Source organism: Emys orbicularis, chromosome 11, assembly GCF_028017835.1.
Source record: "Emys orbicularis isolate rEmyOrb1 chromosome 11, rEmyOrb1.hap1, whole genome shotgun sequence".
Lineage (NCBI taxonomy): Eukaryota > Metazoa > Chordata > Testudines > Emydidae > Emys > Emys orbicularis.
In genome coordinates, this window is record NC_088693.1 from 14674481 (window position 1) to 14746569 (window position 72089).

General features: G+C 42.3%; 1 protein-coding gene across 1 annotated transcript; it reads right to left on the reverse strand.

The window, feature by feature from the left end:
- Positions 1-10582: 10582 nt before the first annotated feature.
- Positions 10583-28011, reverse strand: DDX18 (DEAD-box helicase 18). The gene is made up of 14 exons (XM_065413194.1): positions 27855-28011; positions 26601-26798; positions 23823-23987; positions 23210-23345; positions 21636-21736; positions 21331-21530; positions 21112-21226; positions 18774-18913; positions 17852-18013; positions 16599-16751; positions 15602-15715; positions 14114-14170; positions 12296-12473; positions 10583-11596 (listed from the first exon to the last, which is right to left on the reverse strand). Exons 1-14 carry the CDS (start codon positions 28009-28011, stop codon positions 11451-11453), a joined length of 2022 nt encoding a protein of 673 aa, XP_065269266.1. The 3' UTR covers positions 10583-11450.
- Positions 28012-72089: the final 44078 nt, after the last annotated feature.

Genomic DNA, 72089 nt, shown 5'->3' on the forward strand with positions numbered 1-72089 from the left:
CACAGACCGACTATGTGTGTGACTTGGCTGGAGGGCTGAGTCATGCAAAACTGCCTGAGAAACCACCAACCGGGGTCGCTGCAGACTAAGAGAGTGCAGACAAACACACTCGGCCAGTGGGCACTCGTGAGAGATCAGTGCCACGCTGTTAGAAGGATAATTTATAGACGGTATGGACCTTAACCAGCATCCAACCAGCTTGAACTTTTGGAGGAAGCTTGTAACTTTGTGACTAGCTCCCATCTCAGTAGTGGGCCAACTAAAAATCCTAGAATCAGACGTCATATGATGCAGGGATCTTAGGCCAAGCACTGATTAGATTGTGTTTGCTTGTCATTACTCTATCAATGCTATTATACTACTGATAATAAAAGACCCAATTATAGCTCCTAGATCTATGTGCAGAGGAGACCGTCCATGCTCTGTATTCTAGCTGTGCAGAAAGGGGCTTTGTTGTTTCCCTGACACCATTTTCACCCTTTCTCCAGTCTCTGTGGAGGGTGTTTTGTTGGCTCTGGGATGGGGGGAGTATTGCCCAGGCTCTGAAACATTTTTCCAGTCTGTAACCTATCACCAAATACCACCCAAAGAAATCCCACAAAGCAGATGCTGTATAGAAAACTCATCACAAGGCCTGTGCCCTCCACTAACAGCTTCATCGTGCACCATTCAAATCAATGGCAGTTTTTCCATTGACTTGAATGGAGCATGGTCACGTCCTTAAAAAATAATTAACATTTTCTGTCTTCAAGCTCTTTACAATATGCTCTGCACTGCAACCTGCTACCTTGAGTCCTTTTAACTCCTACATGGACTTCTTCTTAGACAGTTGACTTTGTCAGGGATGCAGCTGTCCTCATTTTATATTTCCCTAAACTAGTTCCTTCATTACCTCTCTATTTTCTAAGGCATCCGCGGACTCCGACCTGTGCTGGAGTAGGCTATGCTAACAATCCATGTCAGGGAGACACAGTTACAACTAAATAGCGGACCCAATTTTGCACATTCCTGATTGCTATTTTCATAGCAAATGTGGTTTATATACAGTTTACATTTCCAAAGAACTTTTAATTTTTATAACTAGGATCATAGAAACACTTAGTTTTAGGATGTTGCGTGGGGCAACACTGAACGTGATTTGTATTTTCTCTCTCTTCAAAGATGTATTTTAAAATATATCCAGCAAAAGGACCTCTTGTGAATAGAGAGTGCAGAATGGAATGAAACTTGCTCAGTGTTTTCTTACTTACTTTGGAAAACCAGTATGCTTTACAAAGAGATCCACACAAAATTCGCACTGTAAGTACTGGTTCTTCATATACTGCAATGGAATTGATGCAGATGTAGGAAGTTTGTCAGAATGATTTACAGCTTTGGGAAAGAACAAGAACTCTTTACAAGGCGGTAGCATAGTTTTGTGTGGAGGAAAAAGTTCTATGGGGAATTGAAATATTTATCATGTAACTGCTAAGTCCTATTAATTTTGTTAGCAATGGGAGCACCTCTGCCTTTGATAATTGTATCAGAACTGCAACTGACGCACAGGTTAATTTTATGTAGCTTGTGAGAATAAGAGCTCATTATTTAAGCTGGGATTTTCAAAACTAAAGGGAAAGTCTCCCCAATTGCCAGTAAGATTAAATGAAACCATTCAGCCACAGAGCAGGGGCATGTGTACAGGGGTACACTGGGCGCTGTGCTCTTGTGACCGGGCAGCAGCTCTCTTTGCAAAAAGCTTCTGATCAGTCTCCATTGAAAACCCTGCAGGCTCGCTGATAGCGTGCTTGGAGACCAGTATTCAGAAGACAATGGGTTAACACTGATCTGAGCTGCTGCCATTTGCAAAGGGAGGCGTAGCTTCTGTTAGCAAGGAACTCTGGGATACACCCAAAGGACATCTGGGACCCAAGTCAAGCTGGGGCCGCGTGCACACAGGAAAGGAACAGAGGTGCTGGAACACTTTTTTATAGTGGGGGTGCTGAAAGTCAGCTAACAAGACTGTAAACCCTGTGTCTTAAAAAGCAATGTGAAAAAAGTGCAATTCCTACACAGGGGGTCGGAAAGCTCCTGGATTCTCAAGAATAGCAAAATAATGCTAGCTTTGTTTTGACAGCAGCAGAAACTTTTAACAGTAAAACTTGGGGATACTGCAGCACCCCCTGCACCCCTAGTTCCTGCGTCTATGGAAAGGAATAGGGCTCAGACCCTAGGTCCCAGCTTAACATGGACTCAGACCTTCCAGCCCTAGAGGGTCCTGGGACCCTAGGTTTGAGCCCTAAATTAAAATAATTGGTGTGTGGACGCAAGGAGGATTAGGCTTGAGTCCAGGCCCAAGCCAGGTCTCACGTTGGTATGTCAACATACTCTCTATAGCTCAGTGGTTAGGGCACCCACCTGGAAATGGGAGCGCCTGGATCCAGTCACTCTTTCACTATGTGTCCACAGTGGAACACCTTTAACTGAACTGACTGAGGGAGCCCCATGTCAGAATGTCCCATAGCTCAGTAGAGCACTTTCCTAAGAGATAGGATTTGAACAGGGGTCTCTCTTCTCCCCCTCTGGCAGAGGTGGGGGGGAATTGAACCTAGGTCTCCCACATCCCAGGCATGTGCTTTAACCGCTGGCCTAAAAGTTATAAAGTGAGTGGCAGTGGCAGTACCTTTTCCTCCTCGTTTTGAATGGGACCAGATCTGGCAGGTGCCCTCTAAGCCTGCCTGCTGGATGTGCCCCTGCGTGCCACTCAGCAGCTGCATGCCTGTCTTCCCCCAGTTTATGGCTCACTCTAGGGCAGGCGTGCACAACTCGTAAAGCGGTGAGGGCCATATTACTCCAAAGAAAACAGCTGAGGGCCGAAACCCCCCGGCCCTGCCGAACCCCTCCCCCAGCGCCGCCGAAACCTCCCCCCAGCGCCGCCCAGCCCCCCCGAAACACAACACCCCCCCAGCACCACCAAACCACTCCCCCCAGTGCCACCCCACCGAAACAGCGGTATTGAACCTTGGTAATATGTTATAGCGGGTCCCTAAGGTAGTACAATTAAGATAAAAGAAAAATGTCTTTTTGCTAGAAGTAGAATAAGATCTTCCCCCCACTTTGTAATCAATTGCCCTGTTGAATGAATGAGGTGTGAATGAGGAAGGCGTGGAAGGCAGGCACCTCCAGACAGCTGCAACCCTTGGAGAGGGGATGGGAGCCAGGCCAGATCAGTAGAACAGGTCAGCCACCGACTTGCCGCTCGCCTCCTCAACCCCCCACCCCTGGCTCGCCTACTCACTGCCCGCCCGCTCGCCTATTCAGCCCCCATCCCCTGCCGCCGACTCACCTGCCCCCCCGCCACTGCCTGCCTGCTCACCTCCTCAGCCGCTGGCTCACCTGCCCCCCCTCCACTGCCTGCCCGCTCACCTCCTCAGCCCCCTCCCTCACCCGCCGCTTGCTTACTCACCCCCCACGGGCCGCACAGTGAGCCCACCTACTCACCTCCCGCGGGCTGCACAGTGAGCCCACGTGGGCTGCATGCAGCCCCCGGGCCGCATGTTGTGCAGGCCTGCTCTAGGGCTTAGGCAGAAGATAAGTGTCTGGATGCCTAGAGGGAGGCTGCAATGTGCTTGCCCAGAGGCTGAATCATAGGCACCTAGAGAACTTCTACTTTGAAAAACGTAGGCATCAAGTGAAGGCACCTAGCGTGTTTGGCAGGAGTCTTGTGTATTGAATTGGAGCCAGACCTGGGACTCAGATGCCTACGTACTTTTGTGGATCTGACCCAGACAGATTTGGCACCTCAACAAAGTTTTACAGCTAAACATAAAAGTGTTTTTCCACCAGTAGAAGACTTTGCCGCGAACTCATTCTATATCTGTGGGGAGACTCTCCTTAATGTTCACTGCTGAGTTCCAACGTTGCTGGAAGTAGCATCTTTTTAGTGAAAAACTCACTAAGACCATTCCACAGTAGGGCTCATGTATTGCCCTTGATCTACATGTACGAATTCCATTATCACTAGGAGCTTTGATTTTGATGTGGGGTCAGGGTAGGTGAAAGTATGGGCACATAGATGCTTGCTTTGTATGAACTGATCTCATTCACAAACCTGGAATCTGCATGTGAAAGTAGGTAGTTAGAGGCATAGCTGCTCATTTGCATGTGGAAATATTTATTGTATACACAGTGATTGCAAGCCCACATTGTAAGAAAAAAATCAGATCCTTTCAGTCCCATATTGAAATAAGTTAAGATCTACGCATCCCATCAATATTAGTTTGCAGCCTGAGAGAAGTATATGTTCTGCATTATTTGCTTTACAGATAACTTGTAAAAGCAGGGCACAAATCTCTTTATCAGTCTGAATCAATGACTTAGCTCTTTAAGATCTAAACTTCGATTAGTTCCTGTCTCTGTAATCGGCGTACTACAGTTTTTGGAACCAGACATGCCCTTCATGCAGAGGTTTTAGGCCAAGCACTAATCAGCCTGTGCTCTCTTGTCATTACACTGTCAGTGCTATTATACTAATAATAATGCAGGACCCAATCATAGATCCACATGGAGAGGAGACAGTCCATGGTCAGGATTCTAGCTGTGCAGAATGGCTTTGCTGCCTCCATGGCAGTATTTATCCCCTTTCTACTTATGGAGGGTGCTCCATGGGTCCTAGGATCTATAGGGGGAGAGTGGAGTTGGGGAGCATTGCAAAAGCTCCAAAATATTTTACCAGCCTGTATTCTATCTTCAAATGCCACCACAAACCCAGCTGCAGTAGGCTGCTAAACGACCTCTATGATGTAAGGACTTATGTTCACCACAAGCTTGGTAACAGAAAACAACAATGAATCACATGCTTTAGTCCAGGGGTAGGCAACCTATGGCACACGTGCTGAACACGGCACCCGAGCTGATTTTCAGGGGCACTCACACTGCTGGGGTCCTGGCCACTGGTCCGGGGGGCTCTGCATTTTAATTTAATTTTAAATGAAGCTTCTTAAACATTTTAAAAACCTTATTTATTTTACATACAACAATAGTTTAGTTATTTATTATAGACTTATAGAAAGAGACCTTCTAAAATGTTAAAATGTATTACCGGCACGCGAAACCTTAAATTAGAGTGAATAAATGAAGACTCGGCACACCCCTTATGAAAGGTTGCCGACTCCTGCTTTAGTCTAATAATCTTGAAACAATGACCTAAAGGACAAAGACTCAGTAGCCATTACTACGCCCCTGAGTTTGTCAATATCCTGGGAATGAATGTCCAGTTTAAATGACAATATAACATGCATGTAGATACTTTAATGATGACCCTTTTGCACCACTGTTTAGCATTCCTAGAGGAAACAGCACTCATTCGTAGGGGAGCGTGGAGAGCACCTTAGCAAAGCATATTTAAAATGGCAGCTACAAGAAGGAAGAGGTTGTGGAGGACATTAGGGGCCCACAGTGCAAGATTTTGCATGGCCTGGGAGCTTCTCTGCACTCTTAAGGTGATTCCAGACAAAAGACACTATAGAATTTTATTTTAATTATCTACTACTGTAGCTTAGTAATGATACTGCAATGTTTGGGGCTATGGTGTAGTACTATGGAATACTTGACCTTTTGTTTAATAGAGCCACTGTAATTCTTGAGTGGGATGGTGTTTTTCTACAGGATGAGTAGGATAGATTTGTGATTTCACCATTTTGTACTGATTGAATTATTACCTTCGATGATGATCAGTGTCATGATAGCACTGAGAGAGCCCAACTAACCAAAGCTAAATGAATTCTTTGCATTAGTCTTCACTGAAGAGGATGTGAAGGAGATTCCCACACTTGAGCCATTCTTTTTAGGAGACAAATCTGAGGAACTGTCCCAGATTGAGGTGTCAATAGAGGTGGTTTGGGAACAAATTGATAAATTGAACAGTAATGTCACCAGGGCCAGCTGGTATTCCCCCAAGAGTTCTGAAGGAACTCAAATATGAAATTGTAGAACTACTAACTAGTATGTAACCTGTCGCTTAAATCAGCCTCTGTACCAGATGACTGGAGACTAGCTAATGTGACACTGATTTTTAAAAAATGCTTCCGAGGTGATCCTGGCAACTACAGGTCAATAAATATAACTTCAGTACCAGGCAAATTGTCTGAAATTACAGTAAAGAACAGAATTATCAAACACATAGTTTGAACACAATATATTGGGGCTTTTGTAAAGAGAAATCATGCCTCACCACTCTGTTAGAATTCTTTGAGGGTGTTAACAAGCATGTGGACGAGGGAGATCCAGTCAAAATAGCCTACTTGGACTTTCAGAAAGCCTTTAACAAGGTCCCTCACCAAAGGTCCTTAAGCACGCTGAGCAGTCATGGGATAAGAGGGAAGGTTCTAAAAAGAACTAGATAAGTTCAGGGAGGATCGCTCCATCCATGTCTACTAGCCTAAACCTCTGCCCGAAACTGAGCCTGGATGACAGGAGATGGATCAGTCAATAAATGTCTTGTTCTGTTTATTCCCTCTGAAGCATCTGGCATTGGCCGCTGGTGGAAGACAGTATACTGGGCTAGATAGACCATTGGTCTGACCCAGTGTGGCCATTCTTACATTCTTAAGATATGCTCTAGTCACTGAACACACATAGTAAGATAGTCCCTACTATAAATAATTTACAGTTTAAGTAGACAAAAATATATAAAGATAATTTCATCCCAATTTTAGATATGGTAAGTGAGGCAGACAGCCTAAATGGCTTGCTCCTCCCCCGCCCCCCCCCCCCCAAAAAACCCTGGCAAAACCAGGGAACTGAACCTAGATCATTTGCATCTTTGCCCAGTGTCTTAATTAGAAGGCCAACCTACCTCATCTTTTCACAATTCCACATTAAGGTTGGAGAGATTCTAAAGGACCCATTTCAAGTAGGAAAGAAATGTAGACGTTTCTCTTAACCTCATCCAGACCCGTGATATGGATGTGACTGAAACCACTAGTAAAATTTGAACCACTTGTAGCTTTGGAAAGAACAAATATTTTAGAGTGACTTTAATGCTGGTTTGAGAGTTTGGAGTGATAGGGCTGGAATCCAGAGGCCTCTGTAAATCCAGAGAACAGGTAAAGAAGAAATGATAGGGAGAACTCTTGGTTGACCTAGTCAAAGTGCCTCAAATCCTGATGTGGGAGGACCAGCTACAGCAGTGACTGAAAATCACCTCCAAGCCATTCAATCAATTTGTGGCTTCTTAAGGGAGTACTAACAAGGCTATGCCAATTATGTGATCTTTTATTTTGAAAATCTGCTTTTGGGAACTAGATAAACCTTCAACATGGTTCATATCGGCTCCAGAACATCCTTCATGAAGAACGAAGCGGCCTGACGCTTACTCTGATGTGTAGAGCTATGCTTAACACTTAGCTTATAGCCGGATGAACATCTACCTTTTGCACACTGCATGAGGCACTGCAGCATCAGGGCCTTAATGTCCTAGTGTGAATTCAATCATTAGAATTTCACTGTTCATTATGAAATTAAGCCATCAATTTATGCAAGAAACAGGGTTTTTAAGAAGTGTTTTTCTATTTATGGTGAAGCAAGTATAGATAAAAACCTGTCCTAGCCTGCATCCAGCTCCCCAAAACCTTGCTGTTTTGTGTTAGTAAATCTTCACTGTCTACCTATGACATTTCGCCCTGAAAGATTTGAAAGTGAGGGTTTTTTTTATGCCTGTCTAGGACTGCACCGTATTACAGCATTCATAAGAGAGGTGATTGTATCATGACAAATTCTTTCACATTTATGAGTAGTATCTAGGCACTGGAAAATTCCTCTATGGACTTGTTCTGGAAAATGTCAAAAAAATTTCTTCCAGTTTTGATCACCCCTTTAACTAGCTTAAAAAGTCCAATTTCTTTGTCAAGGTTCTTGAAGAGAGAGGAGGCAATTTCTCAAGGAATACAATATTAGTTCGCAACCTATCAGTCATTCTTATGAGACAAGCCTTGAGAGTCTGATGGCTGAGGTCTATTAACTGCTCACAAGATTGATAACGGGAAGCTGTAAAGGAAACTGTAGATTTCCAATCAGTTTGATCTTTGAAACGTATAGTAACATCCTTGTAGAAACAGATGCCTGATCTGAATGAGCAGATATTCTATTATAAGATGTATTTTTCATTAACGATGCATAAACCAGAAAGGATATCTATACAATGCAGTGAGCTGCAGTCCTTGTCTTTCAGTACATATGTACACTCACCTCTGGACTTACTCTTCTGATTAATCAGGAAACTGAACATGAAATAGTGGAATATGTAAGTATTCCCATAGATACAGCATGGGTGCAATAAATCTAGGATTTTTAAGTAAAACCAAGTATGGTCCCTCAATATGGAAAGTGTGCATTCCAAGCTGTTGGCAAAGATGTCCTCTTCCAGGGCAAGCTGATCCCAAACTCTATGGCAATGTATTCCGGTTCCTGAAGCTCTCAGGTATGGCAGAATGAAAATTCAGTGACATGTTTTAAAGGAAGTTTTATTTCATTAAATATGAAAATACAACCAGCAGAGTGGCCCCTTTATTTCTTTTGATACTATTTTACACTGAACACATGTACTTAGTTTTCATTGTGCTAGATTTTAGTATTGGCTGCATAGCTACACTGCAAAAGAGGCAGGGTCGGCCTGGGGGCTGTGCAGCTGGGTATGGGACAATTAGTTTTCAACTTCCAGAAAGGTGAACCTGTGAGTGGACAGCACTCTTATTTTTAAGCTGAATTCACAGAAGACTCAAGAGCAGGAGCTCTCTCTCTCCATGGCTTTCACAAGATCACAGTTAAAGGCAATGAATTCAACTCTGGGCATCTAACCAATAGAAAGATGTAGACAAAATGGAGAGAGATCACTTGCTATTGTTTTCTGATTATGGGGCTGGAGGATGTGACAGCTGAGAAAAGATTATGAACTAAGGGTGAAATCCTGGTCCCACTCAAGTCTGTGGCAAAACTCCCATTGACTTCAACAACGAGGGAGAGGAATTGTTTAGGGAAGCAGAAAGAGATAAAACTAGGAATAATAGTTTTCAGCTAAGGAAAAGAAAAATTTAGGATAGCACACACTCAGTAAGAGACTGCCTTCCTTTATTAAAAACTAGATTTGAATAAGACAACTTTCTTTGTATAAAGGAAGAGTGAAATATTGCTCACTGACAGCATTCAGTTCTGAAAATATTAAAAGGAGAGAGGCTTGTATCTAACACACAGGAGTTCTGGGTTCAGCTCCCATTTGCAAAACTGGGTAGCTTTCACATCTAGACAAACCCTTACATATTATGGTGTTATATACTTCATAGGTATTTCTAAAACATGTTAGAGACTTTTAAACAATTATTTGTATAAGAATATAACCTGGAGTCAAGGATCAGTGCCCCACTGTGCTAGGTATTAGAGAGAGATCTGATCAATGCAGTTTTAATTTAAAGAACAGCTTCTGCTCCTCATTGCAACCAGTGAAGCTTTAAGCCTTTAAATCCAAACAACTTGATGTATCAGAAATCCAAACTTCTTAACTGACAAATTTATTTTTTAAAAATTTGTAGCTGAGTTTAGCCTTAAAAGGGCCAGATTAAAAAAATGTTTCTTCATAGTGCTACAGGTATGTGTTTAATTATTTATAGGATAATAGTGATAATAGAATGGTCATGCTCCTTCTCTCAACACTAATCGGTTCCCTCCATAAAACAAAGGAGTCAAGCCTTCCTATACAAAGTCTTTCACTTTTACGTCTGACTTGCTGATTGAAAAACGTATTGCCTGTTTTAGTGAATTAACTATATTCAAATTAACACATTCACAATCTGTTCACTTTTATACATCAGTATTAAGATTGAAAAACAGAATGTCTGAGTGTCAGGGAAATTCCTACCTCATTTTGGGAGTGGTGGGGAGGGTAAAATGAAATTTGAGCTGCTACACAGAGAGAGATATGCTGCAGGGGTATGGAATCAGGATTCTGTGGTTCTGATTTTTTTTACTGACTTACCCTAGCAGCATGGGCAAGTCACTTAGCATCTTTGAAAGAGGGATAATGCTATTTCCCTACCTCACAGTGGTCTTATGAGACTACTACTTATCTACCAGGGCAGTGGTATTGGGGAGAAACATGAAAAATTAGCCCAATGATTAAATCTATCCACCAGAGTGAACATACATGCCCTGCCATACTCTGCAATTTAAAGGACTAAGTCGGTTGTGTATTGTCCACTGTGCAAAGTATTTAATTGTAATACTGTCAATCAATTTACTGCCCTCGCTCTTACAACCATAATGGGTTACCCTTCCCCACCTCATCCTTCCCAATAATGTGTATTCTGTATCTTACCCTGTATGTTCTGTCTTTTCCACTTCTCGTTCCAAGATCTCCCTATATTTACACCCTACTTCACCTTTCTAAATCTTACATACACTGTGTTGCAGTCACTCAATTCTGTGACTATATCTTTGGCTTTACTCACCACTGATCCAAGGAATGGCTACTAAAAAGTAATACACTGTTACAAAATATAGTTGCAACAGTTCTTGTTGTACCCTCTTCATAAAGGATACTACAAATTAAATTAAGGTGTATCATTTTATTTGCATATTCTTGTTTTAACAGAATATATTTTAGAAATTATATGAGACGGTTAAATTTAAATCTAAATTTGAGAGAAGATGCTGAAGCAAACAGATTGCTCCTCTGGAATATAAATTAGCATATTAACATAATATCAAAAAGCAGTTCAAGCATGTCACATAATATATACTATTAAGTTTGCTTTTGTAGTCTTGCCTTTGTACTCTCTGATACACAGACCAAAGTGTTTTCCTTGATGGTTTAAAAACACATTATGCTCATAGAAATTCTCTGCTCGTCAAGAATTTTCATATTCTTCATCGTATTTACTAGAAAAAGCAATGAGTTTTGTATCTTTATAAAGAAGTCCAGTGACCCAAGTAAACAAGGATCTTTTATTTTGTGCTGTAAAAATAGTCTCAGCGACCTGCCATCTCCCCTTTAATTTCTGAATACTCTGAAGGACTCTTGCTATGCACAACCATAGTGTATTCAGAATTGCCTTTTTTGATGGGTGCTTAGAGGGTGGAGTGAGGAAGAAAGGGAGAATATCTTATAGAAAAAAACACTGAAAAATGTGTTCTATTTTCAGGAACAATTTGTTTAACTTATTTATAGTAAAAAAGGTTACATCCAGCTATCCTCTCCTTTGCGACGAAAGTTTCCAAAACCGCTTAGTTTTCTCAGTCTGTTTTCTCCTACGTAAATGCTTTTGAAATGAGTTATAAGATATGGCCAGAAACCAAATGTAAAATTTTAAAATTTAAACAGAGCACAGCTTAAACCTGAGCAATTTGCAAAGGAAATATCTGTAAGATTATTTTCACCAAGAGAGAGTCTATTTTAATGACGAAAGTCATTTCAATGGACAGCTTCAACGAGAAAACTGCCGGCTGTCTGACTTTTTCTTGTTAACGTGTTTGAAGATTTTAGATTTGTGGACATTCTTGGATTTCTGGTAACCAAATCCTCCACCTCCGCCTCTTTTTTGCAATCTTCTACCTTGGCTGCTGTTCACATCTAAGAATTTTTGGTTAAGGAATACAGACAATAAACATTAAACCAACTTAACTGTCACATTTTTCAGTATGGTGGGATGTTTTCAGGGGGAAAGAATAATACAGTGTGCCTGGCATTTTACAGAGCAAAAACTTAGTGGACGCAAGGGTGGAGAAAACCTGTCAAACTAAAAACTCACCTAGTGTTTGTTATTCCTTTGATTGTTTTCTATTTTTCCTTCTTTCAAATTGTTTAACTCTGTTCCTTCTCACACAATGGACTGTACTAAAGCTATAAATGGGTCAGCCTTTACCCCCAGTAGTTCTGAAACAATTTGAGCAGTCCCTATACTTTTCTTTCCCCAGGACAATATGCCACAACCATTACACTGAAGTATGTATCTCATTGTGCAAACCCCACATTAGTAAAAGAGGAAATTACTCTCAAGAATATACATGTAATATTCCCAGATCCACTATATATGCAAAAATTAAAATGCTGTTATTCTTGCCCTGCCATACATACATAGTCATGAACAAATATTAAAACTGGCAAATAACTGGTTAACTTCTTCTATAAAACTATTCTCTTAGGGTTAGGACATGCTTAGATAATTAATAGTAAAACTATCATTTGCACTTGGATACTTCAGTGATGTGCATATTAGAAATGTTAAGCAGATAGATAAATTAGTTTTGACACATTGTGATAAAAGGATACTGAGATCAACAAACGGAGGGACTTTGAAACCAAACGAAAGGGAAACTTTGGGTAGATCCAAGTTATTGACGTTATAGATCTGTTTCAGAGAATGGGAGTCATAAGCTCTAATGTATGCTTTGTATGCTTCCTGGGCTGACTTGTGAAGGAAATAGTTCTTCTCAATCAATTTTTCAAGCTGGAAAAAGAAAGGCAAGACAGTTGTATCCAATTATGGCTGTAACCAGTTTATAAATTATACAGCAAATAACTCATTTTGCTTGTAATTTGCAACGAGTTACATTAACCATAATATTCACTTCAGAAAAATTGATAAATTTGTATTTCGCTGTAATAGTTCAATGTGTCTTTATAAATCAGAGGGGAAAAAACAAATTGAATTACATTACATAGCCTCCAAAAGTAATCTTAAAAAGTATTGCAAAAATAATGAGTTACACTGTCTGAATGCATTCTCTTTAGCTTAACTTTATAGCTATATTTAGATGATACAAACAAATCTTAAAACTAGGGAGCTTGAAATTAATGGACAAAGGTGGCCTATGAAGATATGCATATGTTGCTAGATTCTACCACTAAAACAGGCAATGTTAGCTTCTCCCTTGATGCACATCTGAATTTTCTCCTTAAATTGAAGGTTTTTACTATTTAGAATTGACAAGACTTATTGTTCTCCGTGTACCAACTAACAACAAATATTAAAAAAAGACTGCAAAATTCCACAAAAATAATAGACCAAAAAACTGCCAGTGCCCAAATACACTGCTTCACTAGTTTCTGCATTTAGAATCAAAAGTGACAACCTTCTGAAAAATAAACAGAGCCTCTCTCTGAAATTCAACTCAACTTAAGCAGAACACAAACTGAACGGTGAGCTCATCAGTTCTGACGCTCTAAGTCAAACCATGATCTTGCTGAGTCAGGATTTCAAGCCAATTGAAAAATCATATTTATAGAAAAATTATTGCATAAAAAGAACATTTATGTATTAACTGAAAAACAGCTCACTCCAAATTTTAAAATCTTTTTTTTCTAAAATGTAATTCAAATTAGTCATTTTTATTACTGAATGTATGTACATATAACATGGAATTCTTCCCACATTTACAAAAAATGCCTATTCTAGTCTACTTAGATTCCTACTCCATGCTCGTCACCTTATAGCTGAACATTAAACAGATCTATCTTCCACTGGATTATGGTAGCATGTAAATCAGGCCAGTTAAACAGGTTCCTACTATGCATTATAGAATTTACAAATGTCATTTCTAGATTTTCCTGTTCCTGTAGAGGTACAGAGTAATCCTTTTATGAAGTATTAAATTACTGAAAAGTAAATGGAACACGTACATTTATTCAGTAAGGGAAAAAAAACCCTACATTTATTGTGCTAGGTACACACACTTTATCCACAAATATAAACCTCTATTCATAAAGTCAAAGATATACTTAAAATTACTGTGGCAGATTAAACTGTCATATTTTAAAAAAAGAAAAAGACCTATTTCTAAACAGGCATATGTTCATTCTCACTGAAGTCAATGACGGGTAACCTGTACGTTATGAGGGCAGAATTTGATACTTCAAATGAAAATGTATCTGAAATTATAACATGGTGTCATAATAAAGTCATGGATAGCTGTAATGACATGAGGGCTTAGCACTTAAGAGCAAATATCTAGAGGAATCTTTCAAATAATGTAAGCACATTTCCACAATTTCTTTAAACCTTCAATTGCTTTGTAAGAGCAGGCTAGTCTATACCTATAATCGTTTTCATGTAAAAATTCAGAGAACTAATATGAAATAACTTTATACCTGAGACTGGATGTCTGAAATTTTGGACCAGGAAAATTCAAATTCACTTAATGGTACCTACACACACACACACAAAAAAAAGGGTGTTTAGATAACTTACACAGTATTATATAGCCTATTTAAGAAGGTATAAGTAAAAGTTACAGCATTCACCTAAAGAAAATGGTAACTAAGGCCCCATCTACACTAGAAAAAGTTATACTGGTATAACTATAACGCTGTCCTCGGGAGCCAAAAAATCTTTCCGCATTACAGGTGAAACCGCATTATATTGAACTTGCTTTGATCCACCGGCGTGCGCAACCCCTTGCCCCCCCCCGGAGTGCTGCTTTACCGCGCTATATCCGAATTCGTGTTATATCGGGTCGCGTTATATCGGGGTAGAGGTGTATAACTTTAATACTGGTAACATGCCCTACTGTGGACACAGTTACACTAGCATAATATCTTACACCAGTATAAACACTTTTATATCCATATAATTGTGGTCCACACTATGTGGTTTTGCCACTTTAACTATACTGGTATAATTAAAATAGCAAAATGTTCTAATGTAAACAAGTTCTAAAGGACAGCAAGTTAAGAATATGCAGATAGAATGCTTTGCAGCAAAAAGCCCTGCAAAAATACTTACTGGAACTTTTAAAGGACATTATTTGAATAATGAAAAGCAGTCAACTATCACCAGGGTGAGAATAGTGGGTTTTCCACAGTCAGGTTCTGAACTTGAAAACGATGGAAAAAGTGAACCACTTTTTCTATATGAATAAAGGCTTGAGATAGGTATTTTGAAGGCATTTCAGTCTCTTTCCTGCTGCTATAGAAATATCAGGTTTTTAATCAGAGCACATCATTAGCAGCAATATTTACACTAATGTTCTTCTCATTGAAGGGACATTTCTCCTTTATGGTAATGAAATGTGGCAGTGACTCAGGGCTGAGAAAACAAATGAGGAATTGTTTCAGAGTAGCAGCCGTGTTAGTCTGTATCCGCAAAAATAACAGGAGTACTTGTGGCACCTTAGAGACTAACAAATTTATTAGAGCATAAACTTACCAATGAGGAATTGGTAAGTTTACCAGCTGTCCTGTCTTTTGATATACTACTGACTGAAACTTGTGATTTTTTTCCTGCCATTTCTTAAAATAGAGACTTTTAAAAATATATTACTAGGGTTGTGTCTTCCTTGTTTTTGTTGGGAGCACCACGTACCTAGTGGCTTTGGTAGAGGACTCTCAGAAACATTTTTTCCCTTTTACAGCACATCGTAAAGCTGCATTGTCAAGTGATTCCAGCTACACTGGAATTTAAATGATTATTTAGTTTCTATTGCGGTGGCCACTTGCATTTCTATTAAATTATTCAGTTAAACATTTTCTAAGCAATAAAATGGGTTTCGGTTAAAATACTGAAACACTTGATTAATCATTACAGTTTCTACATCAAAAAATTCCAGCAGCATAGTAAAATACTATACACGACTTTACCCTGGCTTGCTTTAGGTAACGAAGGAAACCCAATTCTTCTGGTCGTAAAATGAGTAGAGCATGTCCTCTGCCATTTATACCTCTGGCAGTTCTACCAACACGATGAATGTATTCCTTTTTGGAAAAAGAATAGTTAAAAATGTAATAATTTGAAATCAAAATTCTTATGCCAAGTAATTTCTTTAAAATTAACACTATTACTATCTCCAGAATATGCTAATATCAGTGTAGATGATGATCAAACTCAACATTTAACACCATGCAAAATAAATATTTCCATGGTCCTGGGTCAATGGGATCTGCTTTTGACTCTTGCAAATGTGAATAGCCTAACAGAAAAACAAACTTAATAGTAATGCAGCTATGGAGTCTCTCATCCATAATGATGTAAATTCTGCTCATCACATTGAAATCTACTGATAAAGAAACCAAGAGCTGCAAACCTGAAGCACTAGGTTTGATGAAGAGACACTCAATTAAAAAAAATCCATTTGAAAATATTTTACTTATTATTGTTATAGCCAACATCTATGATTACTGTAACTAATTTTTCTATTTTTTTTTTCAGTTTGATTACTTTGTGCAGTTGTTTGTATGGGTCTTTCACACCGTAACAGGAAAAAAAACTAAACTGGAAAATAGGGACTTAAAAAAAAAATCACAAAAATTGTCAGGGGGACTTAAGGTCAAGCATGCAACCTTATACTTCTTTTGACTCATTTTTAAAATTAACTAAACTAAAAGTCTAAGTACACATAATTTTTTCCAACAGGCAATCATTTTAAAAGCATGCTGAATGCTTCAAAGAAGTGGTGCATTCAGCACATGAATTGTAAAATCAAGCATTTTCCAGGAACAACAATAGAAAGTCAGTTGTTTGATGCAAACCCTGCCTGAGCCCTAACAGTTTTCTATAGAAGGGTAATTAAGTCCATACTTTCTCCAAAAGTGTGGAACGTTAAAGACAAATCAGAAGCATTTGCAGGAGACAAGTTACCTTTGGGTCATCTGGAGGGTCATACTGGACAATCCAATCAACTTCAGGAATATCCAGTCCTCTGGCAGCTACATCAGTGCACAAAAGTATTCCAGAATCTGCATTACAGAACTGGAAAAATGTGGTGGTCCGTTTAGTTTGTTTCTGCTTGCCCTAGGAGAAAACATATTCAGGATTGAATTAGTTAACAACGAAAAAATTCTGCAAATCAGCCTTCAGAATTATAGCTTTACATAGACACAAGAAATATATTCTCAGACAGTGTGTGGTTACTAAGAAGATTTAAAGCAATGTGTTAAAGCATCTTTCCATCTAACCGACTCATACATACCCACACATCCATGGCTTTTAAAAGCAGAACCATTTTCATAGTGCATAAACAAAGCAGGCTGATGTACAGCATAGAGCAACATAAATGTTACTTTGGAGGAGGTTACATTGTACATTCTAAAGCAATAAGTGCTCAATCCTCCGAACACACAATGCAATGGGACTAATTCAAGGGCTTAAAGTTAAGGATATGCCTAATTGTTTGAAGGATCAGAGAGTAAAACAGTAAGACTTGCAAGATTACAGAGAAACAGAAGAATGGTAAGATTCCTTCCTCCTCACCCCCGATTTAGCACTTCCATTCAGAATGCAGCACAAAGACCTTAGGAGGACCAAAAAAACCCCCAAAACAAACAAAACACACTGAGGTGAGTTAACAACTCAATTATGTTTGTTTCATAAGGTATTTATCACCTTAAATCAAATATACAATTAGTCCATATTCCCAACTATTTAGGGCTGCAGTTGTGATAATATAACAAAATAAAAACACGTATCCAAGTGGGGACGCAACGGAAGTCAACATTTAAAAAACAATTACCAACTGAAGAGATGCCTGAAGTGTGTGGCAAAAAAGAATTATTGTTTCCTTTTTGCAAATTCTACCAAATATATCTACCCAGGTGGCTTGCTTAGTAAAGGGGAGACTATTAAGCAAGGACTAATGCTAAACTAAAAAACAACAGTAACATTAATTTCCACATAGACAATGAAAAGCTCCACTACCTCCAAAACATGGAAGTGTGATGAAATCATTTTCAGTGAGCAAACTTGGAATCTCTAAACTTGATGTTTGATGGAAAATGCCCTTTTAACAGACAACTCCATCTCACTGACAGAAACCTTGTTCTTCAGGTGCATATTTAAAAGACCAGCTTTAAGAGAAAGCTGGTTTGAAAGGGTTAACTTAAGAAAATACTTACATGAATGGCCATGACTGGCAAGTCGATATAGTTGAGTAGTTCATAGTGGTATTTCACAGACATACATGACGAGAAAAATACCATCAGCTTTTTCTTCCGATTCTTCTTGAGGAATGTGAAGAGCAGAAGGAACCTTTTTTCAGACGGACACACTACATATCCCTGGAAATCATTCAAGGCCAGTTATTTAAAACATGTATGAAATATGCTTTTGTTTCAAATAACTCAATTAAGTCAGTGCAAACAAATGGAGCTTTAAAACATATAGTTTAAGTCTTTGGTTCTACAGCAATATTAAACAAAACTTTCAGACACCTATGTTCCCTTTTTCCCAGTCTCACCTTCTTGGGAACTGACATCCATATAGTACACTTAATAAATTATCTAATGAAGAGACGCATACTAGGGAATTATTGATGAGTAGAAGTTATGTTATTTATACAACAACAAAAATGTTCCAAGATTTTTTTATCACTGTAAATAACACACCTTACAATATCTATCTATCTATCTCCTGGGTCCTTAAAATTCAGAACTTTTTTCAAAGCACATTATTTAAAGAGAAATTCTGCTACTGATCCAGTTTTTGGCCTCTATGGAAAGGTGATGTAACAACCTGTAATTCTGCAGCAGCCCTCCTCACCTCACAGTATTGAAGAGATTGTGAATTTGAGCTCTAATTCCAAAGCTGTTGGTATTGCTTATCTTGCAACATCTACTAAATATAAATAATTCCTTATAGGTGGCTAATGCCAGAGAGATTTAATCAATCTACTAGCAGTTGTCCAACCAGGATGACCAAAGGCCACCTTAACTTTAAGACTATACTTTACATTTATAGAATGCACATAAAAATCGATGTTTAGAAGTAGTTTGTGCACATATTACATTTATTTTTACTAGTATTTCTGCTTAACTTTACCTGTTCAAGACCATCTACTGTCGCTGTTTCCTTGTTATCATCAACCCCAACATACAGTGGCTCCTTTTTCAGCGATATCTTAGCCAGGTCTTCAACCTTTCGGGTTTGTGTAGCAGAAAAAAGCATGGTCTGTCTGCGCTCTGAAATAATTCACAAAAAATAATCTCACTTTTGCGGAGGATTATGCAAATAGCAGAGACACAAGATGCAGTTGCGGGGCTCCTGGTGTGTGTTTTGCCTGTTTTCCTCAGTGGGTGGGCAAATATAGGTTTTACTATATCATGTCTGTCTCTACTACAACCACTATCAATATAATTTACACTATGTAGTACTCATGACCTACAAAGCAATGCTTGTTTAAAAAAACATTTAATACCTATAAACCCTAAGCAGTCCTTTCCCTTCAGGGGCAGGTTAATATTCATTTGCACTGCTGTTTACACAGAAAATAGCAATCAGACCAAATCAGATTTTAATTCTAGCTAGTATAACTGCATATTTTTTCATTCATATAAATATCAAATTCTTTTTTGTATCCTCAAAAAAACTTCTGAAATTCATTGCAACAAGGTAACTAATATGTTATGCAAAAAAGTATTTATTTTATCAGTTTTACCTTTTAATTTAATTTCATGGTACAGAGGTTATACCATACCACCATACATTACATGTGTACACACATTACTTTTGCTGTGTGGGACAACCCCTATGCTGAGCCTTGCTGACCTCACTGGGACTGTGCACAGGTGCAAGGGGCTGCCTGCCTGGCTCCCATTGCCTTATACAAACATAGGCACTGATCCTGCAATATTTCACTCTTGTCTAAATGTATGGGGGTTAGGGAAGAAATCAAGCACAATCCCTTTTACTTACGATGCAAAGAACAATAACAAAATTGATTCCCTATAGTTTTAGCCTCTCTAGTTATCAGTATGAGTGGCTATTCTACTCGTCTTTTGCTGTTTGGTTTTACATACTGCATATTAAGTTGCTACTACTCTTAAATACATCAGATTGCATATTTACTAAAATGCACTTGTTTCATGTTTTCCTCTGTTTCTAAGATGAAAGAGTTCTTCAGTGGTTCGGAGAAAGACTGCCTGCTATAAAAGAGCAATACAAGGAGTAATAGGATGAAATTTAGAAAAGGGAAAGAAAAAAAAATCAGGTAAGGATCAGGATAAATTTCCTGAAGTATAGTCTCTGAATATGTGTAGGAGACTCCCAAGTGAAGGGATGGAAACCTTTTAGCATGCGACATTTAAACTGTGTCAGAAAATACTGTACGGTAGGGAACAAGCCTGCATTGGCAGAAAGATGCCCTAGATAAAAATGAAAGACACCTCTTATGTTAACTTCTATGGGCTATATTATTTCTTTAAGGTGCCCATGAAAAGCCTGTCCTTCAGATAAATGATGGTCTGATGGAGTGCCTACCCCACACAGGTGATGAAAGGTTTAATGTGGTTCTGAGACCAATTAACCCACCTGGTTACACATGGGGGATGGGTCAACCCTAATTAATGATGAAACCAGCTGGGTTCTGTAAAGAGAGGAAGTTTGGAGCAGAAGGGGGCTGCAGGGAGAAATGATGCTGTCTCTGTCCTGATAGTAGGGAGTGACAAGGCTTGTAGGAAATAGGAAGCATTTTGTAAGGTGAGGAGAAAGTCCACAGTAGGGCTTATAGGAAGAAGTCCAGGGAGGAGACAGCAAGGAGTATGGTGGAGTGAACCTTGACTGCCTATCCTAGGGTCCCTAGATTGGAACCCAGTGTAGCGAGAGAGGCTGGGCTTCCCTACCAGCCACCGGTAAGGTGGCGTAAAGCTCTGAAAATGAGATATGGACTAATGGGAGCCCTGAGAAAAAGATGTATGGACCACTGGACCCAGAATTGAGGGTGGCAGACTGGATGGAGGGATCAGACATTTGTTTTTGCTGGACTTTATCATCCCTGATGGGATGGGACTAAATATGACCTGATCAGAAGGTTGAGTTGCAAGAAGAAGCAGAGCACTGCAGGCAAAAAAAGACTGTCAGCAGGGGGTGCTGTACGAGGAGAGCCTGCTAGCCCACATCCAGCCATAAGGGGGTGCTCCAGTGGTGAGTTGACCTATCTATAGATGGTAAAATATAACAAGTTTCTGCTGATTACTGAATTAAGAAGGGGTGAGTGAGAGAGAGAGTCAGAACAAGCATTAGAAAGTGTAGGACAATCGTTCCAAGACTAATACTAAAACTACTATACCCGAAGCCTTTTCTCCTAGTTCTCTCCTTCCTTGACCAACATGCTGCTCAGAGGGTAACATGATTTCTAGGAATGACACAGATTTTTACTTACTTGGCAGAAGTTTTATGATCTGTTTCATTTCTTCCTCAAACCCAACCTCCAGGATGCGATCGGCTTCATCGATTACCAGACACTGCAGGTTCTTGAACATAAACCCGGGGGTGTTCTACAAGATTTTAATGAACACAAAGTCAGCCAGAGCATCTACGTATAGGTGGGATTTTTTGTTCTGTTTTGTAAATACATAAGGCTACCTGATATTTTACCTACCTGCATGTGGTCCAGAAGTCTACCTGGTGTTGCCACTATAATGTTGATCCCATTTGCAAGTTTCTGTGCCTCAGCTGATCGGTTACTGCCTCCCATTATCAGGCCATAGGTGTGAACATGATGAGTCATCAGTTCTTTCAGAACTCCATAAGTCTGCATGGCAAGCTCTCGAGTAGGTGAAAGAATCAGAACACCCGTTCCTAAAAAAGAAGTTGCTCATTTCAGCAAAAATTAAACCAAGTAATCCTTCCCTCTCTCCCTAAGAATAACTTCAACTTAATTGAGAAGCACAGAGAGAGCCTTACCATTCCTAGGCATGAATCTTAACTTGTAGATGAGCTCGATGGCAGGAATGAGGAAGGCAAGTGTTTTGCCACTGCCCGTTTTTGCAGCTGCTAGAATATCTCTGTAGGTGTCATAATTAGGAAGAAAATATTTAGTTTTTCATGGTCAGCAACATTTAAAATTTTAGTTACTTTTGTAGAGAAAAAATTAACAGCTCAAAGGTTTGATAATGGTAAGTATTTAGCCATTCAAAAACAGCCCTGGTCAACTGTGACTGGAACCATCCAATCAAGGCAGAGAACTTTGGTCTCGAGAGCAGTCAGAACTTGCTATGGGATTGGCTCAGAGACTCTCTCTCCCCCCGTGACTGACATTCCACTAGTTATGTTCGATGGGAACAAGAGATGAAACTTTAACAGGGGTAGGACTTACACCAGGGTTTCTCAAACAGGGGTCGCTGCTTGTGTAGGGAAAGCCCCTGGCGGGCCGGGCCGGTTTGTTTACCTGCCCAGTCCGCAGGTCCGGCCGATCACGGCTCCCACTGGCCGCGGATCGCTGCTCCGGGCCAATGGGCCCGCGCCGCTTCCAGCAGCTCCCATTGGCCCGGAGCCACGATCGGCCGGACCTGCGGATGGGGCAGGTAAACAAACCGGCCCGGCCCGCCGGGGCTTTCCCTACACAAGCAGCGACCCCTGTTTGAGAAAGCCTGACTTACACTATGGAACTCACTCACAAGAGACAGCAAAGATCAGAGACCTCCCCACTTTCAAAACTAAATGTAAAACTAATTTCTACTGAGCTTTCCCCTCAATTTCTTCACACAAACCATACAAGCACAACATGGACACTCGCACAAAGTAAACAAATAAGCCTATCAACCAAACAAACTTTCTCCAGAAGGCTGGGAGAAAGCAAGCAAATGAAAAATTAATTCTACTTGGGAATTATGTGGAAGTATTGGGGAAATATGTGGAAGACACTAGTACTTGGGTAACGGGGGACCATATATAAAGTACTTGGAACACATGAGCACTAAAAAAAACACGACTTTTCTAAAAAATATTACAACATAACTCAAACAATCCAAATAGGTTGTATCCCAATACTTTTAAAAACCTTTATTTTTATATAAAATATAAACACAATGAAACAAAACATATATAAACACATGCACAAGATGGAAATACCATATAAATAACATGTTCAATATTAATTATTTGTAAAACCTTGGGCGGGGCAGGGACGGGTCCCTGAACCTGTAGTGATCATGCAGGGCATCAATTATTAAAGTGACTAAATAGACAAATAAATGAGAACATAACCTATAAGTATTAGGGACTAATATATACTAAATTGCAAAAGTATTCAATAGTTTCATGTGTGACCAGAAATTATCATTCTTTCCGAGCATTTCTATTAGAATTTTTCATTAATGCAGTAGCAGATATGTCACTAAGCCAGTCTGTGTACGAAGGTGGAATTGCAATCCCAATACTTTAAAGGTGTTTGCCTTTCACATGGAGACAAAACTGAGGTGGAATTTTAATTACACATGCTCCTTTATTTAAAAAAAAACCAAAAATCTCTTTCTTACCTGCCTTCCAGAAGGGGTTTAATACTTTTATGTTGAATTTCTGTCATGTGTGTAAAGCCCATATCAGTTATTCCTTTCAGCGTGTTCTCGCTGACTAGATCAGACAGTGAAGCAAATGAGGTGTCTTCAAAAGCACCTGAAGAGAAACAGTTCATCAATCATCTCAACCTTGTTTCTTCAAAACCTGCCCACCCTCATTGGCTACTTGGCTAAATTGATCTAGCAATTAACAAGTTAAGTTTCAAGTTACTGTATCTGATTACTACAAGCAGTTTTGTCTTATGCAGATTAGAACCACTTCATTAAGTTAATAAGAAAAGGAAAACCAGGGGAACTAAGACAAATCAAACATGTAAGTGACATAAAAACCTCTTAAAGAGCAGGCCCTCACAAATGAAAATTAACATTCAACTTAGAAGAATCAGATATTTGCCAAACGTTAACAAGAAAAACCTACTGCAAAAACTTTCAAATTTGGCTGTTTAGAGTCAGACACCTAACTTTAAGTACCTAAGTTTGAAAAAAAATTACTTACTCTAAAGAGAGTTTCAGAACTTGCGTTCTGGCTCTAGGCAAAAAGAAAAACAGATATGGAAACTCTGACACAAGTTACCTGTTACACCAAGAGGTAAACTGGGCTCTTCGGTATCTTCATCCATTACTTCTATCTCTTCAGGATCCTCATTATTTTCTTCCACTTCAGGATCCTTACTATCTTTTGCATCTTCCATGTCTGCAGACGCTTGTTCTTCAGTCTTTGCTTTTTTAGTTTCTGTACCTGCAATTAATTTATTTTTTGAGAGAACGAACATACAAACAAGTCACACTTAGATATATTCTTTGCAACCATTATAATAAAAAAAAAGAGATAATGGGATATTTATTCCCCCAGTACGTAAATCACTCATGCACATTTCAATATAGCAGGAATTTCATTTTAGTTCATGCTTTTTATCTACCCATAGGGAGAAAAAAAAATTGTTTCAGGAAGTCATCCCACAAGCTAGGGCAAGCAACACTGCATCAGTTCATATTCAGAAGGTGTGTTCCCAACCAAGGAGAGAGAAAAAAATGTAAAACAAAGTTTAAAGTTACTTCCTTTCCTTTGCAAAGCAGGCAAGTGCATTAGCTTAGCAATATCTATAGGATATAAATATTAGTTTACATTCACTGTACACTCGTTCTAAATGTGTTCTAAAAGGTTGGGAAGAGGTGCTCCTGAACAGAAAGACATGAGGTACACAGTTAACTCTGGAAATCAACTACAGAGCAAAGTTCCACTTCTTAACAGGAAATACTGAAATATTTTAACATCTGTATGATGGAGTATGTAACGTAAAACGTTTTCTCTATTTAAGAATAGATGAAAAAGCAGAATCCCTGTTCAACAAGTAGACTGATAACTCTTTAATATGCATTACAGTATAGTTCTCTCATTTAGAGGAAAAACACGTCTGTTACAATATGTAAATCACTAGCTATTAATATACATTTACATTTTAAGCTCAATGATTACTTTGATTATTTCCCTTAAATGATAGTGCAGATAGAATAAATGACAGTCAACGTGTTTTTCATTTAAAAATAATTTGATGTGTTTGAAATCTTTACTTATAAATACTACATACATGAGACGCAAAAACATCAAGGCTATGCCTACACTACTACTTATGTCGGTATAGCTCATGTCGCTCCGGGGTGGGAATAAGCCACTGAGTGACCTAAATTACGCTGACCTAAGCGGCTTTGTGAACAGTGCTATGTCGGCGGGTGGGCTTCTCCCGCTGACACAGGGACAGCTGCTTGTTGGGGGTTAATTAATTAAAAGTTGACAGGACAGCTCTCTCCCGCCAGCTTAGAGCGGCTCCACTACAGAGTTTATAGTGGCGCAGCTGCACCGCTCTAAGCTTTCTAGTGTATCCATAGGTATCATTCATCAAATTCTGTTGCATGAGTTTTGTAGGGTGAGAGAAAAAATTATTAGGCCTTTCAGTGCAATTCCTACGTATATTTTCTAATGCTTTGTCCAGCTTGATTTTTTTTTTTTTTTAATGTGTCATGTGGTGGGGCTTCACCAACTAACCTGGAGAAAATATTCTGTTATAGTAGCATTTGCTGTCAGGAACATATTTCTGATATTCAGTTTCTCAGGGTAGTACTACTTTGCAGTTCTATTCATCTGAGAACCTCATAGCACTTTGCACTTGCAAATAGTTAACACTTGTAGCCTTGAAAATAGGAAACAGATGACTTAGGTTGTAAATTCAGGGGGAAAATCAGTAGCAAAGATCATGAGTTATTCAAGCTGACGTGGGGTCTGTGAAAATCATGACTTTTTTAAGGTTATGTCTAACACTATGAGCTAGGGGTGTGATTCCCCTGCTCACATACACATGCTCATGGTAGCTCAATAAGAACTAACAAAAGTATCAACAGTTGTGTATTCACAGTAACTTAGCTGTGCTGAGTCTAAACCTGCCTGAAACCAGTGGGTATGTACTTGGCACAGCCTAGTCACGGCTCCAGTACCTGTGCTACCATGGCTCCACTGCTATTTACACTTGCACTAGCTCTCATGGAGCTACTGCATGTATGTATACATGAGCAGGGGAATCACACCCTTAACTCAGAGTAGACAAAGCCTTAGAAGACATCAGACCAGTTTTCAGGACAGGTTCAGTGCTATCCTTATTGTCCCTATGCAAGCTTTCTTCCAGCCAACTGTAGTATTGAAGCTACAGCCTACTACCTCACCAGTATGACCTCTGTTCACAGTAAGGGATAGCTCAGTGGTGGGAGAGGCAGTGTAGACTAAGCATAGGACACTAGAAGATCCCTGTGTTCTGATCCCAGATCAGACAAAGTTAACCACTTTGTCACACTACTTGACCTTACTTTTCCTTACTTTCCATACATTTCAAATTTAAATGCTTAATATCTATCTTCACAGAGGGGGCTGTGATGACTAATTAACATTTACAACTACATGTGTTAGGATTTTATTTGTATTGCGATGAATCTAAGGCATATGACTGTATACAGTTTATTTAGATACCTGTCCCTTCAAAGCTCTTTCTTAAACAGTGAAGTATTCAGAGATTCATCACAAACCTTTGGGTAACACTCCTCTTGCAACAGAGAGATAGGGGTACCTAGAAGTCTTCTAGCATATGGTTTACATAAAATTGGTCACATCTGGATATAACCCCTAGGAATCATCACACTAAACTTTCCAAAAATTCTCAGGACAGCCCTAGGAATAGCTGCAAGATCAATGCTGGCAGAAGTTGGTTATACTAGTGGAGTTTTGTAGGCCCATTCAAAGACACTACTGCCAGCTTAGGGTGGAACTCAGAGGATAACATTTTAAGTAAGACTGAAGATGACATACCCTCTTCTGTGTTAATAATTTGCCTTTTTTTCTTCTTTTTCTTCTTCTTTGACTCAGAATGTTTTGCTTCTGCAGCTACTACACCGTTAGCTATTAGTTGAGGTTGCTTTACATTCTTCACTTTAAGCTCCTCCACTGATTCTTCAGAAATGACATTGTTCGTAGCTTCCTCAGACGGATCCACAGATCTTGCCTCCACTAGAAGAAGCAGGAATGGTAAATCCAAAATAGAAAAGAGGAAGGCAATTAAAAAAAAAAAATCCCAAACATTTACAGTTTAATCAAAATACTGGAATTGTTCAGAGAAATGGTATTCGTCACTAGCTAATATCACAGCACCTGGAACTCTGCAGTGGTGGTAATATGCACAGTATTAATAACAGTCAGTAGTTTGATGCCTGAGAATACACTAGGAGCTGCAGAATTCCAGAAGCTCTGACCATTCACAATTCCAGGATGGTGCGATTACTAGTTGGGCAGGTGCTTTATTAAACCCATGGAAGACCGAGTCCAAAGTTCTCTCTGGTTCAGAACCTGGTGTCGCTGTTTCAGCTTGTAGTCCAGTGACAACTAGCTCTGCAACACCACCTCCATTTTCAAAAGTGGCCACTGATGGAGAGAGCTTCCGTTCTTGACTGTCCAACATGAGAGCAGCAGGGCCTCATTTCCAGAGGAGCTGAGCACCCACAACTCCAAATGACTTCAAGGGGACCTGCTCCGCACCCCTGAAAAGCAGGCTGGGGGTGTTTCCGCAGGACATTCATAATCACTAGTGCTAACCAGGAGGGGCCACGTTTGAAAAGGCGAGGCCAGGGACACAACTGTTCCTGGATCCGCGCTGCCATTTACCACAACCACCAAATAATGAGCTCGGGCCGGTTCTACAGCTACAATATCGCCCCCCGCGATCAGCAGCGTTCCCGTGGGCACCCGGCCCCCAGAGAGCTCCAGGCAGAGAAACGGGGCAGGGCCCAGGGACCGCCTGCCCGCCCGAGCTCTGCCCTGGGCCCGGCGCTCCTGGCTCGGCCGCTGCGGGTTCGGCTAGGTACCCCGGGCGCTTTGCGTGGGAAGCTGGGCCGGGCCGGGCCTCCAGAGACACCCCCCACACACACACCCCGAGTGGGACGGGCAGGGGCAGCTCCTGCCACCCCCAGCGCTCTCCGGGAGTAGGCCCGGCCCGGCTCGACTCGGCTCCTGGCGGCCCGGCCCGGCTCGACTCGGCTCCTGGCAGCCCGGCCCCCCCCGGCTCGGTACCTGGCGGCCCGGCCCCCTGTAGCGCCAGGTTGCGCTGCCGCAGCTTGAGGTTGCGCTTGTGGATCTTCCTGCGGAGCAGCCGCATGGGCAGGTTCCCAGCCGCCGCCGCCATCCCGCGCCGATCGCTGAGTCCGGCAGCGCCGCCACACGTGGGCATCGGCCGGGCACAGAGCCGCCGGGGCGCCCCGGAACCGCTTCCCCAGCTCGCGCGGCCCGCAGCGGCCTCTAGGGGCCAGGAGGAGACACTGCGCTCGGGGACCAGGCGCGGCGGGGAGCTGCGCGTGCGCGGCGGGGAGGCTCAGCGGCAGGCGCGTGCCGCCCTCCTCTGGGGGCTGTCAGGCCCGGCCCTGCCCCGCTCCGCGCCCCGAGCTCGGGTGGGGCGAGCTCACAGTGGGGTGACGGGGGGAGGATGGGCTCCTCCGTCTCCCTCTGCCCGGAGAGGTGCTGCCAAGCGGAAGGGCAGTTGGGCAGTTTCTCCCCAGGGCTGCTGCAGGTACCGTGTGGATCCCACCTATGGGGCACGCGCCCACCCCTCCCCCCGTGTATGGGATCCACACCCATAAGGAATCTCAGTGAACCGGTGACTGTAAGATACAGTTTTCAGTACAAATTTTGGGGGAAGGGGTATGTACGGCTATACATGCACACAGCAACACCCCCCAGATCATGGATATGCACGCTGCATCATCTGTGCACAGCGACCCACACCACTGACACACCTACACTCACACACCCTCCATGCACAGCGACCCACACTACAGACACACCTATACACACCCTATCATCCACACACAGTGACCCACACTACAGACACACCTATACACACCCTATCATCCACGCACAGCGACCTACACCGCAGACACACCTGTACACATCCTCTTCCACGCACAGCCATCCACACCACTGACACACCTACACTCTCTATGCACAGCAACCCACACTACAGACACACCTATACACACCCTATCATGCACACACAGTGACCCACACCACAGACACATCTACACACACCCTCCTCCGTGCCCAGCGACCCACACTACAGACACACCTATACACATCGCGATCCACACCACAGACACACCTACACCCCCCCTGCCTCCACACACAGTGACCCACACCACAGAAACACCTCTACACACTCTCCTCCACACACAGCGATCCACACACAGACACGGCTACACACACCCCATCATCCATGCACAGTGACACACCTACACACACTTCATCACGCACAGCGACCCACAGCACACACACCATCATCCTCGCATGCAGGGGCGGCTCTATATATTTTGCCGCCCCAAGCACAGTAGTCAGGCAGCCTTCGGCGGCGCGCCTGCGGGAGGTCCGCTGGTAACGTGGTTTCAGCGGCATGCCTGCAGGAGGTCCGCTGGTCCTGCGCCTTCGGCGTACCCGCCGCCGAATTGCCGCCGAAACCGCGGGACCGGCGAACATCCCGAAGGCAGCCTGACTGCCGCCCTCACAGCGACCGGCACGCCGCCCCCCGCAGCTCGCCGCCTCAGGCATGCGCTTGGTGTGCTGTTGCCTGGAGCCGCCCCTGCTCGCATAGGGTTGCCAATTTTGGTTGGACGTATTCCTTGAGATTTCATCACATGACATAATCTTTAATTAAAGATGAATTCCTGGAGACTCCAGGACAATCTTGGAGGGTTGGCCACCCTATCCTCACACAGCAACCCACACAAGGGTTGTCAACCCTCCAGGATTGTCCTGGAGTCTCCGGGAATTAAAGATTAATCTTTAATTAAAGATTATGTTGTGATGAAATCTCCAGGAATATGCCCAACCAAAATTGGCAACCCTAACCTACACCACAGGACCCCCCATACACATACCCCATCATCCGCACACAGCGACCCACACCACAGACACACCTACACACACCCCATCATCCACGCTCAGTGACCCACACCACAGACACACCTACACACACCCCATCATCCACACACAGTGACCTACACCACAAACACATCTACACGCCCCCATCATCCATGCGCAGTGATCCACTCCAAACTCCACTTCTCCCCACCTGCTATAGTTCAGATTACAGAGAATGAACAACATGCTTTATTATATTTTCAGGAATGAAATATAAACCTCTCTCACAAAGTGCATTTACTGTAAGCTTGTTTGCAAAGTGGCATTGCCTCCTTGGTTGAAAGTGTTTAATTCAAGTAGGGGAAATAAATGAATATATTCCCCATCATTCACCTCCGTGATCATATAGAATCATAGAACTGGAAGGGACCTCGAGAGGTCATCTAGTCCAGTCCCCTGCACTCAAGGCAGAACTAAGTATTATCTAGACCATCCCTGACAGGTGTTTGTCCAACCTGCTCTTAAAAATCCCCAATGATGGAGATTCCACAACCTCCCTAGGCAATTTATTCCAGTGCTTAACCTCTCTGATAGGAAGTTTTTCCTAATGTCCAACCTAAACCTCCCTTGCTGCAATTTAAGCCCATTGCTTCTTGTCCTATCCTCAGAGGTTAAGAAGAACATTTTTTCTCCCCCCTCCTTGTAACAAGCTTTTACGTACTTGAAAACTGTTATCATGTCCCCTCTCAGTCTTCTCTTCCCCATGCACCCTTACTACATGGGGTTTGACACAGGTCTGTAAGGGAAAAATATTTTTGGGGAAACCTTATTGGCAGCGTATCACTGCTTCATCCTATCCACAGGAGAGGCCAGTCAGACCAGCAACAGTGGCAGAAGTGAGATTGGGAAAACTGCTGCTGCTACACTGGCTCAGCTTCTTGCCAACAAATAAACATAGACTGTGGCTACACTAGGATTTTTTAGACCCAAGATTCCCAGTAGGTGTAGCTCCGCCAATGACAGTATCTGTGAAAGTGGTAGTGTAGAAAGGACTCAGGCATTTTCCACTAACAATGCTAAAATTCATGAAACTTTCAGAAATCCAGTCTCCTAGACTCTGACCATTGTGAGAATGGGCACAGATGTGCCTTCAATACGATCTTCTGCTAGAGCCCTAGATCTTTACTGACCATCTGGTGTACTGTCCATCCCTAGTGATGGGCTCCCAGGACTCACAAATCTCCTGAATCTTCACGAGCCAGCCAGTTCTTGCTCAGCCAGCCAAGTTTTAGAGCCTATCAGTTCCAGTGCATGAGCTCCTGGATCTTTATCAGGCAGCACTTTCCAACTGGCCAGCTGGATTTCCCAGCTGCTCCTTAGTCCAAGTGATGGGCAATGTGACCTTTCCTTATAATGTTCTCTTTCTTCTCAGCTCCCCATCCTCTTCCAAAAAATGGATTCTATCAATTTGGAATAAAGATTACTCCGGGCACTTTGACCAGTAGGTGGCACAAATAGTACAAGAATTATACAGCAGGTGGCTTTGCCATCATAAACCAATAACTGCTGTATGGTCTTAAAAGCCTTAATTGCTACACACAACATAATTTTCAACCTATAATATCTTGATATAATGTGGATTAATCACACTATACAGAGCTATTACTATGTTAATTTCAGAACAATTATTACATATAACTTCTCATAAAAATTACTGATGTGGGAGGCAGAACAAAACTCAATTTTTGCCCTTTTCAGTTTTTGTTTTGAAGAGCTCCTGTGGCTCAGTTGGATGAGAATTAAAAATGCTAGTGTAACCTTCCAAATGACCGGAGCTACACAAGGATTTGATTTGACATATTCACAAGGTTTATATAAAGATTCAGGGTTGCCACCTTAACATTTCCCATTGTTAGATCCAATCATTAATTCTTGACAAGTTTCCATCCCTAACTAAGGGTAAACAAATGGGCTGGCCAATTCTTTTGCTTGGCTGCAAACATCTTGCTCCAGAAATATTTTGGATAAATTATACCAAGAATTTTCAGAGGAAAGGGGATATAAAAAAGAGTAGGAAAGAAAAGGGAGACGTACACAGGGAGAGAGTGGTAAGACAAGAGCAATAGTACAAAATAATTTTGCTTATGGGAACTATCTGAAGAGATGGGGAAAATGACTGGGGAAGGACATTTCTCCTAAGCAGTGATCTCTGTTATTGAAAAGGTGGTGCCATCCTTCATTTGTGTGGTAATAAATCTGAGATGAGACAGAACAATAAAAAAAATCTGGAGGAAAGGATCCAATTGGAACTTTGCTGAACAAAACTCCCAGAAATGAAAACTACTGAACTTTGGAAGGTTTGGAACTACTTGCATAAGTAAGGTTACTCATATGTATAAGTGTTTGCAAAATGCAGATCTTAGTCTGGAAACCTTGGGGATACATTAAAGTGGTCACATAAGGAGCTGCTTATTTGAAATGCAGATCCTTCATGCAGGTTTCATTTTATCTAGGTTAGACAGATAAGCATTTGTTGCAAGCCTCTACATATAATTTGGTTTTACTCCTGACAGTCTGCTGAGGGATTCTGCATTTTAAGTGAATGTGGAAGGATTGCAGCTAATTTAATCCTGTATATGGACTTTCAGCTAACCAGACTACACTTTAGAGACTGTATTCAGTACAATGACTTGCGTGAATAAGGATTGTTAACTTGATTAAGTTTGCAGGATGGAATCCTTATTTGACCTTTAGTCAAAGACGACCTCTACTATGCCCTATGTAGTTGCTTACGAGTGTGATGTTTGCATACATTCCAAACATGATGATGTGCAGACATTACATTTGTTTGGCTCTTTACAATAGCTTGCTTTAAAGACATTGATTAGAGGATGTAAAGTTGCAGCTGTCCAGTCCATCTTTGGATACTTGCTTTCTGCCTTTTTTTCATTTTTTTCAGTTGTTTTCAATTGTCCTTCAAACAGCAGTTTTAAAAATCATGAAACAGAAGGCTCAGCAAACAGTATTGATAATTGCTTGGTGACAGGTCCAGACTGTTGTTTAACCCCTAGTTCATATATTAACATTTTATCTCTGATGTTGGGCATTTGTTAGATGGCATAGACATTCCTTCAGGTATATATATCTCATTTCTATCTCACAGATTCATTCCCAATTGCTCGTCTCATATCAAGCAATCGTTACTAACCGTAGGTTTTTAACAGCTATTGAGTTCTCATCAAAATGTCTCAAATCTTCTGCCCTAAAATCTTACAGGAAGGTTTGCAGGGAATTTATGTTTTGGACTGGAAAAGTTTCATATACATCTAAGGAAGTTTCCATGTTAAGAAACTTTTTATCCTCGGAGGACAACTCAATGTTTTTGATACCATCTGTATCTGATCTCATAATTTTCTCTCTAGGAGTAATATCAATATTGAGGCCAGATTCTGATATCCTTATTCATGTTCACTAGTATCTTCCTTACATTGACGAGTACTGTAGTGCAGAAGTAATCTCACTGATTTCAACTGGCCCACTCCTGGCATAAGGTATTGTTCCAGGTGAGAAAGGCAGTGCTTAATTTCTGCCAGGGCTGAGCCCTGGCACCTGTAGACTTGGCAGGTCATAGCCGTGGCACCTGTGGGTTTGCTGCATCAGTTATGAAAGTAAAAAAATTGCTTGAGCCCCGGCATCTCTTTCATTACGAATTAAGCACTGGAGCAAGGGTATCAGAATCCGACTTCAAATGTGTAAGACCAAGTTTTTCCAAAAGTGAATAGTGATTTTGGTTTAAGTTTTGGTGCCTAAGTGAGACACCTTAAAGGAGTCTGATTTTCAGAAAGTGCTCAGCACAGCACCTACCCTTTGAAAATCAGGCCTTATAGTCTCCAGTTTGACATCCAAAACCTGAGGCACTCAAAATCACTAGTCACTTATGAAAATCTTGGCCATAAATCTAAAAATACTGAAATGGAAAATTAGAGCTTTTATTGTCTGCTGCCACTCTAAAAACAAGAACAATGTTTTTTTCTCAGAAAGGTGTAATTTTTCCTCTTAAACTGGCCTGTTTGTTAGGATGGACAAAATTCAGTCCTGGACAATCAACAGGTTTAAAGTCGAACATCAGATAAACAGATACCCACGTTGTTTAATGAATGTATGCTTTTTCATAAACAAAATAACTTCCAATTTATGTGTGCAACTAAGAGGTACACATGCAAAGTTACTTGCAAATATAAATCACTGATTTGCACACTTAGTTCAGAAATATCACACTTTAAAAAAGATGGACTGTAGACAGAGTTGCCATATCCTCCGCTAGTATAAACTGGTGTAGCTCAATGGATCTAGTGGTATATTATGTAGCACTCCGCTGGTGCAAATCAGTGTAGCACGATGATTTAAGTCAATGGAGCTATTTACACTAGCTCAGGACATGGCATAGTGCATTATCTGACAAGGAATATAAAGCAATAAAAATGGAGATTGTATTTAAAGTCATATTCATATTGGGCAGAGGTCAGATTGACTGGATGTAGAGTCCTGTCCCACCCCGCAATGCCCACTCCCACCTGCCCCGTTGTGGCAGTGTGTCCTGTGGGACCCACGGGATCCTGGTCCCACTGCAGGGCTCTACATTAGTCCCACACAGGACTCTAGCTGGATGCATATACACCTGCATATCCTGACTTCCAAATGCTTAGCTTTCCAACTTTATTGCTGCATAAACAGATGGAATCCTGGCTACTGTGAAGTCTTTGGGAGAATTGCCATTGATTTCAATGGAGCCAAGCTTTTGCCCTGGATTTTTTCCCTGGAATACCACTGACGTGCAGCTATCACTGGAGTAAAATGCAACATCTATTTACTACTGTGCAGCAACAGTTTAGGAAGTGTAGAATAACTTATCCTATTGCATCTACAAAAGGAATTTTAGGTATGTATTGGAGTTTGATTAGGGCATGAGGGTTAACTCACCTACACTTGCAAAAAGTGCCACGGGATCTTTAACAATCACAGGTATTCAAGAGTTTGGTTTTACGTTGCCTGCAAATGATGGCACCTCAAGTGGCACAGTACCCCTTACATCAGTCTGGGTATTGGCTCAGTGCTGACTCCTGGGGAGATTGCTAACTTCTGAGCCCTTAGGAGGTTTTTTAAATATAGATGGATTCAAATTGAATTCCTGTAGAACTTGGGGAAATTTTACATCAGGTTCCAAACTTCACAACTCAGGTCTATCAGTGTGGTCAGACTGGAAACCCAAATCCACACCCATCTGAACTTCAGGGTGGTTCCAAATTCCACATCTATACTGTACAACTCAACCCATTTCTTTTTTCCATACATCTGGGGGCCTGCAAGTGTCCAATGCCCAGGGAGCTGAGAGTGCTTAGCCCCTCCAAGAAGGTGTTCAGCATCTTGCAGGATCAGGTTTCTTGGCTGTGGGAAAGTTCTTCCTTTTTTAAGTTTTAATTATCACATCCATCACTGCTACAACTACAAGCTCATCTAATTGAAGCCAACATTCTAGACCTGGCACAATCTGAATAAAGGCCAGAACATGGAACTAAAAACTCTTTAGTGGTATTGGTGGGTGATCTCCACCGTCAATGGTTAGAGGGCAGACATCCATTCTCATTCCCCTGGACCTCTCTGCAGCACTCAGTGTTGACCATGAGATACTGCTATTTCATCTGGGAGAGGTGGCAGGAGTCATGGCTAATGCATTACATTGGCTTGAGTCCTTCCTGGCAGGACGCAGCCAATGAATAGCGGTGGGGAAAGTGCTCCTCAACCATCACATCCTTCATTTGTGGAGCCCCACAAATACTAATTCTGTCTATGGTCCTTTTCAACAGCTATGTGAAACCACTAGGGAAACTGATCATATGACATGGACTCAAGTGCCAGCAATAGGCAGATGACACAGAGCTCTGTCTGTCCTTCACCACATACTGCCATACCACTACCACCCAGAATTTGAATGAGGTCACTTTATGGAGGAAGAACGGTGAGTTGAAGCTTAACCTGAGCAAGACAGAGGTGATGCTGGTGAGCAGAGGATAATATTTTGAGGAGTTTGCAGCCACGTAATGTGCTGTCTCCTTTGGTTGAAGTTACACATCCACAATTGGTCAATTCAGTCCATAGTTTAGGGGTAGTCTTGGATTCCTCTCTGAAGCTAAGCTCTCACCTAGCAGCATCTGCGAGTAATGGATTCCGTCATGGTTGGTTAGCTAGAAGTCTCCATCCCATCATGGCAGATGATGACCTGGCCTCAGTTATTCACATGTTCGTCACCCCTTGGCTGGATTACAGCAATGTAATATACCTGGACATGAAGCCTCAAGCTCTTAGGAAATTCCAAGTAGTACTGAACGCTGCAGCACGTCTCCTCAACAACACAGGCTGCTGTGAGCACTTTCTACTTGTTCTCCACTCTCTATACCGGCTTTTCATAGAATTTCAGATCAAATTTAGGACTTCTGATTTTCAGTGCTTATTTAATTTCAATTTTGGGGGGTTATTTATAGCAATTTTTGAGTTTTATGTAGATGTCAAAAATTGGGGTTTTTCAGAGCTTCCTCTTTGTATATACTATAATTAGTAATATTATATTATTTACATTACTCAGTACAGTGCTTTATACTGTAATGAGTAATCTCTTTGTAACGTTTCCTAGCGCGCTTTAACTCAGTATTGTTTCAAACAGCACTAGGTTAAAGTGCTCTAGAGAATCTTTAGTGGCACCGGCAGTAGATGCATGTTAGTGCGACTTAGAAATCACACCCCCAAGTCTGCATTACTGCTCTGTGTAGACAAGCACTTAGTAACTATTTCTGGTGTTTACTGGATAAACACTAATTGATTGATTGATTTTAATCAATGCTGTTTTATAAGTGTTTATCGGTTAAAACCAAAAATCAGAAGCCCTAATCAAATTTAAGGTTTTGGTCCTTATCTTAAAGGCTCTCCAAGGCCTGGGCCCAGGAGATATAAAAGCCCTCCAAAAGCTCTGGAATGAAAACCGTGGTTGACAACTCTGCTTCTCTGGCACAAAGGCACTCTCTACAAGCATAAAGGTTGTCTGTGTGGGAGACAAAACTTCCTCAGGGGCAGGTTTGAGACTGTGGAATGAACTCCCCCAGGAACTAAGGACTGTCACAAACTTCACCACATTGTGTTCCAACCAACTGCAAGACACATTTCTTTGACCTTGCCTTCTATAATACAGGTACATAGATAGCAACTTGTATGTTAAATAGCAAACAAAAATACCTAAAACCTAACTGCAGCAAGACATTCCACTGCACATGTTTCTCCCCCTGGAGGATGAGAGACTAAACAACACATGACAGATGTTTAGTCACGTTACTTAATGCGTACTGGGAGGTGCTTAGGTACTATATGTGATGAGCATGGTATAAAAACCCATATAGAATAGAATCACCGAGATCCTGGTTTTTGCAACATTGCACAACAAATTTGCTTCCATAATGGCATAATTTTGAAGTACTACTCTAGTGCATTTCTGCATTCGATGGATGAATAACTGAAAATAGAGAACAGGTTTATCATGGTGAGTTGTTTGCAATTGTCTTGTTTTCGTAGAATCATAGAAACATAGGGTTAGAAGTGACCGCAAGGGTCATCTAGTCTAGCCCCGTCAAGATGCAGGATTTTGATCACATTTTATTTTGATTTTGTTTTGATCACATTTTAACTAGGACTGTCAAGGTATTAAAAAAAAAATCGTGATTAAAAATATTAATCGCGATTAATCATGCTGTTAAGCAATAACAGAATGCCATGTATTTAAATATTATTGGATGTTTACATTTTTCAAATATATTGATTTCAATTACGACACAGAATACAAAGTGTACAGTGCTCACTTTATATTTATTTTTATTACAAATATTTGCACTGTAAAAAACAAAAGAAATAGTATTTTTCAGTTCACCTAACATAAGTACTGTAGTGCAATCTCTTTATCATGAAAGTTGAACTTACAAATGTAGAATTATGTATAAAAAAACTGCATTCAAAAACAAAACAATGTAAAACTTTAGAGCCTACAAGTCCACTCAGTCCTACTTGTTTGTCTGAGCGATTGGCTGAATAAGTTTGTTTTCATTTGCAGGAGATAATGCTGCCCACTTCTTGTTTACAGTGTCACCTGAAAGTGAGAACAGACGTTCACATTGCATTCTTGTAGCCAGCACTGCAAGATATTTACATGCCAGATGCACTAAAGATTCATATGTCCCTTCATGCTTCAACCACCATTCCAGAAGATATGAAGTAGGACTGAATGGACTTGTAGGCTCTAAAGTTTTACATTGTTTTGTTTTTCAGAGCAGTTATGTAACAAAAAAAAATCTACATTTGTAAGTTGTACTTTCATGATAAAGAGATTGCACTACAGCACTTGTATGAGATGAATTGAAAAATACTATTTCTTTTATCATTTTTAAAGTGCAAATATTTGTAATAAAAAATAACAATATAAAGTGAGCAGTGTACACTTTGTATTCTGTGTTGTAACTAAAATCAATATATTTGAAAATGTAGAAAAACATCCAAAAATATTTCATAAATTTCAATTGGTAGTCCATTGTTTAACAGTGCGATTAAAACTGCGATTAATCGTGATTATTTTTTCAATCACGATTAATTTTTTTGAGTTAATCGCATGAGTTAACTGCGATTAATCAACAGCCCTAATTTTAACCTTTCCACAGAGATGAACGGTGAATAATGGCCTCTCTATGCTTTTTTTTTGCTTCTGCCCACATCACAGCACAATATCACTTTTTATTTGTATACTCTGTACCTTGCACTGGAATAGTCTCTTAGGCTAGGTCTACACTACCCGCCTGAATCGGCGGGTAGAAATCGATCTCTTGGTGATCGACTTATCGCGTCTCGTCGGGACGCAACAATCGATCCCCGAATCGACGCGCTTACTCCACCAGCGGAGGTGGGAGTAAGCGCCGTCGACTGGGAGCCGCGGCAGTCGATTTTGCCGCCGTCCTAACAACAGGGTAAGTCGGATCTGATACGTCGAATTCAGCTACGCTATTCGCGTAGCTGAATTTGCGTATCTTAAATCGACCCCCCCCTGTAGTGAGGATGTAGCCTTAAAGCATGACATTCTTTCATTACTTCAGAGCATCTGAGTTCCAATATTTTCCTTTTTTAAAAGAAACTCAGTGTAGATTTTTCAAAATGCTGTGTGGGCTTTCAGTAGGGTCAAGTGAGTGAGGAATAGATTAATCAAAACCGCAGATGCAGCAGCTAGCTCATAACTTACAGACTGACAGGTTCATAATCCTTAAAATCATAATTTTCTCCGGGGTAAAGGCTTTTCTTAAATACATTGCCCTTATTAATTTAAAGAATCCTAATAAAAGTATTTCTTTCTCCTTTCCTGCGGAGAGGTGCCACTTATTCTGGTTTATCATTTTTCTCTCTTCATCTACAACAGCTGCATTTAATTAACATGAAAAGTCAGATTTAAACTCACAAAAGCTCAGACACCTGACACAGCGACTAAGTGAAGTGTATAGGCTACAATTTTCAACTTCTATTTTGAAGGACAGATTTTCTAAACTTGAACAGTAGGGTTGGGTCTGCTAAAAAAGATTTGCATGCATAGCAGTTGGACATGAACATCAGGTAAATGTATATAAAGTTGGGTATAGTCAAGTCCATGGCATTTTGCAGGGAGAATGAACTCAAGGTTCTGCCTCAGGATTGTAGGTTAGGTACAACATGATGTGACACAGGGATAAGAGATGTTAGTCAAAAGAGAGGGGAAGGGAGATTCACACAAAATAAGATTGAGGTTGCTTGGTTTTTTGTAAACAAGGTACTCATTAAATTTGTTCCTCCATTTATAATTAATGTAGATTTTACTGAATCACTAAACTTGCTCCTTACTGGAAATTCCTGTTTAATGGCAAATTTTTCCTACTGGGTTTAACTATACTAATTTCAGTACAATTGTGCAATACCGTTTAGGAAAATAAGTAAAAAATCAGGCTCCTTGATGTTTGAAGCCATGTTAGCTTCACCAAGTGGAGGTCAAAGATTATCTTTGTCTTGGTGTAATGGAAGACTGAGAGCAGGAATGCAATGTTATTCCAAGTACTTCTCAGTTTCAATGCCAATTGCAGTGAAATGCTTTCAGATACGTTACACAGCTTATTTCTGATGCTTCCTACCAAACTTCACTCTGTTGGGCTGAACAAAAGAGAAAATGTTTTCCTTTAACATCTTAAAATTAACATCTTTCCTCTTGATCCAAACACTAACAACCTAAGAGAATAGATCCATACAGGAAGGAGGAGGATGTTACCATCAAATAAAGTATTAATTAAATTTAATAAAGGTTTGAATAGCATTCTTCCTATTATAGAATGGTGGCAGATCTTTTGAATTGTAGTATTCCTGGAGAATAGAGACTCCTTATTTTCAGTATAATACATACACTTTGTCAGTTTTGAATGTTTATTTCTTTATTGTGTAGAGAGAAAGGATGGTCTTGCAGTTAAAGGCATCAAACTGGGATTCACAAGATCAAAGTTCAGTTCCTTGCTTTGCCACAGACTTCCTGTGTGAGCTTGGGTGATCACTCAATCTCACTGAGTCTTGGTTTCACCTCTGTAACATGGGAATCACCACATTTCCTTTCTCCCATTGTCTCTCTTTAGACTGTAAGTTCTTTGGGGCAGGGACTGACACTTAGGGCTTGTCTACACTACGGAGCAATGAGCAGCGATCAATCCAGTGGGGTTTGATTTATCGTGTCTAGCATAGCCACGATAAATTGACCGCTGATCACTCTAGCATCGACTCTGGTACTCCACCTCAACGAGAAGCGCAAGGGGAATGGATGGGAGAACATCTCCTGTCGACACACCGCAATGAAGACAGTATGGTAAGTAGATCTAAGTATGTCGACTTCAGCTACATTATTCATGTAGCTGAAGTTGGGTAACTTAGATTGACCCCCCCCCCCATAGTGTAGACCAGCCCTTACTGTGTGTTGGTACAGGACCTAGCACAGTGGAATCCCAATTTCAGTTGGGACCCCTAGGCACTAATAATAATAATACTAAAAATATCAATTTATTTGGATTTACTGACAGGTAAAAAAGAGTCAGTACAGAAGCTCTGAGTGCCCTCGCAATAATTAACTCCCCAGGAACATTAAATGCTAATACACAAATAATAGTAATATAATATGTTGGTACCAGAGAATGATAGGACTTATGGGGCCAGATTTACACTATGGCCCCTTTACACCACTCTGGCAGCATAAAAGGGCCTTAAAGTGTGCCTAAGTTCCATTTATACTCACTTTAAAGCTCCTTTACACTGCCAGTGCAGTGGAAGGGGGTCTTAGCATCCCTTAGAATCAGGACCAGGCTGTTAGAAATTAATTCCTGAATTGTACACTTGATATTTGTACTTTTTATTGAAACTCAGTGGCTGTTGAAGGAGCTCAGCCTTCACAAGTGGGCCTCAGCAGCTTGTGCCATCAGGCTCAGAGCGTTTACAGTTCAAGCCTTTACAAAGTGTACCAAGCTGTGATTGCTATAATTACTGCACACTTTGACAACCTCTATAGTGCAGTTGTAATAAATCAACCTTTGCAACTTTCAGTTGTCTGTCCTTTATTATTAGTGACATTTTCCCTTAAAAGTTCAAAGCAAGCTTGACTTTACGATCGGCCATATTCTTTAACTAGAGTCACATTGATTTTTGGTGGAAGACCACTGTTAGTGAAAGCCAGGAGATGGCAGTGTTTCTTAACAGATAAGAGTTAAAGTCTAATACTGTAAATGGGAATACAAACTAAAAGCTTGATTCTACGCCCTTCACTCCTATCAGGCAACTTTGCTCATGTGAGTAGCCCCACTGAACTTGATGGGACAATTCACCTGAGTAAGGCTTTGCAGGATTGGGCACGAAAGTAAGTTAGAATTAAAAATAAAATGAATGAAGGGCCAGATCTCTGGCTATGCTATAGAGTTCCTTAGTGCCAGGCCACTGGTGCAAAGCAGCCAAAATGCAGTGGATTCAGGCAGTGAGGGATTCCTCTTGTATAGAGGAATCCTCTATGGGATAGGGCTGCATTAGCAGTTCCTACATCATCTCCCTCAGGGTCCAGGTGTAGGGGATGTGCATGGGATTCCACTGCATCCAGCTGCTTCCTGACTGGTAGAATGGGCACTTTGGGCTGTTGGCAGCTAGCATAAAAGAACTCAGTCTTATCCTGTCTATCTTATCCTGGAGACTGGGTAAACAACTTGTTTCCCCGGGCTCAGGGGAACACAAATGTGGCTAGAAACCACTTTTTGCCCTCCTACCCAAGCAGTACTCAACAGGGATAGAGAATCTGGCTTCAGGTGTTCACTACAGACATGGTGAATTTAATTAATGTCAATGAAGAATTTTAAAGTGACGTCAGCAAACCCTTCCATTTCTCCATCTGTATGTTCAGCCTCCCCACACACAAATCTCCCCTTATTCTGTTACCACTCCCGCCGACTGAGTCCCTTCTCATACCACCATACCAAGCTTAGCACATAGTAATGGTATGCATGGAGGAAGTATAGGTTATTACTCATAATCCCATTGGGTTCATTCAATATTTGAATGAGCACGTTGCCTTCCTATGGAACAAATTCTTGCTTTGCAGATCTCAGTCTCTATGTTCCCTGTGTAGATGTTGCTTTAAACGAACCCTCTGTGGTTAATAGGAATAACAAACTATAATGATGAATAATCTCGTTAATGCATCACAACACTGAAGACAGAGAGAAGAAGATACAGTTTCTTTACACAAGACAGATGAAATTCAGCACACATGGGACCCATAGTAAATCAAACTAAACAGAAAACAGGAATAAACTGTTCAAAATACCCAACTGGGTTCTCAGTCCTGGTGACTGTCAGTATGTTGGGGGAAGCTCCTAAACCTTCCCATATACCAAGATTGGGAGAATCTGGAACCATTATGTGCAACAGGACTAGCAAGTTACAAGGTGCTAAGGTCACCATAGCACTGTTCTTTGAGCTAATGGCAACAGAGACCTTCACTTCAGGAAGGTCTGGAGATTCCCAACTGATTGACTGTCTCTCTTTGCCTCCAGTTGTCCATGAACCTTGATTTCAGCTATGGTGAAAATGCCAACTTATCTTGTGGCTCCTCTGCTGAGTGGTAGTAGATATCAGGACCTTGCAGATTAGATTCCCATTGAAGGGAAATCAGTGACATGGAGTCTGGGCTATTTTCTTAGTGTAACTTGTTTCATTACATTACCATAACCAGTCCTTGAACAGAGGTGGTCAAATAGCTCAGAGCAATCTCCTCTCTCAGGAATCAATCTCAAGCAAAACATCAATGCCTGTTTCCAGGGAATAACACTGCCCCAACAACTGATTCCCATTGAAGGGAAATCAGTGACATGGAGTCTGGGCTATTTTCTTAGTGTAACTTGTTTCATTACATTACCATAACCAGTCCTTGAACAGAGGTGGTCAAATAGCTCAGAGCAATCTCCTCTCTCAGGAATCAATCTCAAGCAAAACATCAATGCCTGTTTCCAGGGAATAACACTGCCCCAACAACTGATTCTCATTAGAGAAATTAAGGGGCAGAGAGCAAAAGCTCTTGCACAACTGCATTACAAAACTAGTAATAGCACAACACTTCTTCAGACTGAACAGTGCTTGCATGTTAAGAAAAAGAACTTATACAACTAAGAGTATGTCTACACTACGAAATTAGGTCGAATTTATAAAAGTCAGTTTTTTAGAAATCTTTTTTATACAGTCGATTGTGTGTGTCCCCACACAAAATGCTCTAAGTGCATTAAGTCGGCGGACTGCATCCACAGTACCGAGGCTAGCGTCGACTTCTGGAGCGTTGTACTGTGGGTAGTTGTGGCTAGCTATCCCACAGTTCCCGCAGTCTCCGCTGCCCATTGGAATTCTGGGTTGAGATCCCAGTGCCTGATGGGGCAAAAACAGTGTTGCGGGTGATTCTGGGTACATGTTGTCAGGCCCCCACTCCCTCCCTCCGTGAAAGCAATGTCAGACAATCATTTCACGCCTTTTTTCAGCCCAGTCACCATAACACTGGGATCATGGAGCCTGCTCAGATCACCGCGGTAATTATGAGCACTATAAGCAACACGCGCATTATCCTGGAGTATATGCAGAACCAGAACCTGCCAAAGCAAAACCAGGTGAGGAGGCAACGGCAGCGCGGTGATGAGATTGATGAGGAAATAGACATGGACATAGACTTCTCACAAAGTATGGTCCGGCAATGTGCACATCATGGTGTTAATGGGGCAGGTTCATGTCGTGGAACGCCGATTCTGGGCCCGGGAAAAAAGCACAGACTGGTGGGACTGCATAGTGTTGCAGGTGTGGGACGATTCCCAGTGGCTGCGAAACTTTTGCATGTGTAAGGGCACTTTCATAGAACTTTGTGACTTGCTTTCCCCTGCCCTGAAGCGCCAGAATACCAAGATGAGAGCAACCCTCACAGTTGAGAAGCTAGTGGCAATAGCCCTGTGGAAGCTTGCAATGCCAGACAGCTACCGGTCAGTCGGGCATCAATTTGGAGTGGGCAAATCTACTGTGGGGGCTGCTGTGATCCAAGTAGCCCACGCAATAAAAGATCTGCTGATATAAAGGGTAGTGACTCTGGGAAATGTGCAGGCCATAGTGGATGGCTTTGCTGCAATGGGATTCCCTAACTGTGGTGGGGTGATAGACGGAACCCATATCCCTATCTTGGCACCGGAGCACCAAGCCAGCGAGTACATAAACCGAAAGGGGTACTTTTCAATGCTGCTGCAAGCACTGGTGGATCACAAGGGACGTTTCACCAACATCAATGTGGGATGGCCAGGAAAGGTACAGGACGCTCGCGTCTTCAGGAACTCTGGTCTGTTTCAAAAGCTGGAGGAAGGGACTTTCTTCACGGACCAGAAAATAACCGTTGGGGATGTTGAAATGCCTATAATTATCCTTGGGGACCCAGCCTACCCTTTAATGCCATGGCTAATGAAGCCATACACAGGCAGCCTGGACAGTAGTCAGGAGCTGTTCAACTATAGGCTGAGCAAGTGCAGAATAGTGGTAGAATGTGCATTTGGACGTTTAAAAGCGTGCTGGCGCAGTTTACTGACTCGGATAGACCTCAGCGAAACCAATATTCCCATTGTTATTACTGCTTGCTGTGAGCTCCACAATATCTGTGAGAGTAAGGGGGAGACATTTATGGCGGGGTGGGAGGTTGAGGCAAATCGCCTGGCTGCTGATTACGCGCAGCCAGACATCAGGGCAGTTAGAAGAGCACAGCAGGGTGCAGTGTGCATCAGAGAAGCTTTGAAAACCAGTTTCATTACTGGCCAGGCTACGGTGTGGAAGTTCTGTTTGTTTCTCCTTGATGAACCCTCCCCCTTGGTTCACTCTACTTCCCTGTAAGCTAAACACCCTCCCCTCCCCCCTTCGATCACCGCTTGCAGAGGCAATAAAGTCATTGTTATTTCACATTCATGCATTCTTTATTAATTCATCACACAAATAGGGGGATAACTGCCAAGGCAGCCCGGGAGGGGTGGGGGCGGAGGGAAGCGCCGGGTGGGGTGGGGGAGGAGGGAAGGACTAGGACACACTGCACTTTAAAAATTTAAAACTTATTGAAGGCCAGCCTTCTGTTGCTTGGGCAATCCTCTGGGGTGGAGTGGCTGGATGGCCGGAGGCCCCCCCACCATGTTCTTGGGCATCTGGCGGGTGAGGAGGCTATGGAACTTGGGGAGGAGGGCTGTTGGTTACACAGGGGCTGTAGCGGCAGTTTGTGCTCCTGCTGCCTTTCCTTCAGCTCAACCGTACGCTGGAGCATATCAGTTTGATGCTCCAGCAGTCGGAGCATCGACTCTTGTCTTCTGTCAGCAATCTGACGCCACCTATCCTCTTCAGCCCGCCACCTCTCCTCGCATTCCTGTTGTGCTTTCCTGCACTCTGACATCGTCTGCCTCCACGCATTCTGGTGTGCTCTGTCAGTGTGGGAGGACAGCAGTAGCTCTGAGAACATCTCATCCCGAGTGCATTTTTTTCACCTTCTAATCTTCGCTAGCCTCTGCGAAGGAGAAACATTTGCAGCTGGTGGGGGGAAAGAGAGATTGGTAGTTAAAAAGACACATTTTAGAGAACAATGGGATTACTCTTTCCCATTAAACCTTGCTGTTCGCATTACCCAGCACATGTGCTTTCGTTACAAGGTCGCATCTTGCCTCTTATTTATATTGAGGGCCTGCCGGTTTGGTGTGAGAGATCACTCATGCAGTGCCAGGCAACAGAATTCGGCTTGCAGGCAGCCATGGTAAGCCACAGTCTTTTGGCTTCTTTAACCTTCATAACATGTGGGAATGGTTTCAAACAGCAGCGCCCCCATTTCCCATACCAAGCATCCGTTGGGTTGGCCATTTAAAATGGGTTTGCAATTTAAAAGGAGGGGCTGCGGTTTGCAGGTTAGCGTGCAGCACAAACCCAAATAACACCCCCCACCACCCAATTCTCTGGGATGATCACTTCACCCCTCCCCCACCGCATGGCTAACAGCGGGGAACATTTCTGTTCAGCCACAGCCAAACAGCCAAGCAGGAACTGGCACCTCTGAATGTCCCCTTAATAAAAGCACCCTATTTCAACCAGGTGACCATGAATGATATCACTCTCCTGAGGATAACACAGAGAGATAAGGAACGGATGTTGTCTGAATGCCAGCAAACTCTGGGACCATACGCTGCCATGCTTTGTTATGCAATGATTCCAGACTACGTGCTACTGGCCTGGCGTGGTAAAGTGTCCTACCATGGCGGACGGAATAAGGCTGCCCTCCCCAGAAACCTTTTGCAAAGGCTTTGGGAGTACATCCAGGAGAGCTTTCTGCAGATGTCCCTGGAGGATTTCCGCTCCATCCCCATACATGTTAACAGACTTTTCCAGTAGCTGTACTGGCTGCGAATGCCAGGGCAGATTAATCATTAAACACGCTTGCTTTTAAACCATGTGTAATATTTACAAAGGTACACTCACCAGAGGTCCCTTGTCTGCCCTCAGGGTCCGGGAGCACGCCTTGGGTGGGTTCAGGGGGTACTGGCTCCAGGTCTAGGGTGAAAAATGTATCTTGGCTGTTGGGGAAACTGGTTTCTCCGCTTCCTTGCTGTGAGCTATCTTCAATCTCTTCAATTCTCCATTGACGGAGTCAAAGCACAGGGTTGGGGTAGTGGTGGCTGCACCCCCTAGCATGGCATGCAGCTCAGCGTAGAAGCAGCATGTCTGCAGCTCTGCCCCGGACCTTCCGTTTGCCTCTCTGGCTTTGTGGTAGGCTTGCCTTAGCTCCTTAATTTTCACGCGGCACTGCTGTGCGTCCCTGTTATGGCCTCTGTCCTTCATGCCTTTTGAGACTTTTTCTAATGTTTTGGCATTTCGTTTACTGCAACAGAGTTCAGCTAGCATGGATTCGTCTCCCCATATGGCGAGCAGATCCCGTACCTCCCGTTGGGTCCATGCTGGAGCTCTTTTGCGATCCTGGGACTCCATCACGGTTACCTGTGCTGATGAGCTCTGCATGGTCACCTGTGCTCTCCACGCTGGGCAAACAGGAAATGAAATTCAAAAGTTCGCGGGCCTTTTCCTGTCTACCTGGCCAGTGCATCTGTGTTGAGAGCACTGTCCAGAGCGGTCACAATGGAGCACTCTGGGATAGCTCCCGGAGGCCAATACCGTCGAATTGCGTCCACACTACCCCAAATTTGACCCGGCAAGGCCGATTTCAGCGCTAATCCCCTCGTCGGAGGTGGAGTAAAGAAATCGATTTAAAGAGCCCGTTAAGTCGAAAAAAAGGGCTGTGTCGTGTGGACGGGTCCCGGCTTAAATCGAGGTAACGCTGCTAAATTTGACCTAAAATCATAGTGTAGACCAGGCCTAAGTGTAACAGCGACTTCCAGTGACTCCGGTCAGAGCACTATGTTGAGTTCCTTCCCCAATAGTGTAGGCGAGGAGGAGGCTGTACTCATCCATCAGAAAGATGAAAGGCAAGCCAGAATTTTGTAGGAATCATGTAAACAGTGACAATTGATCAGATATGCATTCGTCATACACACACAGCGAGTGTGTTTAGTTCCAATGTGTAGCCAAGCTTCTTGACACACTGAACATGTGACTATATTGATTGAAAGAAGCAAAACTTGTGTTACTCTCCTCAGGAACTCAACACTGGTTCCATACAGCTATAATCTAATTGATATTATCTGCATGTGTGAAATTGTAATAGAGACATGGTATCAGAATGCAAACCTCAAAGAGCGATGTTAAACGTCTATAGTGCACTAAATCATCTGCCAGAAATGTGCAAAGGCATAATATCTCATTACTAATTATTGCATCATTGAGTCATGCAAAGAGAGATGTTCCCTTCTTTACTTACATAATGGCAAGTCCCCATTAAAACACAGGTCATTTCCAATGTATGCGGTAGAACATCAGATACTGAAGCTCTGTTTAAAGGAATTAACAAAGCTTTATTAAAAGAGAGGTTTTTGTAAGGGAAGCAAGTACAGGTTGAAAGATGCAGTACTCAGCTAATGCAAACAATATAGTCCCTCCCCCCACCTACTTTTTTGAGGCTAAAACATAGCCAGGTAATTGGGAAAGAAGCAATATAAATATAACCAGAATGAAGTTCATAGTATCAACCATTCCCCCATTTCCCCACTTGCCCCCCACAGAAGCCCACACCCAAACAGAGCTTTCTGTAACCCCAGAAAGGGAGAAGATCCAGAGATTCCATGAAGTCCACTGGGCACCTGTGATGGGGTGTATAAATCCTGCACTGGTGACAAAGGGGTTAAAGAGCTGCTGTAAGCTGGGCTGGCCCTGCCCCTCTTGCCCTGTCAATCATGTCAGGGGTGGAGTAAGGGTTTAAAAGTAGCAAGTGTCAGACAGGAGCTGAGGGAGGAGAGAGTAGACCCCAGTTTCCAAAGAAAGACCTGAGGTAAGCTTCAGGGATTTTGCCCTCAAGGAGGTCACATGCTGATCCTACAAGGAGACAGCAGACTCTGGTATACCAGCTGGGGATAATAGGTTCAGCAAGCAAGCCTCAAGGAGAGCTGTTAAGTAGTCAGTACTGCTTTGCTCAACAACCCCTCCTGGGTTACTGAAAGGACTATGGAGTGGGAGCCCAGAGCTCTGTTCCTGTCAAATGCAGTCAGATTATTCTGCTCAATTGAGTATCAGTGAGAGTCCTGTGTATGCAGCTGGAGGTGCTCTATGTGTTTTGTAGTGCCCACAGCAGGAGGTACCTGTCAGTAACCTGAGAAGTGTGACCAGACCTCACTATTGCCAATCTATTTTATGTGGAAAGCACTCAGATGTTTAGGGACTCTCATTTCCTATTTATCTGTATAGTGCCTAGTGCAATGGGGCCCAGCCTTGTGCGACTGCAGGCACTACTGCACTATAAGTGTTAACAATAATAACACCAGTGATGTGGGGCAGTGCAAAGCCCTAAGATAGATCCTGGAAATTATCTACCACTATTTTTTTTCCCAAGGGGATAAGCTGGCCTTGGGGTTCAGACTCTGGACTGGATTCAGGGAATATGAATTAAATTCCCAGCTCTGCCACAGAGGTCCTGTGTGATCTAAGTAAGTCACTTAAAGTCTGCTCTTCAGTGCTCTATAAGATGGAGATGATAATACTGTCTTTCTCCCACCCTTTGCCTTGTCTATTTAGATGGTCAAATATCTTCCACTCAAACATTATTCCCTCCAACTATAATGGATGGAAATTCACTGAATGACTTGGGTAGAATCATTAATAGCCCAGAGCAAATGTTATGAAGTTCTGCTACAGGAGTCTCTATGGGGACTGAAGAAATACAAAGGTACCTGAAAAGGTGGTGAGAGTCTGTGCATAGAACAAACAGAGTAAGGGAAACAGATTTGGGCAAGATATATATAGCCACTCAAGTAAACCTTTCTGATTTATTTTTTCCAGTAGCATCTCACACCACTACATTTCTAACAAATGCATCTAAACAGAGATACTGGAAGGAACATGGAGAAACTCCAGGGTTGGTGAGTTTGTCCCAGAGTAAAAGCCAATGGACCTGGAAATGAATAAGAGCTACTTTACTTCATTGAGATAAATACCGGAGTCTACAGCATAGTTAGCATTAATTTCTCACACAGAATTTTAACTGACATTCATGGGAATTCCAAGCAACTACGGCGAGAGCAAAGCATGAGACAACAGCAATAGCCTCAACTCTGCTTTCCAAAACTTGAGAGTTAAACCTTGAGAAATTCTAACCTCATGCCCTATTAGTGGGTCGTGGCCAGGTGTAGTTAGGTGAAAAGGAACAGAAGTCCCATGTTTGGTAATAGGGCTCAGGAAATTAATGAGACTTCCTCATGATAAGAAAATTAATGATTGTAGGGAGGTACTCCATCTGTGGAGCAGCTCTGCTGTCTTTTCTGGTGGAAATAGTATGCTGAAATTCAGCCCCAAGCTGGTCTGACATTCTTCTACGTTGCTTTCATCAGCCCTATGCCATCCTTGGTGGCCAGCCATCTTTCTGTCAAGTTTTGGGGTATTGAGGGAGCCATTTACTTCATTTTTCTTGCTGGCTCAGTCGTTTAGCCTTCTGCTAAACCCAAAACATCCAATTCAAGTCTACACAAAATCTTCCTGCTAGTGTCCCTGGTTCACAGGAGTCTCTGGGTTCTATGCCCAAGTCCTTTCTTGGTACAGTGGGGAGGTGAAGGGGAAGTTCAATCTGCTCTCCCTTCCTCTACCAAAAAGCTTCAGCCTTGGCCCTTTGGAAGGAAGCAGGTAGTCAGGCTTCAGGCCCATTCTGCTACTCTGCACAAGCTCCCTTCATTTATTCCTCTTCAAAGTCCTCCTACCACTCTGCTCATGTCGCTTCAGCTCCTTCTGCGGCTACCACCCAGCTCCTTCTGCAGAGAAGCTGCAGCAGCTTTGCACTCTCCAAGTCTAACTCCTAGCAAGTCCTACTCCCTCTAGGTCTCTCCCCATACTAGGCTAGGTCTACACTACAGCGGGGGTCCGACCTAAGATACGCAACTTCAGCTACGTGAATACCATAGCTGAAGTTGCGTATTTTAGGTCGGCTTACCTGGCTGTGAGGACGGGGGAAAGTCGACCGCTGCCGCGCTGCCGCCGACTCCGCTGCCGCCTCTTGCCGTGGTGGATTTCCGGAGTCGACGGCAGAGCGATCAGGGATCGATTTTATCGCGTCTTCACTAGACGCGGTAAGTCGATCCCCGATAGACCGATTGCTACCCGCCGGATCGGCGGGTAGTGAAGACAAGCCCAACACTGCCTTCCTTCCCAGCATTCTTTGCAATGAGGCCTGGATTCCTTTTCTGGAATATATAGGGTGAAACAAAGCTTTGTTAATGAGAAGTCAAGACCAAACAGACTGGAAAGAATTTTTTTCATCTGAAGATTGCACTGTTTAGAAATGTCCCTGCTTTGAGTAAATGATGCGTTACTCTTTCAGAATGGATTTCTTCCCTCTTTGTGTCCCTAATGAATGAAGAATAAAAAGGAAAGAGGCGGAAGAGGAGGCAGTATAGAGTAGCCCCAGACAGAGAACAAATGCACTGACAAAAATATTTGTTAAGAATGATTCAGAACTTTATGTGAAGACTAGAGTACCTACATCCCCGGTATGACAGAACTCCCACAGCAATAAATGTCATTTCACAGCAGGAGGCAAGAAGTATAAAAGCGCCCTAGCCCTTTCAGATGGTGAAAATTAAAAATAAAATCCTGAGCCAGGGTTAATGTGATTCAAGGAAAATAAAACAGTGACACAGGTGCACAGCTAGAGAAAGGCATTGAGGATATGTTAAGTACTAACACAATTTGTATGTATACAGCATATTGCTCTCCATAACTGGTATGAGCAAATCCTGAGATGCTAAGATACCGATTTCATGAGGAATTGTGGATTCATAGATTTTAAGGCCAGAAATGACTATTATGATAGTCTGAACTTCTGTATAACAAAGGCCATAGAAAGTCAATGCTCAAAGATGAAATTCACCTCTGTGCAGAGGGGCCACCAGAAGGTCTAAGTTGCACTACGTCCCACATACGTCCCTATTTTTAGGGCTTAAGTAGGAGTAATTGGCCATAGGCCTTGTGCTAGGTCCTCTGCTTTAGGTGTCTTTTTCATCCCAACTTTCAGGATTTAGACCTATATGTTATCAATATAAATAAGATACTATAGATAAGTTTGCAATGGTATTATACCAACTTCTCATATTTGTGGGTGCAGAAAGGGTAATAGTGAAGAAGATCAAATTCAGCACTCTGCAGAGGAGCAGCTAAAGGCCTATGAATGAAATGAGTCTTGTTTCACTCCTATTTTGAGGACTTACATGGGTCTGAGAGCATGCAGAGACTTTGTGCTCCAAAAGATCATTTTACCCTTTAGTTGTCAGTCCTAGGAGAAAGAGCAGAAGACATCTGGTTCTTCTCCTCTTCTGTGAAGCAAAAGCTCAATGTTCTGTTGGCCATAGGGTTGACAACTTTCTAATCGCACAAAACCGAACAACCCTGTCTCGCCCCTTGTCCAAGGCCATGGCCCTGCTCGCTCCATCCCCCCTCCCTCCATTGCTCGCTCTCCCATACCTTCACTCACTTTCACTGGGCTGGGGCAGGGGGGTGGGGTTGGGTTGTGGGAAAGGAGTGAGGGCTCTGGCTGGGGGTGTGAGCTCTGGAGTGGGGCCAGGGATGAAGGGTTCAGGATACAGGAGAGGGATCTGGGCTGGGGCAGGGGGTTGGGGTGTATGTGTGGGGGTGAGGACTCCAGCTGGGGGTGCGAGCTCTGGGGGGGGGGCAGGGATGAGGTGACAAGTAATGTTTTCTTTCAACCCTGCACAAGATCACTTACTTCCCACAATACATGGAGATGGGAGTATTAGAAGAGTAACATTTTCAGCTATCCTGAGAGTTCATAGCCTATACAGTGCTCTTATATTGGCTGCTCTTGGATGGACCCTTGTTGGTCAGATCTTGGTCAGATTTGGACAGATGATTAGGGAGGAGTATAAAAATATTGCTACAGCATGCAGGGGTGTAATCAGGAAGGTCAAGGCACAATTGGAGTTGCAGCTAGCAAGGGATGTGAAGGATAACCAGAAGGGTTTCTACAGGTATGTTAGCAACAAGAAGAAGGTCAGGGAAAGTGTGGGACCCTTACTGAATGGGGAGGCAACATAGTGAAAGATGATGTGAAAAAAGCTGAAGTACTCAATACTTTTTTTGCCTTGGTCTTCACAGACAAGGTCAGCTTCCAGACTGCTGCACTGGGCAGCACAGTATGGGGAGAAGGTGAGCAGCCCTCAGTGGTGAAAGAACAGGTTAAGGACTATTTAGAAAAGCTGGATGTGCACAAATCCATGGGTGGATGTGCACAAATCTAATGCACCCGAGGGTGCTGAGGAAATTGGCTGATGTGATTGCAGAGCCATTGGCCATTATCTTTGAAAACTCGTGGTGATCGCGGGAGGTCCTGGACAACTGGAAAAAGGTGAATATAGTGCCCATATTTTAAAAAGGGAAGAAAGAGAACCCGGGGAACTACAGACCAATCAGCCTCATTTCAGCCCTTGGCAAAATCATGGAGCAGGTACTCAAGGAATCCATTTTGAAGCACTTGGAGGAGAGGAAGGTGATCAGGAACAGTCAACATGGATTCACCAAGGGCAATTCATACCTGACCAACCTGATTGCCTTCTATGATGAGATAACTGGCTCTGTGGATATGGGGAAAGAGGTGGATGTGATATAGCTTGACTTTAGCAAAGCTTTTGATACAGTCTCCCACTGTATTCTTGCCAGCAAGTTAAAAAAGTATGGATTGGATGAATGGACTATAAGGTGGATAAAAAGCTGGCTAGATTGTCGGGCTCAATGGGTAGTGATCAATGGCTTGATGTCTAGTTGACAGCTGGTATCAAGTGGAGTGCCCCAGGGGTCAGTCCTGGGGCCGGTTTTGTTCAACATCTTTATTAATGATCTGGATGATGGGATTAATTGCACCCTCAGCAAGTTTGGGGATGACACTAAGCTGGAGGGTAGGGATAGGGTCCAGAGTGACCTAGACAAATTGGAGGATTGGGCCAAAAGAAATCTGATGAGGTTCACCAAGGACATGTGCACAGTCCTACACTTAGGAAGGAAGAATCCCATACAGTTCTGCAGAAAAGGACCTGGGGATTACAGTGGATGAGAAGCTGGATATGAGTCAGTAGTGTGCCCTCGGTGCCAAGAAGGCCAATGGCATATTGGGCTGTATTAATAGGAGCATTGCCAGCAGATCAAGGGAAGTGATTATTCCCTTCTATTCGACACTGGTGAGGCCACACCTGGAGTATTGTGTCCAGTTTTGGTCCCCACACTACAGAAGGGATGTGGACAAATTGGAGAGAGTCCAGCAGAGGGCAACGAAAATGATTAGGGGGCTGGGGCACATGACTTACGAGGAGAGGCTGAGGGAACTGGGCTTATTTAGTCTGCAGAAGAGAAGAATGAAGAGGGATTTGATAGCTGCTTTCAACTTCCTGAACGGGGGTTCCAAAGAGGATGGAGCTTGACTGTTCTCAGTGGTGGCAGATGACAGAACAAGAAGCAGTGGTCTCAAGTTGCAGTGGGGGAGGTCTAGGTTGGATATTAGGAAACACTATTTCACTAGGAGGGTGGTGAAGCACTGGAATGGGTTACCTAGGGAGGTGGTGGATTCTCCATCCTTGGGGCTGGTCTACACTTGGGGGGGGATCGATCTAAGATACGCAACTTCAGCTACGCGAATAGCGTAGCTGAAGTCGAAGTATCTTAGATCGAATTACCTGGGGTCCACACAGCGCGGGATCGACGGCCGTGGCTCCCCCGTCGACTGCGCTACCGCCGTTCGCTCTGGTGGAGTTCCGGAGTCAATGGTGAGCGCGTTCGGGGATCGATATATCGCATCTTAACAAGATGCGATATATCGATCCCGGATAAATCGATTGCTACCCGCCGATACGGCGGGTAGTGAAGACATACCCTTTGAGGTTTTTAAGGACTGCCTTGACAAAGCCTTGGCTGGGATGATTTAGTTCATGGTGGTCCTGCTTTGAGCAGGGGATCGGAGTAGATGACCTCCTGAGGTCTCTTCCAACTCTAATAGTCTATGATGCTATGGTCACTATGGGACAGATCATGAAACCCTTATTCACCCTGGTGAGCATTTACTCGCAAAAGGAGTCCTGTTGAATTCAATGGGACTGCTAGTTCAAGTAACTGCTCATCAATGGGAGTAAGGGGTTCACCATCTGGCCTTGTGTCAGATTTTGGTACTGTTACTAACATTGATTAGTTCCTTGTTCCACCAGTAGTGCCACTGATTTTACTGCTGATAAGAGTAAAGTACTGCTCAAAATGAATCTGGCCCTATAGATGAAAAGCATTTTTAGGTAAAAAACAGAACGCCACAAGAAGTCTGTTAAGGCAGGATACTTCTTTTTTCAGGTGGTTGAAGGCATTTCTCCTTCATGGCTCCTAATATGAATATTTACATCCTCCCAGATAATTAACTATGCTGGATTTGTAAATAAAATATTTGCAAGTCACTGTGTTATCTTTTCATTAAACAACATATGTTCTATAATAATGCATATCTCTGAGGGAAAGAGTTAAGCTCTTCTTAATTTTGAATTTCTTGTCTTCTCTGGGTTTAAGCCAGACTCTCTGGGTCACATTTGCAAAACAGCCTGTATATTTGCATGCTCAGTTTTTTCTTTGCCCAGTTTTAAATGCTCATGTTTTGTAATCTCCAACATTTAGATTTTTTTGTGGATACAAGTTTACCAGTTAGGTGGTTCCCTACCTAATTTGTCTAATTCTGCCTTTTTTTTTAATACACAGGTGTCCAAAATTATATCTGCAAGATCTTGAATGAAGAGGTGAAGGGCAGATTGAGACCACTTGGACAATTTGATTCTTATTTACAATACTGTACTTTATGATATAGTGTTTATACTCTTTGTACATGGTGATGCTTTTTGGTGTGTGTGTGTGTGTGTGTTTTGCCATTCCCAGACAACTTCAATAGCACCGAAGTCAAACCATGCTAGTACACAGGGCAAACTTGGAAGGTTATCTTTGATGAATAGGGAATAGTGTAGTGAGCTGCTTAGAAGAATTATGTGAAGATTAAGATTTGCCTAAATTAGTGGAATGGAAGAGGGCTTTCTGGGTAAAAATATTTCAGGAAATGAATGTGATAAAGGAGTCAATTAAAAAAAAAAATCTACTTACATAAAGGTAGGTTTCTGATTTTTGCTTCCTTTAAATATACCCCCCAAAAGTTATGAAATAAGAATAATTACTTTTAACACAATTTCCTGTTCATTTATTCTGTTTGGATTTTTCAGAGTATATTGTCAGATCAGCGTGTGGAGTTATATGTGCATATCTCATTACCACTAATGGGAATTTCAAAGCAGCATAGAATTTTACTGTGCTATTTTGTCTGACTTGTAATACACCTGTCAGTCTGCTTTCCTCCTGGAATTTCATTAATATTTAAAAACTAATATTTAAAGGTCAAACTTAGCCTGCAGTGATATGAAAATATATCATTCAATTTCTTCTGATTTGTGGAGAACTTCTTTGGGAAGAGGAGAGATAGGTCAGATATCAAGAGGAGAAAGGAAATCACTAGCACTTGCTACCTTTTCATGCAATTTCTTTTTCTTCCTCAACCCCCTATCAGAAATCAGTCATTTTTACATTTAGAGGGAGACCCGTCAAAGGCACAAATGGCAGCTAGGTGCCTAATTCTTATTGCAAATCAATAGGAATTAGGGGCCTAGTTGCCATTTATGTCTTAGATATCACCTCTTAGCTGTTTTGTTAAGTAAAAACAGAACAAAGAGAGATCTTGCTGCACAACTAAACAAAACCACCTTTTCACTCCGACTATTCTATGGAGATGTCTAAGAGCTTAATCCTGCTCCCTGTCAAGTCAATAGAAAAATTCCCATAGCCTGGAATGATGCAAGATCCTTTATCATCAGTTATGTTGTGTTTGACAAAATGAAAGTCACACTTCAGCAGAATGGCAGCTCAAGAAGTAAAAGCATGAGCTAAGCTTTAAGTGCTCTGTCTAGCATTGGCAGTGCTCAGAAATAGACTCTAACTAGTACTGTCTACTCTAAAATGTAAGTGGGCAGATTAAGGCCCCACTCCGGCAAACACTGTTATAGGTGAGTAACTTCATGGATGTGAGTAGTTGCACTGAGTTCAACTTACGTGACATTGGACATTGGGTAAAATGTGACTATAGATTTGCATGAAGTTACTCACTTGCATAAGTGTTTGTAGGCTCAGGCTCTAATGCTGAAAGATTTACTGGCTTCCAGAGAACAGCAAATAGAGAGTGTATATTCCATGAACTAGAATCACTCTCACATTGACATCCTTGTTTGAGGCCTCCAGAACCTAGCCATTCTTGTTTGACTGAATCCTCCTGAAAACAGTGAGGAAGTTATATAATGTAATCTTTATTTCCCAATGTGTATTTGAAGGCAGACTGCGGTTCCAGAGAAAACTGGGAAGAGCCTATGGGGAGTGCTGTGGTGTGCTAATGTTCAATGGATCAAAACTCCTGCTCTGGTGGATCATAGGAATTCTGCCATTCGGACACCTTCCCCAGCTGCAGAGCTCCTGTGGCATATCAGAGTAGGGCTCCCTCCATAGCACCTTAGTAGGTCCTCTAAGTTACACCTGGGCATGTGAGCTGAGGCCCAGAACAAATGGACTAGGAAGTTGTGTAGAGTTTGGGAGGTATTTTATTTTAAAACAGTTCACAAAGAGAGGGGCTTGAACCTACACCATGGAAGTCAATAGAAGTTTTATCATTGACTTCAGGATCAGCCTCCGGGCTCCTAAACATTTAAACAATGTTGGGCTAACAATATAGCGGCATCTATGCACAGTGGTTTGCCACTGTTAGGTTCATCTGTGTTGAAACATGGTAGCGTGGATAGGGCAACATGCTTCTACAACTGTGACCCTGAGATACTGTGTCTTCTGTGATGGCACAGTGGCGTAATGAAACCGAGAGGCCAACATCATCATGTGACACTGCATCAGCTTGTCTCATGTAGCTAGAACTGGTTGGACATTTTTCTAAAGTTAACAGTTTTCATGAAAAATCCTATTTTTGTTGCAATAAAAATGTTTTGAAAATGTATCCATTTTGACAAATTTGTTTAGAGAACCCCAAAATGTCCTGTTTTGACAGATTTGGAATTACTAGTTTAAATTTTTTGTCTTGAAAAGATTTTTTGAAATTTAATTTGTTTACATACAAACATTTTAAGAAGTTTAAAGGTCAAAATTGGAATGAAATATTTATGATTTATCAAAACAAAACATTTAGATTGACCTGAAAGGAATTTTTTGTCAGAATTTAGTTTTTATGGGGAATTTTGAATTCTTTTTGTTTTCATTCTGTTTTGGAATAATTTTTTTTTAAATTGTGGAATTTCCTGCAAAATGGAAAATCCAGTTCCTGCTCAGCTCTCCGTGCAACTTAGACATCACAATCTTTGTGTTCTTTGAACTTGAACCTGCAATGTTTGGATTTCATGTGATGATCTCAAAACGGTTTCCCTCCGCCCCCCCCAAAAAACCAACCTTTCACCCATCTCAAATGTCATTATGAATGTGCAGAAATGTAGAAAGTCATAATGAGTAGGAGACACCCCGTTGTCAGATGTAATAAATGTTTCTACATTTGATGGTTCTTTCTAAATGCTTCTACGTTTGATCAGTTGAACAGCTGTTTATCCTAAAAGTAATGTAATTCCTGTGAACCTAATGCTATGTACTTCTACATAGGGAGGGGTGGGAGGGATAGCTCAGTGGTTTGAGCATTGGCCTGCTAAACCCAGGGTTGTGAGTTCAATCCTTGAGGGGGCCGCTTAGGGATCTGGGGCAAAATCTGTACTTGGTCCTGCTAGTGAAGGCAGGGGGCTGGACTCGATGATCTTTCAAGGTCCCTTCCAGTTCTAGGAGATGGGATATCTCCATTAATTATTATTAATTATTTTATTATTATTAAAGAGCTGATGGCAAATTATGACAAATTTTGCTGCTCTCTCACGCTGTCCTAGCATCATATTGTTATTCAACTTAGGATTCCCTCCTTCCAGCTGTTTATAAAACAATAACCAAATGCCCTTGTTACTTCTCCAATGCCTTTGTTTCACACACAAAACAGCAATAAGAAAGTAAAAATCTCCTTCAACGTATCTGCAGGTAAGGGTTGCTCCACATTACACAATACAAATGGCTGATGCTTTATCACTTTTAGCATATCGTCAAAGAACAAATATTTTTAATAGGGTAAGTAAATCTCCTTAAATTCACTAACCCTTCTTCAAAAAAGAAACTTTAGATTTCCTGCTGTCATAGAAACCATCTTTAGCTAGCAGATTGTAAACAAAAACAGCACTCCCTGCCTTCATATTTATATATTGTGTGTATGTGTTTTCCCCTTTAAATATGAATAATGACACATTGTTTTTCAGATACATGGTCTGTTGATCCCATGTTGGATGTGACTGTATTTATAGGAAGAAGCTTAAAAAGTAATGTTATTTTAAGAAAAATGTTTGGACCCTATAGATATGGCAGGGACAGCCTGAGCCCAGCCATAGACTGTAGCTCCACGCAAATGTGTGGAAGGAACAGGAATGTCTCAGTTGTTTTTCAGCAGGGCTGAAAAGCAGTGCACATGTGCCTATGCGCTCACTATTAGTCCTACAAATACCACGTTAGTGATATTTTAGTTGTTCAGTGTGAGATTTTATAAAAGAGAATTTCGTTAGGGAAACACACGATGAAGCTTTGAGCCAAATTCTCTGCTGGCCTAACCTCATTCAGTAGACAGAATTGTGTCAGCAGAGGATTTGGCCCATTTTTGTGAAGCACTGGCCAGAATTTTCAAAAGTGACAAGTGTTTTTGGGTGCCCAATTTATAACATCTGAAAAGCGCCTGGCTTTGCTGAAGACCCTCCCTCCAAAAAAACAGGCCCCTTTAAGGAGTCTCAAGTTCGGCACCCAAAAACGGAGGCCATCCATAATCTTTCTCATAACTCCCATAGCCCTGAGAGAGCTCTTCTTAAAGTAAGAGTTAAAAATAATGCCACGCTGTTTGGGTTTGTAGAGCATGGCTTGCTTTTTTTGTGCCTGTAGGACTTAATCACAACAAAAATATAAATAATAACACTTAGCAGTTTTCATCTGGGGACATCTAAACATTATGCAAACATTAGTTACTTTAGTCATAATACGCTCCTGTAAGATTGTAAATATTATCATCCTTACTTTGTTGATTTTAAGTGACTTGCCAAGATCATACAGTGAACAAGTGGCAAAGTTTGGAATAGAACCTTGGACTCCTGGCCACCTAGTCTCTTACACATTCAAGTAGTGTTGCAAATATCAATTTAGAAGTGCAGAAAAAGATATTTCTGGTAATTTCTGTGCTCTATCTAGTAAAAATGACAATGCCTACATTATTTCCCAGTGTGAACCTGCTCTAACTTTTTGTCTTTACAGGTAACTTTAAAGTGTGGTAGTCAAACATGAGAAGCCGTAATTTTAGTTCCTATAAATATTATTAGTTAGCAAAAAGGCAAGTGATATTTTCTCACCTTGTGTTCATCATCAGTTTATGTATCTGTTTTTTGATGTAATATGAGATTACACATTGCAGCCCGAAACTCCTATGACCTTTTTATTCTTGAAATAATAATAATTTTCTAGACAGGTAAGACAGCTCTGTAAGATGAAGGGCAATGTTTTGCTCATTCTACCTATACTTTTCTAGCCATTGCGTTGTTTTCTTTTTATTATTTAACTTCCAAGAGGAATATTTGTATTGCCAGTATAGAAAAATAAGCCTTCTGCCACTCATACTGTCTTAGTAGGGAAAATCAGATGTATCCAGTAACATATTTGTGAATGAAAAGATGAATCAGTCATTCTACCTTTTGTGGAAACCATTTAGGGGGAGACTTGTAACTCTGAGTGGAATTTGTCCCAGTGCTGGAATACATATCCATTGTTGGTGGTTATTATTATTATTACTGGTATCATGATAGTAACTAGAGGCCCTAATCAAGCATTCTACACCTAGTATCCTAGAATCATAGGGTTAGACAGGACTGCAAGGGTCATCTAGTCCACTGGTTCTCAACCAGGGGTACACGTATCCCTGGGGTACTCAGAGATCTTCCAGGGGGCATGTCACCTCATCTAGATCAGTGTTTCTCAACCTGGGGGATTGTGGGATGGTTTTAGAGGGGTTGCAAGTGGCATTAGGGGCTGGCAAGCAGGGCAATTACCTGGGGCCCCATGCCACGGGAGGCCCCCGCAAAGCTAAATTACACATATCAGCCCTAGGTGGCAGGACTCGGGATTCAGAGGTAATCTGGAAAGGTTGAGAACCACAGCTCTAGTCTACCTCCTTGCCAAGATGCAGGATTTGTTGTGCCGAAACCATCCAAGACAGATGGCTGTCCAGCCTTGTTTTGAAAACCTCCAGTGAAGAAGCTTTCACATGTCCTGAGGCAGTCTGTTCCCTTGTTCTACTGTTCTTACAGTTAGGAAGTTTTTCCTGAGATTTAATCCAAATCTGCTATGCTGTAGTTCAGTGATTCTCAACCTGTGGTCCATAGGTCATTGTGGCCCAATCAACACATGGCTGTGGCCCATGTGACATCCTCAGGGCCATACAGGTAGTATATATATTGTGTGGGTGTGGCCCACATAACACACAGAGAACTGAGTATGCGGCTCACTGTGTTAAATAGATTGAGAACCACTGCTGTAGTTAGAACCCATTGCTTCTTATCCTGCCCTCTATGGCAAAAAAGAACAACTTTGCCCCATCTTTTTTGTGGCAGCCTTTCAAGTATCTAAAGACCGCTATTATATCCTCCCTTAATCTCCTCTTTTCCAAACTAAACATACCCAGTTCCTTCAGCCTTGCATTCCATCCCTTTGATCATCTTTGTCGCTTGCCTCAGGATCCTTTCCGGTTTCTCTACATCCTCTCTATACATTGATGATCAAAACTGGACACCTATAATGAAAAGACAATCCCTGATCCAAAGAGCTTACTAATGACAATGACTCTTTTTCAGCAGCACCCAAATGAAGGTTCTATCTTGGGTGATGTAAAACTACCTTGATTCAAAACAGGGAGCTGTTCAGAGATGATCTCATCCCATGGAAACAGGTTTCAGAGTGGTAGCCGTGTTAGTCTGTATCAGCAAAAAGAACGAGGAGTACTTGTGGCACCTTAGAGAATAACAAATTTATTTGGGCATAAACTTTCGTGGGCTAAAATCCACTTGATCAGATGCATGGAGTGGAAAATACAGTAGTAGGAAGATATATATATACACAGAGAACATGAAAAGATGGGGGTTGCCATACCAACTCTAACGAGATAAATCAATTATAGTGGGCTATTATCAGCAGGAGAAAAAAAAAAACTTTTGTAGTGATAATCAGGATGGCCCATTTCAAACAGTTGACAAGAAGGTGTGAGTAACAGTAGAGGGGAAAAATTAGCATGGGGAAATAGTTTTTAGTTTATGTAATGACCCATCCACTCCCAGTCTTTATTCAAGCCTAATTTAATGGTGTCCAGTTTGCAAATTAATTCCAGTTCTGTAGTTTCTCATTGGAGGCTGTTTTTGACTTTTTTTGTTGAAGAATTGCGACTTTTAGGTCTGTAATTGAGTATCCAGGGAGGTTGAAGTGTTCTCCGACTGGTTTTTGAATGTTATAATTCTTGACGTCTGATTTGTGTCCATTTATTCTTTTGCATAGAGACTATCCGGTTTGGCCAATGTACATGGCAGAGGGGCATTGTTGGCACATGCTGGCATATATCACATTGGTAGATGTGCAGGTGAACGAGCCCCTGATGGTGTGACTGATGTGATTAGGTACTATGATGGTGTCCCTTGAATAGATATGTGGACAGAGTTGGCAATGGGCTTTGTTGCAAGGATAGGTTCTTGGGTTAGTGTTTTTGTTGTGTGGTGTGTGGTTGTTGGTGAGTTATTGCTTCAGGTTAGGGGGCAGTCTGTAAGCGAGGGCTGGCCTGTCTCCCAAGGTCTGTGAGAGTGAGGGATCGTCCTTCAGGATAGGTTGTAGATTCTTGATGATGCGCTGGGGAGGTTTTAGTTGGGGGCTGAAGGTGGCGGCTAGTGGCATTCTGTTACTTTCTTTGTTGGGCCTGTCCAGTAGTAGGTGACTTCTGGGCACTCTTCTGGCTCTGTCAATCTGTTTCTTCACTTCAGCAGGTGGGTATTGTAGTTTTAAGAACGTTTGATAGAGATCTTGTAGGTGTTTGTCTCTGTCTGAGGGATTGGAGCAAATGCGGTTGTATCTTAGAGCGTGGCTGTAGACAATGGATCGTGTGATGTGGTCTGGATGAAAGCTGGAGGCATGTAGGTAAGTATAGTGGTCAGTAGGTTTCCAGTATAGGGTGGTGTTTATGTGACCATCGCTTATTAGCACTGTAGTGTACAGGAAGTGGATCTCTTGTGTGGACTGGTCCAGGCTGAGGTTGATGGTGGGATGGAAATTGTTGAAATCCTGGTGGAATTCCTCAAGGGCTTCTTTTCCATGGGTCCAGATGATGAAGATGTCATCAATGTAGCACAAGTAGAGTAGGGGCGTTAGGGGACGAGAGCTGAGGAAGTGTTGTTCTAAGTCAGCCATAAAAATGTTGGCATATTGTGGGGCCATGCGGGTACCCATAGCAGTGCCGCTGACATTGTCCCAGTAGCTCATCCTTCCCTCCCTCTGGAGCAGGATCTCCTCACCTCTTGAGGGTATAAAAGAAAGAGCTAGGTTAGGCTCTCCTTGTCCTCTCCCTCAACCCAGCACGTGGCTCATCCCATGAGATGCTTGAGAAGCTCAATCTACTTATCTCAGAGGTGTCTTATTCATGGTCTATATGCAACGTTGTTGTAGTCATGTTGGTTCTGGATATTAGAGAGACATGGTGGGCAGGGCTTTGGAGCGGATTGGAGCTGGAGCTGGAGTGCGGACCAGTAGGTTTTTGTCCGGAGCTGGCGTGGAGCCGGAGTGGAGCAATTCAAAAATTTGATTGCTCCAAATCCCTGACGGTGGGTGAGGTAATATCTCACATCTGTTGGTGAGAGAGACATGCTTCTGAGCTACCCAGAGCTCTTCTTCAGGTCTGGGAAAGGTACTCTGAATGTCAGTTAAATACAAGATGTAACTGGTTAGCATTGGTAGTTAGTCCATTTTCTAAGGAACCATTCAAGGTGGAGTGGCCCGTTAACACCTCTACAGTTTTAGGACAAAAATGGGTAAAGGTTAGTGGGTTACAGACTGTTGTAATAAATCACCAATCCAGTGTCTCTGTCCGTCCATGATTTTTGGTATCTAGCAGAGTAATGAATTTAAGCTCCCAGGGCCATCTTTTGAAAGTGTTATGCAGGTTTCCTTTTAAGGATGATGACTGGTAGGACTGGGAGCTAGGAATAGAACCTACATCTCCTAGCTTCCAGTCTTCCACCTTAGCATTGTGGCTATCTTTCTTCTCTTTATGTCTAGCATTGATTCATTTTACAGTATAAATATATTTGAATGCATGAACCACTGTGACAGTCTGTATCCATATGTTCACCCTTTTTACAAGACTATGATAATTTTTGTACAAAGTATGCATTGTAAGGTATCTTTGGAAAACTCATAATTTGCTGATCGTTATTGTCAAAGTAAAATGTATGGCAACATTGTATGTAAAGTTATAAAATTCTACTGTATGACTTTGCCGAGACATTCTAAGTTTAGAAAAGCTGGCACAAACCAGTTCCTCAGAGACAAAAGGCAAACTGATGCCTCAGACAGGTGTCAACAAAATCAAATGGATTATCACCCGGTTAACTGGCCATTCTTTGGCAGGAAAAAGGGGTGTGAGCAAGAAATCTAAATTTTGGCAAAGGAAAAGCTTCGAAGTTCCTGTCCCCACAGACTTGCTGTCTCCTCAGCTGGAGATGATTTTCAAAGAAAAGTATAAAAAATGGGGAACAGAGGCCCCAAGGCATCTCTGCCTTCACCTCTCCTCATGGCATCAACAACACTTGAAGCACAAAGGAAGCATAAATGGACTGAGGAGGGATCCTGGCTGAAAGATTCAGCCAGTTAGACTACTAGATCATGTGGTGAGAGAGACCTTTTAGCTTTGAATTCATTTAGCTTGTGATTGCGTTTTACCTTTTATTTACTTGTAAACAATTATGACTTTTCTGCCCCATTACTTGCAATAATTTAAAATCTATCTTTCTGTTGTTAGTAAATTTGTTTTATTTGTTTTCTAAATCAGCGTGCTTGGATTGAGGTGCTTAGGAAACTTCATCTGGGATAACAAGATTTGTGCATATCATTTTCTATTAATCAAATGACAGACTTTATAGGAGCTTGTATTGTCCAGGAGGGTGCTGGGGAAGTACAAGACATACATTTCTGGTGGGAAAGTCTGGGACTGGCAGTTTGCTGGTGTGACTGGTTATAGCATTCATACAATATAACTGGGAGTGATTTACATCCTGGAGGCTGTGTGAGAGCTGACTAGGAGTGGTAGCTCTCACAGTGAAGCTGTGTAAGAGGCACCCCAGGTTGGAGAATTGAGTGTAACAGATTGTACCCTGAGGAATGTCACAATCACCAATATAGAATCATTTTTAATAGCAGTTAATAGAAGCAGAGCATGTTTTGGACGGATTCTAAAATCTCAAGCTGCTTCTCTAATGTGAACAGAGCACGAGACTGCAATTAGTATTAAGGAATAAATAATCGATAGAGACAACTGTGAGTCTATCTGCATTTTGCTAAACAATGAGCTTGAAGTGCTGTCTATTAAGATATACAGCCGTGTTGTCAGAAGAAGTGTCTTATGTGGTAGAGAAATTTTCCTTAACTGTGCGGTGTGAAATAATACTAGTGAAATCACATTCCAGACTTGTAACTTGGTCACATTGACTTACACAAGGCCAGGCTCTGCTCAGACCCGTTATGTCTGTGCAGAAGAGGGGGAAGGATACAAGCAACTTCCTCTCTCGCACTCCCGTGTACATACCAGCCAGAATCCCACTGCGGGAAGCACGGTGTCTTTCCCCTTCCTCCCAGGCCACGTGGGCACTAGCTCTGAGAGAGATGACGTTGGGTTCACGACCCCACCCTCTCACACCGCTTGCACAGCCAGACAGGCTCCAAGGTGGGAGCATAGTGGTAGATCTAACACACTGATGTGTGCATTACAGGAACACCCAGGAGCGATTCTGACTGTGCCTTGCCCATACTTTCACCATTCATTAAAAGGCATAAATGACATAACTGTTTGGATCCCAGCTGGTAAAATGAGAGCAGTGATTCAAGAAAACAGTGTGGGGAGGGAGGGAACCAAAAAAGCAGACTAAGTGTTAAGCATGATTATAGGTTTGTAACATTTGGAGACTATTTTAATAACAATTGCACTAAATACCTATTATTACATGCTGCATTAACAGCAACTAAAGCATTTGCTCGGTGAAACGTGCATTGTATCCAGGCTGGAAGCTGGTGATTACTTCTCTATACAGAGTGCTAAATGGGTTTTTAATGACTGTGTTTTATCATTAGATACATTTGCACTGGTGTATTGATGTAGCTACATTGGGGCAAACCACTAACCCCTGCAACTGCACCAATGTGAAACAGGGTTTACACCAGTGTGGTTTACTATGGTAACTTACCGGAGTCCATTGCACTAGCTTTACATGGGTCCCATGCATCTACCTTAGTAAACTGGTTTAACTACACGGAGAGACAAGTTGGGTGAGACAGTATCTTAGATTCATAGGACTGGAACGGACCTCAAGGGGTCATCTAGTCCAGACGCTTGCCCGCATGGCAGGACTAAGTATTATCTAGACCATTCCTGACAGGTGTTTGTCTAACCTGCTCTTAAAAATCTCCAATGATGGAGATTCCACAACCTCCCTAGACAATTTATTCCAGTGCTTAACCACCCTGACAGTTAGGAAGTTTTTCCTACTGTCCAACTTAAACCTCCCTTGCTGCAATTTAAGCCCATTGCTTCTAGTCCTATCCTCAGAGGTTAAGAAGAACAATTTTTCTCCCTTCTCCTTGTAACAACCTTGTATGTACTTGATAACTGTTATCATGTCCCCTCTCAGTCTTCTTTTCTCCATACTAAACAAACCCAATTTTTTCAATCTTCCGTTATAGGTCATGTTTTCTAGACCTTTCATCATTATTGTTGCTCTTCTCTGGACTTTCTCCAATTTCTCCACATCTTTCCTGAAATGTGGCACCCAAAACTGGACACAATACTCCAGTTGAGGCCTAATCAGTGTGGAGTAGAGCAGAAGAATTACTTCTCATGTCTTGCTTACAACACTCCTGCTGATACATCCCAGAATGATGTTCACTTTTCTTGCAACAGTGTTACACTGTTAACTCATATTTAGCTTGTGGTCCACTATGAACCCCAGATCCTTTTCCGCAGTACTCCTTCCTAGGCAGTCATTTCCCATTTTGTATGTGTGCAACTGATTGTTCCTTCCTAAATGGAGTACTTTGCATTTGTCCTTATTGAATTTCATCCTATTTACTTCAGATCATTTCTCCAGTTTATCCAGATCATTTTGAATTCTAATCCTATCCTCCAAAGCACTTGAAACTCCTCCCAGCTTGGTATTGTCCACAAACTTTATAAGTGTACTCTCTATGCCATTATCTAAATCATCGATGAAGATATTGAACAGAACCAGATCCAGAACTGATCCCTGCGGGACCCCATTCGTTATACCTTTCCAGCATGACTGTGAACCACCAATAACTACTCTCTGGGAATGGTTTTCCAACCAGTTTTGTACCCACCTTATAGTAGCTCCATCTAGGTTGCATTTCCCTAGTTTGTTTGTATCTTCTATTGGACCAACTTCTATTGCTGAGAGAGACAAGCTTTTTGGCTACCACACCACTGCACTTAACTACACTGGTCTAATTACGTATGTGTAATGACAAATTTCTCTAATGTAGAGAGGGCCTTAGTTACTAAACACTATCCCATCTGTGTCAAGAATCAGGGGGTAGCCGTGTTAGTCTGTATCTACAAAAACAACAAGGAGTCTGGTGGCACCTTAAAGACTAACAGATTTATTTGGGCATAAGCTTTCGTGAGTAAAAACCTCACTTCTTCGGATGCATAGAGTGAAAGTTACAGATACAGGCATTATATACTGACACATGGAGAGCAGGGAGTTGCTTCACAAGTGGAGAACCAGTGTTGGCAGGGCCAATTCAATCAGGGTGGATGTAGTCCACTCCCAATAATAGATGAGGAGGTGTCAATTCCAGGAGAGGAAAAGCTGCTTCTGTAATGAGCCAGCCACTCCCAGTCCCTGTTCAAGCCCAGATTAATGGTGTTAAATTTGCAAATGAATTTTAGTTCTGCTGTTTCTCTTTGAAGTCTGTTTCTGAAGTTTTTTTGTTCAATGATAGTGACTTTTAAATCTGTAATAGAATGACCAGGGAGATTGAAGTGTTCACTTACTGGCTTATGTATGTTACCATTCCTGATGTCCGATTTGTGTCCATTTATTCTTTTGCGGAGGGACTGTCCGGTTTGGCCAATGTACATGGCAGAGGCGCATTGCTGGCACATGATGGCATATATAACATTAGTGGATGTGCAGGTGAATGAGCCCTTGATGGTGTGGCTGATGTGGTTGGGTCCTCTGATGCTGTTGCCAGAGTAGATATGGGGACAGAGTAGGCAACGAGGTTTGCTACAGGGATAGGTTCCTGGGTTGGTGTTTCTGTGGTGTGGTGTGTAGTTGCTGGTGAGTATTTGCTTCAGGTTGGGGGGTTGTCTGTAAGCGAGGACTGGCCTGCCTCCCAAGGTCTGTGAGAGTGAGGGATCATTTTCCAGGATAGGTTGTAGATCGTGGATAATGCGCTGGAGAGGTTTTAGCTGGGGGCTGTATGTGATGGCCAGTGGTGTTCTGTTATTGTCCTTGTTGGGCCTGTCCTGTAGTAGGTGATTTCTGGGTACCCGTCTTGCTCTATCAATCTGTTTCCTCACTTCCCCAGGTGGGTATTGTAGTTTTATGAATGCTTGATAAAGATCTTGTAGGTGTTTGTCTCTGTCTGAGGGGTTGGAGCAAATTCGGTTGTATCTTAGGGCTTGGCTGTAGACAATGGATCGTGTGATGTGTCTTGGATGGAAGCTGGAGGCATGTAGGTACGTATAGCGGTCAGTAGGTTTCCGGTATAGGGTGGTGTTTATGTGACCATCACTTATTTGCACTGTAGTGTCCAGGAAGTGGATCTCTTGTGTGGACTGGTCCAGGCTGAGGTTGATGGTGGGGTGGAAATTGTTGAAGTCCAGGTGGAATTCTTCAAGGGCCTCCTTTCCGTGGGTCCATATGATGAAGATGTCATCAATGTAGCGCAAGTAGAGGAGGGGCACTAGGGGACGAGAGTTGAGGAAGCGTTGTTCTAAGTCAGCCATAAAAATGTTGGCATACTGTGGGGCCATGCGGGTACCCATAGCAGTGCCACTGACTTGAAGGTATAAGTTGTCCCCAAATCTGAAGTGGTTGTGGGTGAGGACAAAGTCACAAAGCTCAGCCACCAGGCTTGCTGTGGCCTCATCAGGGATACTGTTCCTGACAGCTTGTAGTCCATCCTCATGTGGAATATTGGTATAAAGTGCTTCTACATCCATGGTGGCCAGGATGGTGTTTTCAGGAAGAAAATCAATGCATTGTAGTTTCCTCAGGAAGTCGGTGGTGTCTCGAAGATAGCTGGGAGTGCTGGTAGCGTAGGGTCTGAGGAGAGAGTCCAAATAGCCAGATAATCCTGGTGTAAGAGTGCCAATGCCTGAGATGATGGGGCGTCCAGGGTTTCCGGGTTTATGGATCTTGGGTAGCAGATAGAATATCCCTGGTCGGGGTTCTGGGGGTGTGTCCATGTAGATTTGTTCCCGTACTGTAGCTGGGAGTTTCTTGAGCAGATGGTGTAGTTTCTTTTGGTATTCCTCAGTGGGATCAGAGGATAGTGGCCTGTAGAATGTGGTCTTGGAGAGTTGCCTGGCAGCCTCCTGTTCATAATCCGACCTGTTCATTATGACTACAGCACCTCCTTTGTCAGCCCCTTTGATGATAATGTCAGAGTTGTTTCTGAGGCTGTGGATGGCATTGCGTTCTGTACGGCTGAGGTTATGGGACAAGTGATGTTGTTTGTCCACAATTTCAGCCTGTGCACGTCTGCGGAAACACTCTATGTAGAGGTCCAGTCTGTCATTTCGACCGTCAGGAGGAGTCCACGCAGAGTTGTGTTATCCCATCTGTGTAAAAACACTAAGATTGTCTAGAGACCCAGTCCGGCTCTCATTTACGGCATTATAAATCTAGAGTCATTCCACTGAAGACAATGGAGTTACTCTGGATTTGCACACCTAAATATTTGCAGCAATATTTGGCCTCAGGTAGCCATGCTGTACTAGGATCTCAGGGCTCAATGACACCTTTTTGGGGGTGACGCAGAGCTGCACTACCACAATGGAAGTGCAAGAAGGGATTGTGTTTTAAGGATGCACATGTCTCATGGAGCTTCCAGGTGCCCAGGGGAAGAACACTGACTGCTACACTTTTATGGAGGTGCAGCATGCTTTCCTTTTTGTGTTTGTCTAATGGTAGGAGGGGGATGCTAGCCTGGCAAATTAGAGCCAGGAGCACTTCTTGTGCTTGGGAGTGCAAAGATTGCAATTGTGCATGACATGTTGAGAGTCGCAAGGATCAGGAAGGCTCCTTGTAACATTTCCTCCCAAGAGCGTTCATGCAGGGGCAAGACACAATCTGGTGCTTAACTTTCATAGGGTGGGATTTTCCAGAGTACCCAGCATTGGTCTAATTCTGCTCTTATTGAAGTCAATGGGGAATTTAATCTTTAATTTCAATGGGACCAGAGGTAGGCCACGCTGAATGCTTTTGAAAATCCCACCAACAATGTCCAAATATAAAAAAATGGAGGGGTAAAACACCTGTTAAAACTATCTTCTCTGTTTGTGTGTGCGCACATGTGTTTGTGAATTGCTATGTGGGTTTTTTTTCTTCTGACGTAATCTCTTCCTCAAGCTCTTTTTTCCTATTGGAGCCTCTTGCTATCTGTAAATCAAGGTGGCCCAGATCCTCATAGGTATTTAGGCTAACATCTTCCATTGATTTCAGTGGAAATTAGGATCTTAAATACCTTTGAAGACATGGGCTGCTGAGATCATCAGCTGGTGAAAGTCAGCATAGGTCCATTGACTTCAGTGGATCTATTCTAGCTTACTCCAGCTTAGACTCTAGCCCCAGAGTGTAGTAATGACTTCAGAGGACCTGATTCTTTACCCCTTACTCATCTGGGTAATGCCATTGGCTTCAGGGTTTAGTAGGGAGTGGAAGAGGGTGGAAGTTGCTACTCTGGATCTAACATGAAGTTGGTTTGGGAGGGAGTTTATTTGTCCTTCTGTGTATTTCTGTGCAATAACTCTGTGTAAATTCCACACACAGAGACACACAAAATCGGATGTTTTCAGAACACACCTGATTTCTTCACTTGGGTGAGGGCTGGAAGGGAGTATCCATTAGCACGAAAGCCTACGGTTCAAGTAACAAAATGATATTTGTCTTAGTCCTCCTCTGCTTTTCTCTCCCCTCTTTTTCTTGTTTTGGTGTTTCTCTGTCCTTCACGCTGCAGCATGATACAGTGCTGCTGAATGCTGATGAGACCACACTATATCCAACCCCAGGCTCTCATTATTGGCCAATTAACTTGGCACCATAGCAGCATTTAATAGTTCTGACTGGGAGACAATCTACAGAGAAGGCTGGCATGACATTTAATTTATTGGGAAAATGCCTTCCCCCCCAATCTTATTAGATTGTGTTCCCTCCTCACTATTTTGTTAACCTCAACAATAGTCCTTGTGTTCGACTACATTCTTTTATCTGTAAGATGCTGTAGTGGGGCGACTGCCCCACTCCTGGAGAACAGCGGTTAAAAGCACCCAAGCTGGGCTGATTGGGGAAGCAGCCACAGGTGTGGCCAGCTCAATCAGGGCCCAGTTGGCACTTATAAGAGGGCTGTGGTCTAGGAGCT

Bases quoted from the DNA above. Each gene is read 5' to 3' on its own strand.
- DDX18 (XM_065413194.1), bottom strand. From the start codon at position 28,011: ATGCCCACGTGTGGCGGCGCTGCCGGACTCAGCGATCGGCGCGGGATG. The intron at 26,799-27,854 runs GTACCGAGCCGG...TGCTTCTTCTAG, and splicing joins ACAGGGGGCCGGGCCGCCAG to TGGAGGCAAGATCTGTGGAT. The intron at 21,531-21,635 runs GTAAGGCTCTCT...CTTCTTTTTTAG, and splicing joins AAGATTCATGCCTAGGAATG to GAACGGGTGTTCTGATTCTT.